A 72,089-nucleotide genomic window follows, 5' to 3' on the forward strand; every position below is an offset into this window, starting at 1 on the left:
AACAAATAAACTAACCAGTTAAATCTGTAAGAATATTTAATTAACTTCAACACAATGGCTAGGAAAAGTAGTTTATTAATGGTTATCACTCAATTGGATAGCAATATCAGAAAACAAAAACAAAACATTCCTCTGTCCTTTAAAGTATAACAAAATAAATTTAAGAAAGGCTAATTTTTGATAAAAATGCAAAAAGTTAAAACAAAGTATATTATTATTTTGAATTTAAATAATATGGTTTATGTTTATACTGTTTATGGGGTGCTAGTTAAGTTACACATTTTTTCATTATATTTCCTTTTCCTTGTTGCAGACACTGAGCAAGCCATTTAATTTGCTCAATGAACCCAATAAGATTAAATAGTATCTCATATATAAAATTGTCTGCATAGATCCTAGCCCAGAGCAATTATCAAAAAAATTAGCTCAAACATTTCACAGATATGTTGCTATTGAGTTTATATTAATAACATATTTCTGCAACAGTGTCTTTTATTTCCTTTTTCTAAAACTAGATCAGTTTATCCAAAGTTGTTAACAGGACATGGTGCACACGCACACAATCCACTAATGAAGATAGCTATGAAACCCTTGCAAATGGATGGTAATTATTTTGTAATTCCACAGAAGGTAGAGTAATCATGCATTAGCACAATACATACTCGTTATATGAATAAACAATATAGAATAAATTAATGAACAATAAGAGACTATTGAACATTTTTTCTGATACAGTTTTGAAATACTTGCACATAGGAAGTTGTATAAGGAAAATGTTTCTCTAAGCAGTTTTAGGCTCAAAGTAATATGGCTTTTACATTTAGTTTTCTTACCTGACTTCAAGTGCAGAAATAAGTTCAAACAAATGCTTTGCACCTGCACAGAAAAAGAGGCCAAAAATGGAGCTGAAATATCATGGCAAAAGGGACAAGGGTTATGTAGGACAATCCTAACTCGTAGGCTCTCCATGTGTGCCAGAACAGATTAAATGCTTGAAAAGAAAGAATATGTTTTGGCAGCATTGCTAGATCTATATCCCCAGGGCAAAATTGAAGACATAGTTCCATTCAATACAGACATAGATCTTCAGAGAGATATTTTCATAAGCAAGCATTGCAGTCATTCAGCTGTGCGTGCCAAGAATATCTCATGAAACAGAGTGCAGGCCTGGAATGAACATACTGGAGAACAGAGAAGACTGTTGAGACAGTAACTGCTTCAGTGACACCCAGAGCAGCAGGAGATGACAACAATGGTAGTATCAGCAGCAAAAAAAAGGGCTATTTTTCCATTTATAAATGCAATTGAACATATGGCTAGCTTAATTAGGACTTTTCTCATTAACTCAGGAAAGGCAGTCTCTATTGAAGCACCCTCAATAGAAAATTTGCATGAATAACGATCTATAGGTTTGCAGAAAGACCATTTAATAAGTTGGAAACCAAGAAGTCAGCTTGGAGCATCTGTGCAACATTTGCTTATTTTTACCATATTTAGTCTCTCTCTGCTGTGTACCAAGAGTCCTTTAACCACATTCAAAACTCCCATTGATAAGAATGGTTCATTTAATGCCACCTTAGCAGAATCTGCCTATAGTTAGAAGTTGGAGCACCATTAAAAGAAAACATCAGCAAAGCAGCAGAGTTGTATGAAAGAAAAGCAAACCTTTGCATGTTGTGACTACGTTCGTGTTCTGAGAGAAATATGAAAAATAAATGTGTAACTTTCCAGTGAGGCACCATATATGCCCAGAGTGCATTCTCTTTCCTTGAACATAAATAAAGTAAATGTGAATATACTTAGTGTTCAACCTGTTACCGTACAGATGCATGTTATAATGATATCCACATATCTAGGTATAAAACACACCATTTTTTTCTATATATCTAAAATTTGGCATTTGGAGTGAGGTGTAAATGGAAGACTAGACAAAGAGTAGTTCTTTACAATTATAACAATTTGGTTGAATTGGACAACAAAGGTGAGTGAAGTTGCTGTTAGAGATTCAGAGCTTCAGATACATAGTTAAGGCATGAAGTAAAGAGCACTGACTCCAGACTTAGAAAACTTTGTTTCAAACATCCATCTCTCAACTTTCACCTTACACAGATTAGTTACCTACACGGAATTCATTTTACAATCTGTAAGATCACTATAACATGACCCTGCTTCATAGAGTCAGCCTGAGTGGCACACATGACAGTGCATTGAAAGTATTTAACAGAAAGCCTGGAGAGAAGCAAGTTTAATAGATGTGAGCTGTTATGATACCAAACACTTTGATTCAGTATTTAAATTAGAGGCAATCCTACTCTTATTCAGTCCTATATTTGGAGCCACAGACTCAGTGGCTCTGTACCAGAATTTCCCAACTTCTGATTATCATAACCAGCTCATATACTTGCTGAAAACCCAGATCTCCAAGTCCTTTCCTTGGTTACTTTGATTTAATAGGAATGAAGAAGGGCACGTAAACCTCCAAGATTTGGAAAGTTCTATATGGAGAGAATTTAAGCACATACTACAAAAAATAGATGATAACTTAGAAATTAAATAGAAAGTCATTTTGTTTCCTCATATTTATTGAATGTTTAAGTAAAACATAATACTAAAACTAAATACTTACATAGTTCTCTGCAATGATGAATTTGTAAAGAAGAAATAAATACATAAACTAAATGCGAAATACTTACATAGTTCTCTCGATGATGAATTTTTAAAGAAATAAATACCTAAATCGTTCCTGAGGATAAACTGACTGCTATAAATTGCATTCACAGCAGCAACAACAAACTAGTTTTAACCCTTCCTGTTATATTATTTCAAAATAACCTGAAAAATCTTGAAAATCAACTTAATTCTAGACTTTCCAGTTTTAGGAAACATCCACTGAATGATTTAGACGTTATACGCTGATTGTCTTAAGATAAAGTTATTTTGTTATTGACATTATAAATCATTGTTCTCCCTTTCTTCTAAGAAAACAAAGGTCTTTGTTAACAAAACAAAGCATAGAACATCTGAGTTTGACATTAGGAGGTTAAATTCCTGCTAATAACTTAATGGAACTTCTGAGTACCTCTAATTTTCTCATTCTTAATAAATATTTAAAAATTATTTATCTGAATCTTGATGTGAATGGAAGGGGAGAGGGAGTGGGAAAGGGGAGGGTTGTGGGTGGGAGGGACGGTATGGGGGGGAAGCCATTGTAATCCATAAGTCGTACTTTGGAAATTTATATTCATTAAATAAAAGTTAAAAAAAAATAAAATAAAATAAAAATAAAAATTATTTATCTACTTGCTTGTTTATTTTTATTTTAAAGTCAGAGTGATTTGTTGGCAGACTCCCCATAACGCTTGAGACTAGGCCATATGGAAACCAGGAAATAAACTCTGTCAGTGTCTCCCACACAGGTGCCAAAGATGTAACTACTTGAACCATCACTTGTTGCCTCACAAGGCATCCATCAGGTGGAAGCTCAGTAAGCACCAGAAGCTGGACTGGAACCCAAGCTCTGATGTGGGAAGTGGGCATCCCAAGCAGTGGCCCCATGTACTGCACCACAATGCTTGCCCCATAATTATATTCTAATCATCTGATATGCTAGTTATTTGTTATTGTAACCTCATCAGAGTCAAAATTCATTATCTTCATTCTTCTTCAAATAAATAATACAATGGAGTATTTTAAATACCTTGTGAAGTTTCAAACACAGCAAAAATACTGTCTTATTAATGCACGGTTCATTCTTATATTGCATAAAGATGTTGCTTTCCAGGGTCTCCTTTTATTTTTATTCTCTCTGGACTTTCAGTGAGTTTCTTAAGGACATTCATTTCAGCTTGTGCACTTATTTTTTCAGAAATCTAATAGTCTATCAGTTGTACTTTGAGGGGAGACTTTTCTGATTTACACATCTTTCAAGATAAAACAAAACAACAAAAATTTCTCTCTAGCCTACACACTTCTTACTTTGGGGGTCCAACTTTTAGTCTAAATACCATGCTTTAAATCTAAAATTTGCATCAGAAATGATCTAATTATTAATCTATTGGCTGTCGTTTTATATGACACTATAATTGTTATAATAGTGTTGATGGCTAATTCTTCCTCTTACTTTCACCCACATGAATACACATGAAAACACACACATACACACACACACACACATTCACACACCCGGAATTACTGAGATCTATCATGCCATAAGGATATTTTTACAAGTAAGATTCCGTCTGCTTGGCTCTGGAAGGCTTCAAATCTACCTGTGGCTCCTTTTGATTCTAATCAGATATAATTGCTCTCAGGGGAAAACCTTGCTTTTTTTGGACAGAGTCATTATTTCTATATAAACCTCAAGCAAGTAGCAATTCTAAGTCACAAATTGGATTGCAAAACTGATGAAGAGTTACGAGTTCAGGTTATAAAATGTTTTAAGAGCAGAGAATCCAAGATTTGATAGTGGAGGGAAGAAAGAGGAATTGATGATTTCCAAGTTTAGTCAGAAAGCCAATCGCTTTCACGAAGCAGGCAGCACAGAGTTTATGGCCCAAAGATGAAAACAAATGGCGTGAGGGAGAAGATCGTTAGTGAGAGAGAGAATATCTCATGTTTCAGATGACAGGACGTTACTGCAACTGTCATCATTTCATTTGATTTATTTTTCAATATTACATAAAATTTCCTATACTGACTTTTCACATTTTATATATGCCTTTTTTCCCTACTTTTGAGTTATCACTACCTCCTACCCTACCTTGATGCTCTGTATTTTTTAATCCTTTGAGCAAACCAACTGTTGCATTGACCAGAGAAAATTAAACACAACTTCTTGAATTGATAGGAGCCATTCAAACTCATCTTTTCCACTTCTCAAAATAGTATCTGCACTCTGCATGTATGTACTTTTACCTTTTCCTTAGCATCTGCAATCTGAATGTGGCTTATAAAGTTTTCCTTCATTTCTGATCTGTTCCTAAACTCAGAGCCAGTAGAACAAATGATAGCTGATTCTTTTGGATCCTCTTCCAGTTGACGGTGTTAAGAGATTTTATAGGAGGGTGCCTTCGTAGACAACTTCCCTTATTGTTGTATCATTTCTGAAAGATGCCACTTGAGAAACATGTGATGGCTTTGGTCATATTTTTAATTAAATCTGATTATTTAAATTATTTGTGTCATTAAAATTAGAAACAATTTTCATCTATCCAGGAAGGAGACACATGAAGTAGTGGCATTTTTGCTTAACACTATCAATCAATTTTTCCAACACCTTGGAATTGATTTCAGGAAGAATTAACATGTAGCTCAATATTATCCCCCATGGGAAGAAAGCCAACAAAATGTGTGACTTGCCAAAGTTCTGGAACCTTTTTTATTTGAACATGGTCTTTCATTGTCATTTGTTATACTTTACAGTGAAGATAATAAAATATGTATAAAAATAAATAGCCACTTGCAAATAAACATGGAGATTTAAAAGAAAAACAATGGAAAACCTAAGTTGGAGTACTTGTATATTTTGTTCCACATCACTTAAAATTCTCTTCTGGCTTTCACAATTTCTGTAATATTTTGGAAACAAATTGACAATACAAATCAATTTACTAGGTTGAATTTACAATAAAAGGTGAAACCAGTGCTATTCTATACTCGGCTTATACTTGCAAGAGCCAATATTTGCATTTATTGTAAACTTCATGTTCAATGACAGCATTTGGTAGATTGTAATTGGCTGTTTTGAGGGAATTTATAGCACAAAAATTGGAAAATTCTATATTTGGGCTTTTGAAATATATTTATTTTTTCTGGTCAGCTGATTTTCTGAGAAGATATAAATATAGAATCACGGATGTTAAGAAACATGTGCTAAGTCTTTCCAAAATGCTCATCTTCTAATCAAGTTCAAGGAAGTCTACAGAGACCTATCGAAAAATGAGGTCAGTGAGGATAACAAATGCTCACATGTCTGGGTCAGGCTGAAACCAGAGGCCAGCAATTTCATCCAAATTTCCCATGTGGTTGGCAAGGGTACAAGTCTGTGGTCCATCTCCCACTGTCTTCCCAGATACATTAGCAGTAGCTGGACTGAGGGTGGAGCAGCTGGTACTTGAAAGTGCATTCTGATATGAGATGTAGACCCCAAGCAATGGTTTCATGCTCTGCTTCACAAAGCCCTCCCCAGTCAACAATTCTTATTATATAATCTTATCATTATAATTATTATATAATTATTATTATATATACTAATATATAATAATGTATATTATAATTCTTATTATATAATTCTTATTATATATTACATAATTCTTATTATATAATCTGGCCTACCCAGATTATTGTCAAATAATAAATATATTAAAAAATCTTGACTTGATTATAGTCTTCTATAGAAGTTCCATTTTCTATTTAAATTGGAAATATATGACAGCAAGGGGCTTGGAAACCACTTTATTCTTATCTTTTTACACTTTATCTTCTTAAAATTCTTCAGTTTGATTTGAAAGATGACACTAGAACAAAATACTACAATGTGTTCCTTTTTTTTTTTTTTAAAGATTTTACTTATTTATCTGACAGGTAGAGTTACAGACATTGAGAGAGAGAGAGACAGAGAGAAACGTTTTCCTTCCATTGGTTCACTCCCCAAATGGCCGCATGGGCAGGAGCTACGCCGATCCGAAGCCAGGAGCCAGGTGCTTCCTCCTGGTCTCCCAAACGGGTGCAGGGGCCCAAGCACCTGGGCCATCCTTGACTGCTTTCCCAGGCCACAGCAGAGAGCTGGACTGGAAGAGGAGCAACCGAGACTAGAACCCAGCACCCATATGGGATGCTGGCACTGCAGCCAGAGGATTAACCTAGTGCACCATGGTGCCAGCCCCATGTGTTCTTTTTTAAAGAATATTTTCAGGGGCCTATGTTGTGGCACAGTGGGCTAGGTTGCCACTTCAGACATTGGTACTGCACAATCACAGTACCAGTTCAAGTTCCACATTTTCTGCTTCTGATCCAGCTCTCCATTTATGCATCTGGGAAAGCAGAGGATGACAGCCCTGATAGCCACATGATGGAATGCGAAGTAATTCCTGGTTCCTGGCTTCAGTCTGATCAGATGTTGTTTTTGGGTCATTTGTGGAATTAACTCTCATTTTCTGTCTTTTCCTCTCTGTCTCTGATGTTCTTTCTTTCAAATAAAAAAAGTAAGTAAATATTTTGAAAAGGATATCTTCAGATACATAAGACAACTTACGAAAGTACCTCTAAATTTCATCAGCAGTTTATATCCAAAGCTGTAACTGATACCTTATTATAAAGCCTGTAAAGTTCCAGATGCATTCCCCTGTAGCATGTATATCAGTTTATAACAGTATATTAATGAATTTTGGTTAATGTTTTTCTTTCAGAGAATGGAGTAATCTAATTTTGCTTATTCTTGTATCTCAAGAACTAAGTACCTGGTAATTTTGTCACAACAATTGAATAAATCAAAGAAAAAAGTGATTATCTTTAATACAACCTTTGAATATCTCTTCCTCCAAAATAATAATTTATCCCTAATAGAACAACTTGATGATTTCCAAAACCTTATAGTTTTTATAAGCTTAATGCTACCCTTAATACACTGTAGAATATTTACCTTCAAACTATATTACCTGGTGAATGCCATTCATTTCTTAAAGTATTAGTTTTTAATGCACTACTTGATTAGATAAATCAAGGCGATGTTCATTCCTTTATTATTTGTTTAGTTGGACCTCATTGCCAAAAAAGCTTAAGAATAATAAGTGAAGGCTAGATTAAGCTAAGTGTATTCAACAGAAGAAAAAGGGAATTCTGCGTATTTTTATCAGTATTTTTGCATGTATCTTTGCCTACTTTAATTAACAACTTAAAATTGGATTGAGTTACCAAATCTTTCTGTTTTCTAGCCTGTTTTTCTAGTGTGTTAGCTACTTTAATTATTGCTGATCACTGACCTGAAGCAAAGAAGCAATTTTCTTGTAAAAGTACTAATTACCAACTAAGTGCTTGGTATTTAGGGCATAGAAATCAAGGAAGAAGAGCAAGAGTTAAGATGCTAATAAAAGGAGCTTCCATTTGTTGGGATTCCTAACTTCAGAGCCCAGACATCATTTTCACTTTGTGAATTTCATGAAGAATCCCTATGTACTTTATATATCCTATCAAAATTATGCAAAAAATAACCTGAATCATACTTTTAAATGTTATAATAAAATAGAATAACAATTAGCTTCCAATTTATTACGGATCCTATAGAAGCTATGTTTAAGAGTAATAATAATGGGGGCCAGCGCTGTGGCTCACTTGGCTAATCCTCCGCCTGAGGCACCAGAATCCCATATGGGCACCGGATTCTAGTCCTGGCTGCTCCTCTTCCAGTCCAGCTCTCTGCTGTGGCCCAGGAGTGCAGTGGAGGATGGTCCAAGTGCTTGGGCCCTGCACCTGCATGGGAGACCAGGAGGAAGCACCTGGCTCCTGGCTTTGGATCGGCATAGCTCCAGCCATAGTGGCCATTTGGAGGGTGAACCAACAGAAGGAAGACCTTTCTCTCTGTCTCTCCCTCTCACTGTCTGTAACTCTACCTGTCAAATAAATAAATAATCTTTAAAAAAAAAAGAGTAATAATAATGAAGGCAAGAAAAAGATTTTAAAGAATTATTTATTTATTTGAAAGTCAAGCTACACTCAGAGAGAAAGAGAGGCAGAGAGAAAGAGAGAGAGAGAGGTCTTCCATCTGCTGGTTCACTCCCCAACTGGCTGCAGTGGTTGGAGTTGAGCCCATCCAAAGCCAGAAACCAGGAGCTTCCTCCGGGTCTTCCGACATGGTACAGGGGCCCAAGGACTTGGGCCATCTTCTACTACTTTCTCAGGCTGTAGCAGAGAACTGGATCAGAATTTTTTGGACAGGCTGGGACTCTAACCTGTGCCCATATAGTATGCCAGCATTACAGGCAGTGGCTCTACCTGCTACGCCACAGTGCTGGCCCCAAGCAAGAAAATTAAAATTTTAAACTCATTAAATGTAAAAATTCAAAATATTTGTTTTAGTCTCATACTGTGGAATTTTTCTGACTTGATTATATTGTTGTAACAAAATTAAAACATACTATCTGAAAAAAAGATTAACATTTTCACTGAATACATACACAGACTATATGAAAAGAATTAATGTTTAATATATGTTTGCAGTCAGATGTTTAAAAAAATCCCAAAACAGCCTTCTTTGATTAAAGAACACAAGTAGTCATCTAATGTTAACCAAAATATTTTAAATGCAAGCAGAATGACAAAGAGAAAAAGGAAAGACAGAGAAACATGACAGAAATCTTATATCTGCTGGTTCTCTCTCCAAGTGTCTCCCAGGGCTGGGCCAAGTTGAAGCCAGGAGCCAGGAGCTTTATCCAGGTCTTACACATGGGTGACCAAGGTCAAGCACTGCCCATCTTCCGGTGCTTTTTGCAGGTCATTAGCAGGGAGCCGGATTGGAAGTAGAGCAGAGAGGACACACACCAGCTCCCATATGGGACACTAGCATCGTAGGCAGCAGCTTTACCACAACTCCAACCCCAGAGTCTCTACTTTTAATGCTGTTCATTTTTTTTCTTTTTAAACATTTGTGTCCTTGTTATGAAATCTTTTCTATACCAAATTTGTGATGGCATCCTTATATAGTATCTTCTAAAACCTTTATGACTATCTTTTGCATTGGTTTGAAAGGTTTGAAAGGGGACAAACTTATTAAAACAAGTGTGAAATATTTAAATAGAAAAGAATGTAAGATATAAAATAAAAATGATAAGTAGGAAAGGCCTTTATACACTGCAAAGGTAGAAATCTGAAAGAAAAATTGATGGGGAGGGAGCCAGCAGCTTAATGGGTTAATTCTCCACTTAGGATGCCTGCAACTCATATCAGAGTGCCTGGTGGATTCCCAGGTACTCCGCTTCTGATCCAGATTCTTGTTACTGAGCACTCGCTGAAGCAACAGATAATCACTCAGGTACGAGAGGCGCTGCCACCCATAAGAGACTTGAATAGAGTTCCAGGCTCTTGGCTTTAGCCTGATCCACTGCAGGCTGTTGTGGGTATTAATAGATTGTAGACCCTCTCTCCCTCTTTTTTTCTTTCTCTCTCTCTCTCCTTCTCTCTGTTTGCATTTCAGATAAATAAAAATAAATACATACAAATTTAAAACAAATAAGGCCAAGACATGTGTTGACTGAAATCCAAATTCAAAAGTTAACTGCATATATTTAGTAACATTACATATAACTAATATTAAGGCTAGAAAGCTTTAAAAAGCTCAAAATCTAAACATGTTTTAGCTAATAAACCAGCTGATTATCCAACCAACCAAAAAACCTTACTTAAAAAACGGTCTATTTCTATTATCATAGTTCTTTTCCGTAAGCAAAAAAAACTGGAGCAAAATTAGTTTTATATAGATCCATGGTTTACAAGATGAGATACAAGATATTTTACAAGATATTTTTAAAGAAATTCTCCAAACTATTTGGGTTACTTATACAGATTTACAGAATTAAGGAGGCCTATGGTCACAGATTTTTTGTGTGCAACTTAATAAAATTAGTTTAATTCTTATATCAAGGAAGAATTATACTAAATGATCTATAGTCTCTTCTAGTACTAAAGTTTTGATTACATTGTTCTGCTAAAAAAAAAAAAAAAACAGCTAAGATTGTATCTCAAACAACATTATCTAACTAGGCAATATCAGTCCTGAATTAAACACATTTTTATCCTTTTCTGGCTTACTCCCTCCTAGTCAGGTATTAATGGAATACAAATATCACACATTTTATGCTGCTCGTCACGGGGTAGCAGGTCCGATAGCGCTCCTCAGGGCCAGCCTGGGGATTTCAGGGGCCGAGCGGGATGATGAGTGTTGGCAGCAAAGGAGCCTCACCAGACCCAGGAGATCAGTCAATGTCCAGGGCACAGCCGGGTTCTCAACTTTATTGGGAGGGGAAGAGCTTTTATAGACACAGAAAGGGGGCTGTCCAGGGCACAAGGGAACCGAGCCAACCAGCAGAAAGGTAAGGCAGGACACGAGCCTATCATAGCCAAGGACACATACTGTTCATGAATACGGAAGTCTCCTGTCAGGCTAGGTACCTCCCCCGGGGTCCACCTTGGATTGTTGGAAACACTGAGTCACTAGGATGCGAAAGTGCAGCAAACTCGAGCAAAGGCTCAGCAGCCTTGTCCAGCGAAGGCTTAGCAACTTTGTTTCCTTTCCGATTGGAGCCTCCCCGCAATTTTACTCAATTCATTCTTAAGTTGCAGCTTTTGTTAGGGTCCGAAAACGCCCACTGCCTGAGGAACGACTCCAAGAGACCTCTCTCATGCAACCAGCAAAGGGTTAAAGATTTATTGATCCAACATGTTGGGGCTCTCTGAACATACAAGAACAGAGGAGCAGCGAGGAACTACAGCATAAGGTTTATAAAGGCAAAAACCACAAATTCTGGAGGGGGGAGAGAATACACGGTTGCTAAGCAGTTGCTAAAGTCTTACAATCAGCAATTATGATCTTAAGACATAGACAAATCACATCTTCATTATTAGCCCAGGTAACCCAGGTGTAACATTTCTACTTTTAAGCTTGAGCAATAATGCTAGGGGGTTTTTGTGCTCTGCCAAGGGTGATGTAGTGCACTGCTATTGTCCGACTATTTGAGATCATAGTTTCAGACCAGAGTCTCACGGTGGGAGGGTTGCTTTCCCAGAATGGAGTCTCAAGTGCTCCAAAATGGAGTCCCTACTGTCAAGGTGCTACTTTACTTTGTCTTATTTTCACAGTTGTACCAAGAAGGTTTAAACATGTAAGCTTAAGCTTAACTTTTTACACCCACACATATACAATTTTAACTCTTCACTTTGTGTCCCCTCTCTCCAGAATCCAAAGTGCCCATTACATGGTTAATGCAAAACACTGAATATTCTCGAGGAAGTAGCAATATACTAAGGATGCACCAAGAATTAAAAAGAATCTGGAGGTGACAGTAGTTGCTTTTATAAAATCACTAAATAGTAATTTCTGATTTCCTTGGTTTGTTTTTATAACTAATAGGAATAGAAATTCTGGCACAACAATACATGATTAAATCATTAAGCTATAAACAAGAACACACAAAAATTAAGTTGTCATTCATGTATTGAAGAATGAACTTTATTTACACGAATAGTAGATCCCAGCTACTCCAGTTACTCTGAGATATAATTACTCATTATAAGAAAAATATCTTTTAATACTTCAGTTTTAACAACTGTAATTAAATTGCTTAGTTATACTATAGAGTGAGAACCAATGAATTACTTTGGAAATTAAAAAAAAATGTATATACATTACCCTGATGCCTAGGCCAAAAATATACATAACAACAAATGTTCCTGATTTCTAATAATCATAAAAATAAAGGAAAATATATATTGCAAGTATTTTCTTTATAGGCAATTTCAGCAAGAAAACAATAGTTTCGTGAAAACAAAACAGTGGTTCATGTGATGGACTGATGCTGAGGCAACAGAAGTATTCAAAACATGACAGAGAACATACTGTCAAACATAACTGAAGATCTGCCTCAGGGACATGGTGTAGAGACAGTAACCAGATTTTTACACATCTCTATTTTATCTTATAGTCAAGGGAAAGACAGATTAGTGGGTTTGATCCCAAGTCATAGTTAAAAGAGTCCCTCCTTTTAGCTTGTAAAATGAAGCCTTTGGGTTTGATACTTCCTCTGCATTTCACAATGACCAAATAGTGTAGCAGCCACGGTGGCACCCAATCCTGTGCTCAAATGCCAGAGATACTTTCCAAGAGCCTCTTGGAAACTTGCTTGAGAAAGTAGTTCTTTTGGATCATTATGAGTCAACAGCTGTATATCAAGTTGTTTAGCAAAAGCAGTCGGATCAGGTGGCATCACACAGCAGGAGGCAAGGTTGACTTGGTTAATGTTGATAGAGCTGCTCCAACTGCCTTCTGTCCAGATCAGAGGTCTCTATGGCAACAATCTTTTTTGCTTCCTACTAGGCTTTCTCATTCCTCCCAGTAGAGCAGTAAATGTTCCAAGGAGAGATTAACTCCATAATCAATAAGAGGTGAAGTAAGGATTACAGAACGCAGCTATGCAACTCCAAGGATGGACGGAACAGGCCATGTCAACTGCATTTCTAGTTGACGATGAAGAGTTTGATCCAACAAGGAGCTGTTTTACAGAAACTTTCATTTCTTCTCTTTTTCTGTCGGGATTTATCTTCTTTGCTGCATGAGACACAGTGCAGTCCAAGACACCTAGAAACTCCCTCATCAAATCTGGGCTGATTTGGGAACTGCATTCGTTCAAGGTCTTCTGGATACAATCTCGAAGCTCCTCGCTGTGCATGGATGGGCACTTCTTCCCGCAAGCGGCCCCAGTCCAGCAGGCTCCCCATCTGCAGGTGCAAGGTGCAGGCCAGCGCCAGGAGTGCCTGGCCAAGGCTGAGCAGCTGACCTTGCCCATGGTAGCAGTTGCCATACGGGGCCCAGCAGCCACAGGGCCGCAGGTAGCTGGATGGGTGTCTGGGTGGGCAGCTGAGGCAGTGCTCCCGCAGGATGTGGCGTGGAGGGCTGGAGAAGGGAGCACGAGGCTGCCACCCCCTCGCCAATGCCTGGTCTGTGCTCCACTCAGCAGATTGAGGCCAAGGCGGCTGAAAGGCTAGCCCGGTAGGAGCCGATGATGGCTGTGGCTGTGGCTGTGGCTGTGGCTGTGGCTGTGGCTGTGGCTGTGGCTGTGGCTGTGGCTGTGGCTGTGGCTGAGGCTTCAACTACCGCAGCAGCTGCAGAGAGTTGACTCCAAGTTTAGGGAGTTTAGGGAGTTCCGGGAAGATAATCACCATAATTTCTTTATCCAGTCTTCAGCTGATGGGCATCTGCTTGATTCCATATCTTAGCTGTTGTAAATTGAGCTGAAATATTGAAAAAGGCCACCTTCAGTTTCTAGAAGCCACTCCAAATTCCTTGAAGCTATCCATGTTTCCTTGAGAAATGACCTAGCCACAGCATAGCCATTTAATTCAACAAATGTGCAACCAGGTTCTCTAACTCCACAGCTTAGGGAGGAGGCTTATGTGTTGTTGATAGTGACATTCCAATGCTTTCCTACACACAGCAGCCTGTTCGTGAAAATGACATAGAGTGACTTTTGCCTTGTTCTATTAGGAATAAGAGGCGAGTCACTTTCATAGTCAAAGATAAGGCAAACATAAGTGGTGAACTTTAGTTGGTGAGAATAATTGGAGGCTATCCTAGTCTAATCTCCACAATAAGAAATGTTACATCTTACCATCTGAAACAGACTCAATGGAAAGGTTTTTTCAACTTTATGTACTTTAACATTTTTTTTTCAACTTTATGTACTTTAACATGTTTTCTATTGACTTGAAATACCAAAAGTTTTGAAATATTTATTAAATTGCAGCTATTTTTATGTTTTATTTTTGATCTCTGAAAACTAGTCAATCAGATCATTACTGTATCTTACATAACTTCTCACACTGATACTCATTTTCTTGTGCCTCTCCTCTTGCTCAATATGAATAGAATTTGTTTCTTTTCTAATTTAAAGTTATTAAGAAAGTAATTCGATGTACATACATCCATAATATATTTTCCTGGTGAGAGTCCTGTGTTGAAAAGAATGCTTGGAGCCAGTGCTGTGGTGTAGTAGGCATCCCATATGGGCACCATTTCAAGTCCCAGGTGCTCCACTTCCAGCTCCCTGCTGATGGCCTGGGAAAGCAGAAGATGGCCCAAGGGCTTGGGACCCTGCACCTGTGTGGGAGACCTGCATTAAGTTTCAGATCAACTCTGGTCATTTGCAGCCATCTAGGGAGTGAACCAGCGGATGGAATACCTTTATCTCGGTCTCTCCCTCTCCTGAAGCCAGTAACCAGGAGCCTCCTCCATGTCTCCCATCCTGATGCAGGAGCTCAAGGACTTGGGCCATCCTCCACTGCCTTCCCAGGCCACAGCAAAAGTGGGATCAGAAGTGGAACAGCTGGAACTCGAACCAGCACCCACATGGGATGCAGGCACTGTAGGTGACAACTTTACCCAATACACCACAGCGCTGGCCCTGAAGAAACTATTTTTAACTGTTAGTAATTGTTGACAGATAATTGCAACTTTTCAACACCTAATTAGAGGTGTTGTCACAACTAAAAATATGTTTTTCTCATAACTACAAAATATATCTTGCATTATAGTGGGCTTTGTGCTGTTAGCACTATTATGATTAGTCTATAGGTTAAAGAAGCAGCTATCCAGAAAACCTAATCATGAATTAAGTTTACATAAATTAAAAAAAGATTTTGATATAAGCTTGTATTTGAAATTTAATTTTTTCTCTTAAGTATATTATCCTTTTTAAATGACTAAAATATTAAGATTACATATTTGTTGACAGTCAATTTTAGCAAAGCTCACAAGAACTTCCACCCTACCCTCCTCCCTGCCCATGCTCCAACCCTTTCTTCCTCCTCCCTCTCTCATTCAACTAATCCGTCATCTAACTAAGCTATCCATCTGTCCATCATGGTTAGTGCTCCAATCATAAAAAGAATAACACAATCAGTAAATGTAATGATTGAAAAAGGTAAACAAAGAGAAGACAGTCATAGCTCTGTTTTCAAAGTTTTTTGTCATGCAATTAACTATCCAAATCTACTTTTCCTTCAAAACTCACATTAGCTCTAAAATGCAACTAAACTAAAGACAATAAGCTTAAAATTACCATTTTAAAAAGATTTACTTTATTTACTGAAATGCAGTTATAGACAGAGAGGAGAGACAGAGAGAGTTAGATATTCCATCTTCTGCACTCCCTAATGGTCACAAGAGCCAGGATTGGCCAGGCTGAAGCCAGGAGGCAGTTGACAGGGTCTGCCATGCGGGTGCAGGGCCCCAAGGACTTGGGTCTTCCTCTGCTGCTTTCCCAGGTACATTACAGGGAGCTGGATTGGAGAAGTTACGACTTCAACAGGTCCCCATATGGGATACTGGCAGTGCAGGCGTCAGCTTAACCTGTTATGCCACGATGACGGTCTGTAAAATTATCATTTTTTTAAGTCAGTTTCACCTAAAAAGGATGTTTTCAGAAAACAGTTTGCATGTTTTATAAAGCAGAGAAGAGGCATATCAATGGATATTCTCGAATACAGCATTGACAACTTGAACTTGTAAGCATATTTTAAAACATTTATTTATTTATTTGAAAGGCACAGCTACACGGAGAGATGACTGGAAAGAGAGAAGAGATAAAAAGAGAATAAAGAATCTTCCACCCACTGGTTCATTCCCCAGATGGCTGGAAGAGCTGTGACTGGACCAGCCTGAAGCCAAGAACCAGGAACTCCAAGCAGGCCTCCTACATGGGTTCAGGGGCCATGCAATTTTGCCTTCTTCTGCTGCTTCCCCAGGCACATTAGTAGGAAACTGGATCAGAAACAGAGCAGCTGGGGCTTGAACATCCTCACAGGTGACAGCTTAACCTGCAGTGCCACAACGCCGGCACCTCTAAGCATATTTTAAAAACATTTTACTTTCAATTTCTAAAATAAATTTTAAATGGTTTTTTTTTTTAACTTTTATTTAACAAATATAAATTTCCAAAGTACAGCTTTTGGATTACAGGGGCTTTTTCCCCCCATAAGTTCCCTCCCAACCACAAGCAACTCTCCCATCTCCCACTCCCTCTCCCATTCCATTCACATCAAGATTCATTTTCAATTACCTATATGTACAGAAGATCAATTTAGTGTATATTAAGTAAAGATTTCAAAAGTTTACACCCACACAGAAACACAAAGTGTAAAGTACTGTTCGAGTACTAGTTATAGTATTTTTAAATTTTATTTTATTTATTTATTTATTTATTTTGGCAGGCAGAGTGGACAGTGAGAGAGAGAGACAGAGAGAAAAGTCTTCCTTTGCCATTGGTTCACCCTCTAATGGCTGCACTGTGGCCGGCGCACCGTGCTGATTTGATGGCAGGAGCCAGGTACTTATCCTGGTCTCCCATGGGGTGCAGGGCCCAAGTACTTGAGCCATCCTCCACTGCACTCCCTGGACACAGCAGAGAGCTGGCCTGGAAGAGGGGCAACTGGGATGGAATCCCTGCCCCGACCGGGACTAGAACCTGGTGTGCCGGTGCTGCAAGGTGGAGGATTACCCTAGTGAGCTGCAGCGCTGGCTAGTTATAGTATTAATTCACATTGGACAACACATTAAGGACAGAGATCCTATATGAGGAGTAAGCGCACAGTGATTCCTGTTGTTGACTTAACAATTGACACTCTTGTTTATGGCATCAGTAATCACCCTAGGCTCTTGTCATGAGTTGCCAAGGCTACGCAAGCCTTTTGAGTTTGCCAACTCCTATCTTATTTAGACAATGTCATAGTCAAAGTGGAAGTTCTCTCCTCCCTTCAGAAAAAGGTACCTCATTCTTTGATGGCCCATTCTTTCTTTCCACTGGGATCTCATTCATAGAGATCTTCCATTAGGATTTTTTTTTTTTTTTTTGCCAGAGTTTCTTGGCTTTCCATGCCTAAAATACTCTCATGGGCTCTTCAGCCAGATCCGAATGCCTTAAGGGCTGATTCTGAGGCCAGTGTGCTCTTTAGGACATCTGCCATTCTATGAGTCTGCTGTGTATCCCACTTCCCATGTTGGGAAATTTTCTTCTTTTTTATTCTATCAGTTAGTATTAGCAGACACTAGTCTTGTTTATATGATCTATTTGATTTAATCCTATCATTATGATCAGTTATGAACTGAAACTGATCACTTTGACTAGTGAGATGACATTGGTACATGCCACTTTGATGGGACTGAATTGGAATCCCCTGTCACGTTTCTAACTCTACCATTTGGGGCAAGTCATCTTCAGCTTGTCCCAAATTGTACATCTCCTCCCTCTCTTATTACCACTCTTATATTTAACAGGGATCACTTTTCAGTTAAATTTAAACACCTAAGAATAAGTGTGTGTTAATTACAGAGTTCAACCAATAGTATTAAGTAGAACAAAAAAAAAACTAAAAAGGATAAAGTATTAAGTTGTTCATCAATAGTCAAGACAAGGGCTGATCAAGGCACTGTTTCTCATAGTGTTCATTTCACTTCAACAGGTTTCCTTTTTGGTGCTTGGTTAGTTGTCACCGATCAGGGAAAACATATGATATTTGTCCTTTTGAGACTGGCTTGTTTCACTCAGCATAACGTTTCCCAGATTGCTCCATTTTGTTGCAAATGACTGGGTTTCATTGTTTTTTACTGCTGTATAGTATTCTATAGAGTACATGTCCCCTAATTTCTTTATCCAGTTTACTGTTGATGGGCAATTAGCTTGATTCCAGGTCTTAGCTATTGTGAATTGAGCTGCAATAAACATTAATGTACAGACAGTTTTTTTGTTTGCCAAGCTTGCTGGTCCTAGTTTATTTGCACTTAATAAATAACATGACTTCTGAAGGAAAAATAGATTTGTTTTAGATACTCTTGGCATATTGTACCTGATTGGTTTTCCTTTAAAAAGTGTTTTAAATTCATTAGTGTCAGGATTATTTTGTTATCAAACTTGAATTATTACACTACACACAGGGTTAGTGAGCCAAACTATTTTCTTTTTTAAAATATTTATTTATTTATTTGAAATTCAGAGCTACACAGAGAGGAGAGGCAGAGAGAGAGAGAGAGGTCTTCCATTCGCTGGTTCATCCCCCAACTGGCTGCAACTGCTGGAGCTGTGCCGATCTGAAGCCCGGAGCTAGAAGCTTATTCTGGGTCTCTCATGTAGGTGCAAGGGCCCAAAGACTTGGGACATCTTCTACTGCTTTCCCAGAACATAACAGAGAGCTCGATCAGAAGTAGAACAGCCGGGTCTCAAACCAGTGCCCATATGGGATACTGGCACTTCAGTCCAAGGTGTTAACCCACTGCACCATAGTGCTGGCCCCAGAACCAAACTATTTTCCTTGCAGTGAAACCCCAGGGGAAAGCTCAGGAGTCCACACTGTATTAACATTAAGAGTAAAATTATATTGAACTTGTATCAGCTCATAAATTGCCAAGCCATACCGCAAATGATGCTGTTTGTATGTCTAGGCTTTTAAGAGCAGTTATGTGTCACATGTAACAAGAAAACATTTTTTTTTTTCAGGGAAATATCTTCCCTATTAACCAAAGAAGTTTTAGTTTTTTGTTTTTGTTTTTGTTTTTGTTTTTAATCCTCCATTGCTGTGTTATTCCTGACAAAATAAATTGGAAGATTCACAGTAAATTAAAACCAGTGAAAATTTAGGACAAATCTTTACATTTGAAATCCATTAGGTCAGCGCTGTGGCTCAATAGGTTAATCCTCTGCCTTGCAGCGCCGTCACACCAGGTTCTAGTCCCGGTCGGGGTGCCGGATTCTGTCCCGGTTGCCCTTCTTCCAGGCCAGCTCTCTGCTATGGCCCGGGAGTGCAGTGGAGGATGGCCCAAGTGCTTGGGCCCTGCACCCGTAAGGGAGACCAGGAGAAGCACCTGGCTCCTGGCTTCGGATCAGCACGATGCGCCAGCCGTAGCACGCCAGCCATGCCGGCCATTAGAGGTTGAACCAAAGGCAAAAAAAGACCTTTCTCTCTGTCTCTCTCTCTCACTGTCCACTCTGCCTGTCAAAAAAAAAAAAAAAAAAAAAAAAAAAAAAAAAAAAAGAAATCCATTGAATATAAAAACCAGACTATCTCATGCACCTACGTAGACACATGCATACACACACAAGAAGAAAATTGGTTGACCTGAAAAATATGGAGAAGGATTTTGTCACTTTGGATTTACATGCATGTGATAATACTTCACAAAAATTAGGAACATTATTTTGTTCAAATGTTTGCATAACGTGAATATCCTAGGAAAGTGATTACTTTTGGAGAAAACTGAGAGACAAGGGCTGCAACAATGATACAGCAGGTTAAGCTACCACTGATAATGTCATCATTGCATATTGGAGATCAGTTTCTGTGCTACTTAACCAACTTCTGATCTAGCTTCATGTTAATGTACCTGAGAAGCTAGTAAAAGATGCCTAACAAGCCTGAGCCACTGATACCCATGTGGGAGATGATGAAGGAATTCCTGACTTCTAATTTATACCTGATCTAGACCAGATTGTTGCCGCCATTTATGGAGTGAATCAATGAAAGGCAGATCTCTCTTTGAGAGTCCCAATGTCCTTAGCTTAGTTTTCTGCCTTTAAAATAATAATATATAGAGAAAGTAACTTTATAAATATTTGGATATAATTTTCATATGGAAACAGATGAAAACATACTAGGAAATTGAGGATAAGATATGATTAGCAAATGAAACATATACAATTCGAATGTCCTAAGAAGTTAATATATGTATTTATTTATAGATTAGAAAGATCTGTGGAGAAAAACTCTGAAATAGAAGCTAAGAAGATGACATTTACACAGAAATACTTCAACATAAAAAAGTTTGCAATACATAGTTTAACACATCTAACATATGTGTAGTTATAATTAAAAGGGAGAAAAAATTGTGGGAACAATTTTTGAAAAAATAGTGAATTTTAAAACTCCCCAATTAATTGAAGTCTGTTTCAATTATGCAATGAACATGAATTATGCAAAGGTTTATCATTAAATGAAAACTAGATGTAAAAATATCAAACTAAAACTGGTGAAAACCACAGATAATAAAGAACAAATCTTAAACACAGTCACAGAAGAAACACAGCAAGAATAACATTGACAGCAGATTTCTCACAGGAACAATGGTATAAAAAAAGTATGGAATAGCCATAATATGAGAAGTGAAAATGGAAAATTTATATTTCTATTAGCAATGGAACATCTTTCAACATAGTGACATTAGAAGGTCCTGATGATTTCCAGGATGGAGAAAAAAGGTGGCAGATGCTTGTTTGGGAATTCCGAAAACAAAGAACAAATGAAAAGTATAATGTGAGTCAATATTAAAATTATCAAGGAAAAGAAGAGTTAACAGACTTTTATCTGTAATTTTTTCAAAATTCAGGCATAGTTTTTTTTAATAATACACATTTTCCTTGTACTTTCTAAAAATATTTCACAGACTGGAACATCTCAACTACTAATGACTAGCTAGAAAATAAAATATTTGGAATACGATATTTAAAAAGTTGTTAAAATGAGACCATTAGGATTGGCTCTGATTCAATACAAATGCTGTCTTTATTAAAAGAGAAAATTTGGACAAAGAGACCTGGAGTTTTATGTGTACAAATAAAACAATTTTGTTAAGTCACAAGTAGAAGACAGTGTTCTGCAAAGCAAGAAAGAGGTCTCAGGAAAAATAAATAATAAATAAATTAATTAATTAATAAAAAACAGAGTGTTGACACCTTGACCTCGTATTTCTATAGTCTGTGTTCCTTTGTTATGGAAGCCCTACCCTAGCAAATTAATACAGAATAACTTCTAGAAAATTGACTTTCAAAATCATTTATTTGATGGTGGAATGAGAAGAGTAACAAAGGACTGAAGCTGAGAAATTAATATAGAAAGAAGAGTCTTTAAACAAAACGAATTATCCTGAGAAATGAGATGCAACTCAAACATTAAATGTCATTTTTACTCCACCAAAGTTGAAAATTTTTCACTGAGAAAATTCAAAATATGTGTGATAAAGAGACCTGCGACTGACACTTCTGGTTTGCCCTTTGTTTTTGTTTCATTTTAGTTTTAATTTCATTTTTCCTCTTCTGTTCTCTTTCCAAAATAAGGAATTGACTCACTGAGGCGTGTCACTGAGGGTTCTGTGATGGCTTTTGGCTTACAAAAAGGCTCCAGAGTCCTTAAGAGTGTTTTCCAGTCCTCATTTCATCCCAATTTCTGATCCATCTAACTTGAAGTCTGCATGTATACTCCAGGTGAGTTTCTTGCAGATTTACAAAGAAACATAATTGAATAAAAGAACATTGGCAAAAAAATCTAAGAAGCAATTCTTGACCTTACACAAGTAGTCTTCTTCTCAGACAACCACAGTCCTCATTCATTTCACACATAAATCGTATGAGAAAACTACTCTTGATACAGACCCTCGCCTTTATTTAAAGTGCATCATGAAAAGTCACTTGTATTAAGCACCTAAAGAGATTATTTTAAAAGATGGAAAAGGGGAACAATGGATCTTTTGTGAAAAGGAGTAAGCTCTCTTATTGTCTAACATTTTGAAAAAAAAAAAAAGTCCAATCCGTTTTGAATTTCTATTGTACCTCCTTTCTGGGTAAAATAGTTATGAGTAGATTTTCCTAATAAGATCATGCCTCATGTTGAATAATTACTAGGTTCTTTTTGTCAGTTTGAAGAAATCTGGAAAATCAGAACATCACTTTGGGTATGCTCCAAATTCCCTATGTTATACTCTCAAAACTCACAATTTCATCTCCCTTGCGTACCTGTCAGTTGCAATCTTGTATAATTAAATGAGGGTACAGAGATACAAAACAGAAGAGTAGGACAAAGCATCTCATAGGCTGTGTGTAAATTTAGGGGGAACATGCATCTTGTCATAGACAAGGAGGGAATGCTCATCGTCACAATGTGCAGTTTCTGGAAACATGCTCTATCTACATAAGGGTCCCTCAGACTAAAGGCCGTAAGTTGTTAGCATTGGCCATCTGACTCAGGTGAACTCAGTGAAACACCTAATTTTGCCTCTATAATTGGTACACAAAACTAAATATCAATCTGGAAGCTAAACACATGTTTCCTGGACTCCTGTGGTTTTAGTTGGAGAAATTTATCCATCCTGTTTTGTGTCACAGACACAAATGATAGAACCAGGCCGAATGATCTCTGAAGGTTTTCCCAGATCTAACATTCTGAATTGTTCCCACTTGTTTCATCTTTCCATCTAAAATCACTTTTTATAGATCAACATCATCCTCCCTGAATTAAGGAAAATATGCATATCGAATTCTAGTGCCTATGTGGAGATTCCTGCGCTTCTGAGAATAGAGAATTCTCCTTCAAAAGTAAACTATTACTCCTCCCTCACAGGTTTGGTGCCCTGGGATTGTGCTCTGGCTCCTCCAATCAGGTCATCTGTTGAAGTTGTCTCTTTCATGTAAGTAGTTCAAAAAAAAAAAAAAAAAAAAAAAAAAAAAAAAAAAAAAAAAAGGGAAAGTGGAGCAGCTGTTCCCAGAGAAGAGGGCACTGCAGACATCATTCAAATTGATTCTAATTCCTCCTGAGTGATCCATTGAAGTGCTAATGATGCATGTTCCTTGCCTCTGGCCTAAATGTTCTGAACTTTGCTTCCTCTTTTAGTATTGCTCTACCTCACAGTGCAAAATAAAAATAATAGCTGTGGCCCTTCCACAAAGTAGTTTTGCCATTCTTCACATGGCAATTACTGTAGGAAATTAAAATAAAAGAAATCCTACAATGCAGAGTTATTTTTCTTATTTTAATAGCAAAGATAAGTGACTACCTTCCTAGAAACACTCCCCACAACTACAACCCCACAACATTGACATTATTGACAGAAGCTTTTTGTTTTCCTCAAGAGTGATTTTTGAGTGTATAAAAGTCAATTCAGGAATTTCATCAATTAGAATCCTATTTATAAAAGTTATAGTTTCAAATTTGACCTTTTTCATGGGCTTTTAAATTTAGTTTGTGAATCTTAGGTGGTACATGAACTTAGCATATTTTAAGAAAATTTGATATTGATTCATTTTATGCTCACCAAAAACCAGTTTTAAACTTCTAAGCAGAATTTATATAGTTGATTTCTTTTTCAACAGTTTTCTGATTTATAAATAATCTAATTATCAAAATAAATTTATGGATGTGAAAATTGAATGTATAAATGCAATAAGCCTAAAATTCTCCTTGATTATTAAGAACCACAGATACATTTAAAAATATGTTTAGTGTCAAGTGAATTACTCACATCCATATTTTAGACTTGTATTATTAAGCAGTTAGTCTAAAAAGCTAAGTTCTCCTAAAGATCTTAAAGTATATAATTAAACAGTTGTTGTTTGGTTTGCATTTTCTTCTTTGTAGTTTCCAATTATGCATATGTTGGCTCCTCTTTGCTTATTATGTAGTTACGAGTTTCTTAAAATAATTGTCATCACATTTGAAATTTGTCCAATATTTGTCCTCACTTTTCCAACCTGTATTTTGATAAAGCAATCTCTATTGCTTTAATTATTCTTACATTCTTCATAATTTAAACTGAAATCTTTCACTTTTGATATTTTAATTTATTTTTAGATTTATTTATTTATTTGAAAGCCACAGTTACAGAAAGGCAGAGGCAGAGAGAGAGAGAGAGATCCTCCATCTGATGGTTCACTCTCCAGCTGGCTGCAATGGCCAAAATGGGCCCATCCAAAGCCAGGAGCCAGAAGCCAAGAACTTCTTCCAGGTCTCCCACTTGGGTGTAGGGACCGAAGCATTTGGGCTATCTTCCACTGCTTTCCCAGGCCATGGCAGAGAGCTGGACTGGAAGTGGAGCAGTCAGGCCTTGAACCAGCACCCATATGGGATACTGGCACTGCAGGCAGTGGCCCCATCCACTAAACCAAAATGCCAGCCTCCTGATATTTTCTTGTCCTCTATTCTCTTTTTGTATGTTTGTGTGCATGTCCAACCATTTCATCTAGAGCTTCAATAATAATGTATAGATATGTTTTATTCTTAAAAAGAATTTAGAACCATTTAAGAATATTAATTTATAACTGTTATCTCTTGTGGGTACATATTTTCCCTGTGGATATGTGACCTGGAGAGAAATTGTTCAGCTTTTTGTGATTCCTTTTCTCTTTTCTTTTTTTATATTTTGTGTATCATCTTCTCATAAACTTTTGCAAATGTTTTACTACTTTTTCACTTTTCTACACTTAAATGTCTTTATTAGTCATTAGCAGGGCGAGCAAGAGAGAGAGAGAGAGAGAGAGAGAGAGAGAGACAGCGAGAGACACAGAGACACAGAGAGAGAGAATCTGCCATGTGCTGGTTCATTTCCCAAATGACTACAGTAACACAGTAACTGGATGTGGGTCAGGCCAAACCCAGGAACCAGGTACTCCTTCTGGTTCTCCCACCTGGATAGCAGGGGACCAAGGCCATCTTTCTCTGTCTTCCCAGCAAGCATTATCTGGACGCTGGATCAGAGCATGGTATCCAGGACTCAATCATCCCTCTCATATGGGATGCAGGAGTTGTATATAGTTGACTTTCTGTACCACATCCTAGCACCTATCATTATTTTTCACTCAATCATTTAAAATAGTTATAATCCATTATGTAAACATTCTAGTCTATTACTGCTGTACTTATTCAATAAATGCTCATGGTAGCAAGAATTTGCAAGGTATTATTTAGGAAATGATTAACATGAAAACTGAGGTGTCTGCTCTTTTGAAATGGTTGTAATTAAGGTAAATTAGTTGGATCTGGTACAGATTGGATTGGAAAACTGAGTAAATCTAATTGGATCCAAAATACTCTTGAATGTGTTCTTTGCTAATTTTTTTCTGTTTAAAAAAATCTTAAATGCAGAGAGACAGAGAAAGAAGAGAGACAATGGGAAATAAAGAAATCTTACATCAGCTTTTTACTCCCCACATGTAAACAGCTGCCAGGACTTGGCCAAACTGAAGCCAGAAACTCAAATGCAATCTGTGTCTCCCATATGGATTGCAAGGACCCCACTGCTGAGCCAAGCCATCACCTGCTGCCTCCCTGGTATGCATTAGCAGAGAGCTGGAATCACAAGCAAAGCTTAACCTGAACCCAGGCACTCTGGCTGGGGCAGGTCCAGGCCAAAGCCAGGAGATAAGTACATGGATAGTAGGGTCCAGGAACCTGGGCATTCTGCTGTTCCCTGGCCATTATTGCTGGCTTAACCCACTTTCTACTAGTAAAAGGACATGCTTTCATGCTCTTTTTAAGTCAATCTTTAGTTGTTATTGATAATTATATTATTTATTTCCCATTGGTGAAAGGTAATTTTGTTAAAACATGGTTAAAGATGGCTAAATGTTTTTTTTGCTGGCATTCTTTAGGATACATTGAATGTGTTTTATGAAATTTGTTTGCTAGTTTCTGCCTAAAAGAATTTTGAACAACTCTGTGTTTTTGAACCATAGGAATTATTGTTTTAGCAGTCTCATTCCTTCCCCTTCCTTGCCACCCATTCCCAGACTGGGTTTTTTGTGAATTTCATGCATTTTTGATTTATGTATGTACAGATTGGTATTTAGTTAATGACTCAAAGGTAACCCTATACAAATATGTGGAACTCTGTCTACAGTGAGTTCTTCCCCTCCTCGATAAATTCCAGTGGGTTCAGTCCTTTGGAATTCAGATCTCAGTCTCACACTCAGAGAACATGACAGGATCCAGTACCCAAATCATATACTGAAAATTGCAATTTTAGCGCTCAACTCTCATGTACTATTTATCTTAGGAATTGTTCTTGTGCTGTTTGTTGCCTGATATGTGCAAATCGGTTGCCTTCTAACTTTAAAAAAACTATTTATTTGAAAAGCAGAATAACAGAAAGAGAAGAAATACACACACACACACACACACACAGAGAGAGAGAGAGAGAGAGCTTATATTGCTTGCTCACTCTCCAAATGGCTGTGACAGCCAGAGCTGAGCCAAGCTAAAGCCAGGACCAAGGAGTTCTATCTGTGTCTACCTTATGGGTAGCTGGAGACTAAGTACTTGGACCATTTCTCATTGCTTTCCCAGGTGCATTAACAGGGTACTGGATCAGAAGTGGAGTAATGGAGACTCAAACTGCATCTCCTTTGTGGTATGCTGGCACCAAAAATCAGTGGCTTAACCTGCTGCACCACAACGCTGGCCCTTCTAAAATTTTTCAAATAAAAATTAGATACAGTGATGATGTACAGTATTATGTTTTCCATATGTGTATACTGTGGAATGGCAAAAATAAGCTAATTCACATATGTGTGAGTTCATATATTGTTTTGTTGTGGAGAGAACATTCAAAAACTACTTACTTAGTATATATGGCTTTTCACACATTTTGCCATTTTTTTATTTAGTTACATTAGAAAAGGAATTCTAGGCCTTGATACTCTCTTATGATCAGAGTGGAAGTGCTGTACATCACTTTAGTATAGTTTTTAGTTTTACAATTTTATTCCTAAGACTCAAATATGACAACTCCCAATTGGCACTACAATGGTTATCTAATATCTGTGTAAGAAGATCTGAATTTATTAGTTGAGTTTACAATGTCCTTCAAAATCTAGTTTATGCTTGTATCTTTAGATTTTATTCTTGTTAAAACTAAATTTACCTAGATGGAATCACCTGAGGTTTAGCAAATGAATCTGGGGCCTTTTCTCTGTAAGCCCATTTAACTCTATTTAACATTGCATCACTCACCATCTTCCAAAATCTCTTCTGATTTCCTTTTTTAAACACCTTCAGGATACAAATTTAATATATAATATACATTTAGTGTTTACAATAGTGGCCTTTACCTAACACTACAATGGAAGTTGAATTCAAATTTTAGGAACTGATAACTTGCAATGTTGAAACTGATGAATCCTTCCAGGATGTACATCCAGAAGACTTTCTCAGTTAGCTATTGCTATATTAAAAAAAAAAAAAAAAACAACAACAACAACAAAAAAAACCCACACAACAACAACAAAAACAAAAAAAAACCCTCACAGAATCATGTGCAAAACCCATTAGTAATTGTAGCATTTTTCATGATTCTCTGTGCTGCAGCCAACTGACTTGGCCGTAGCATCCACAAGGGTTCATTCCTCTGGTGGGGGTTTGGTATAGACTGTCAGAGAGCATCTCAGACGGGGCTGTCAAAGGAAACACTTTTATTTTAACTGCTTGGACTCTGTATGTGGCTTGAGCTTTTCACACAGTAGTGGCTGAGTTCTAAGAAGCATGTGATAAAAACTGGCAGACCTTTCAAGACTGGATTTGAAAGTCCCAAAATGTTTCTTCTAACACATTTCTTTGTCAAGGGCAGTCACAAGGCCTACATGGATTGAAGGACAGATAAAATAATCTTCACTTGTTGCTGTGAGGAACGGAATAGAGGCACACAGAGGGAAGCAATTGTTGGGGGTCATAGTTTGAGACAAGTAACCACAGGAAACTAGAAGTCATATTCTCTGACATTTCTTTGCACAGTTCTATCAATGTAGTTTCCTCTCTCTCTCTCTCTCCTTCTCTCTCTCTCTCTCTCCCTCCCCTCTCTTTCTCTCTCCCCCCTCCTTCCCTCCCCTGTCCCTCCCTCCTTCCCTCCCTGCCTCCCTCTCTTCCTACCTACCTCCTTCTCTCTCTCTGTCTCTATCTCCAGCTATGTGTTTGGAATGTGAAAAACCAAGGATTAAGGATGTTGACTGACTGTACCAACCTTTACTCCTGGTGTGGCAGCCCCATATCCATTCTTATCTGTTTGAAGCACTTTCCTGCTCTTTCTTTTAATTTTTTTTTTATTTTTATTTTTTTTGACAGGCAGAGTTAGACAGAGAGAGAGAGAGAGAGAGAAAGGTCTTCCTTTTTCCATTGGTTCACCCCCCAAGTGGCCGCTATGGTTGGCGCATTGCGGCCAGCGCGCTGCACTGATCCGAAGCCAGGAGCCAGGTACTTCCTCCTGGTCTCCCATGCGGGTGCAGGGCCCAAGGACCTGGGCCATCCTCCACACTCCCGGGCCACAGCAGAGAGCTGGACTGGAAGAGGAGCAACCAGGACAGAATCTGGAGCCCCGACCGGGATTAGAACCCGGGGTGCCGGTGCCGCAGGTGGAGGATTAGCCTGGTGAGCCAAGGCGCCAGCCTCTCTCTCTCTCTCTCTTTTAAATTAAAGTATGCAATTCATGTATTTCCTGTTTCAAGAGCATAGTGATACTTCCCACCCTACCTTCCCTCCCACCCATGTTCCCACCCATCTTTGTCCTCCTATTCCCACTCTTAATTTTTACAGAGATCAACATTCAGTTTACTTTATACTTACAAGATTAATCCTACATTAAGTAAAGAGTTGAACAAATAGCATGATGGAAAAAAAACACTGCTCTGCAACAGTCCAGACAAGGGCTGTAAACAATCACAGAATCTCAGTGTCAGTTTCACTCCTATGCGTTACCTTTTATGTACTCTGTTAGTTACCAAAGATGGGGAGAACATATGGTATCTGTCTTTTTGGGGCTGGCTTATTTCACTAAGTATAATGGTTCCCAGTTGCAACCATTTTGTTGTATCTCTCTCTCTCTCTCTTTTTTTTTTTTAGGTTAGTGTCTGGTTAAACTTTATATTCTCAGATGTTATTACAGATCTCTATCTGTGAAATGATTTTTCTCTCCATTTGTTCAGCTTCCGTCTTTGCTCTAATCTTACAGTTTTCAAGAGTATTATTTACCATTCTTTATCACAAGGAAAAACATTATCAGAAGATATCAAAATGAACTGACACTAAAATAAACAGTTTCAAAAGCATATTTGACCTAGTGACAAAACTATAAATAAAATGGTTTAAAATTTGTTATCTGATCCCTTCCAGGATCTCTTGGTATCAACTATAAAAGAAAACTACTATTCACGTTTTTCTTTCTTTTTTAACCATAACTATAGAAAATGGCAAATCGCAGACCTCTGATATTATTTGTCTTGAGTATACAAGAGTATTTAAATATAATGGGAGGGTGGGCATTAGGTGTAGCGGTTATGGCACGTGTTAGGATGCCTGTTGCCACACTGGAGTAGCTATGTTCAAGTCATGGCTCTTATTCCTAATTCCAGGTTTCTGTCTGTTCAGACCCAGGCGAGAAGCAGGGATGAAACAAATAGGTTAATTCCTGCCACCCATGTGAAAGATCAGAACTGAGTTCCTGGTCCAGTTGCTGCAGTCATTTAGGAAATGACCCAGAATATGAGAACTCTTTTTGCCTCTATCTATTTATCTTTCTGCCTCTACAATTATGTGTATGTGTGTATGAAAGAAAATGATTTAACATATAATATGTATATGTAAGCATTATATATGTATGTATTATATTTATATATATAAACAAGTGATTTAAAAATAAATATAGTGGGAAATCAGTTATTACATTCACAATTCAGGAAAATGTTAAAAATATGCTTTTATATGAAACAGACACATGGTTTTCTTCACTTTAATTGTGATCTCACTGTACATGTATGGTTATTTATAATTATATGCCACCTTATACAATGAAAGAGAGTGATGTGCTACCCAAAGGAACTTTTTCCAGATAGCATAGATTATTATACTTCTTGTATCTACCCATTTTTTAAATCAGATTTATCTTACTTTCCTAAACTACTGGTTTTACCTTGCTGCTCAAGTAAACACAAATATTAGTTAGGCTGTTCAGGTACAGACCCACATTTATATCAGGTGGAATATTGTCTAGCAAGATTATAGAAAAGTAAGTTAAATATGACTGTACATTATATAAATTCATTGTTGCATATGAAAATATGTTATGACAGGCCGGAGCCACGGCTCAATAGGCTAATCCTCTGCCTGCGGCGCCGGCATACCGAGTTCTAGTCCCGGTTGGGGCGCTGGATTCTGTCCCGGTTGCCCCTCTTCCAGGCCAGCTCTCTGCTGTGGCCAGGGAGTGCAGTGGAGGATGGCCCGAGTGCTTGGGCCCTGCACCCTCATGGGACCAGGAGAAGCACTTGGCTCCTGCCTTCAGATCAGCGCAGTGCACCAGCCGCAGCACACTGGCCGCGGCAGCCAATGGAGGGTGAACCAATGGCAAAAGAAGCAAAGGAAGACCTTTCTCTCTGTCTCTCTCTCTCACTGTCCACTCTGCCTGTCAAAAAAAAATATATATGTTATGACACCTTCTACCACTTCTAAATCCATGCTAATGACATTAATAAAGACACAGATCCTTTCCATATTTCTTCTGTGCTCTCCAAAGCATATTGCATCTCAATTTAGCTCCCATCATAAGCACAGTATGGCAATAATAATTCATGGTATCCCTGTTAGAAGTATAAGATACAGCAGAAAAACAGGGTATATTTCTTTCACGTATTTCTATTTTTGGAGAAATAAATTTTCTCAGCTGTCATGTAACAGATATTTCTTCAGTGGTTCAAAATGGGTCAAGTTATATTCCAGAGAACATGTCATTGAAATGGTTGATATTGACTTAGACTATTTACACTTGTCCATATCTATGTTCATATGTGTGCTAGTGTGTTTCATCAACTTCCAGGGAGTCAGTTACTATTATCTAAAATTATTATCCAAAAGTCCATATTTCACTATTTGCTAGCTATACTTGTCACTGATTAGACTCTTACTCACTACTAATTCCAACTAAAAGTGAAAATATACATTTATCAACTAAATTTGTAGTTTGTTAGCCAGCAAGGGGTTGAATTTGACATGGAATTTGGTTGTTGCAATTAATGAATTGATGAAAGTGTGTGAGTCAGCTAAAACACTGGTTAGAAATGCCTTGATATAAACTATAGAATCAAAAAATACCACCATGGGAAGTAGAAAGGTGACATGGAAAGTGGTGACAAATGGGTGTAGACTTCTAGTCACTGAAGAATATCTCAATCAGTAAAATGGCCATCTAAAATTGTTAAGAATTTCACAGTCTATAAAAATATAATGTATTCTAATATTGATATGTGAAAATGTTTGAACACATTTTTTCTTAAAATATATAAGAAACATTCACTCAAATATATAAAAATCCATGTGAAATTACACGTTCTTAGTTAAAATTGTGCATGTTTCTAAACAACAATTTTAAAGATTTGTATAACATCTAAAATGAATATAAGTGAAATATTGAAAACAATTTGTTTCAAATATACTTCAGAATTTTAATCAAAGACTGCTGAAGAATTTGCTGAACTGATATTCATTTGGGTGTTGAAAAGGGAATAGCCCAACAGTAAAGCAGATTTTGAGGTTAACTGATGACCTACATAAAAATATCCAGGAACTTTCAATGAATATCCAGGCACTGTTCCTCTCTTTGAGCTTTGGAGATTTTAGAAATGCCTTAAAGATTAACTATACAATCAAACAATGAATGTGACATGGAAAGAAAAAAAAAGTTAAATGAAAAGAAGTGGTGACAAATGGGCATTGATTTCAGGTCACTGAAGTATATTACTGGTATATATATATGCACATATATTAAAAAGTTATATATATTAAAAGTTAGCTTGATTACATCTGTATCTACATAATGTACATAAGTATTTACATTTATATGTGAAAGTTGGAATTATTTCCTGACATTTTCCTTTAAGATTCAGAAGTTGTTCTCCATAGCAGTGATATGTTGCAAAGGGGCCATTAAACAATCAGTGCATAATGCCAGCCTCAAGATCATTTCGTCACTCTTTTTTTTTTTTTTTTTTTTGACAGGCAGAGTGGACAGTGAGAGAGAAAGACAGAGAGAAAGGTCTTCCTTTGCCATTGGTTCACCCTCCAAAGGCCGCCACAGCCGGCGCGCTGCGGACGGCGCACCGCGCTGATCCAATGGCAGGAGCCAGGAGCCAGGTACTTTTCCTGGTCTCCCATGGGGTGCAGGGCCCAAGCACCTGGGCCATCCTCCACTGCACTCCCTGGCCACAGCAGAGAGCTGGCCTGGAAGAGGGGCAACCGGGACAGAATCTGGCGCCCCAACCGGGACTAGAACCCGGTGTGCCAGCGCCGCTAGGCGGAGGATTAGCCTAGTGAGCCGCGGCGCCGGCCCATTTTGTCACTCTTGATGTCTACTAACAAGAACCATGCTGGAACCTCAGAACATTACAGGTTTCTGGATAGACCACCCACTCCACTCTGACCTCCAACATCCTTAACTCACTACCATTCTTTGTCTTAGGAACATGAAGCATAATCTCATTATGCCATCTATATAATTTTCTGTCATTTAGCACAAGAATTTCAGTTCTCCAGGCTTACTTTTGTCCGAATATACATTGAATTTCTTGACTGTATATCCCATCCTCCACAAACCTATGAAATGCTTGCACTGAACTAGCTGTAATGTAGAGTCATTCCCTAATGAAACTTATTATACGTTTCTCCTCTTTGATTAATCGTATCAATGTTTAAGGTTTATTTTATTTATTTGAAATAAAGAGTGACAGATAGTGTGGGGAAAACAGAGAGTGAAACCACACATCCACTGGTTTAGTCCCCAAATTACCACAATGGCTGGAGCCCAAACTCCATCTGGTTCCTCCATGTGAGTGCTGGAGCCCACATACTTGGACCATCATCTGCTTCTTTCACAAGCACATAAATAGGTTCTGGATCAGAAGCAGAGCAAACAGGCCGGCACCATGGCTCAATAGGCTAATCCTCCACCTGCAGCACTGGCACCCCGGGTTCTAGTCCCGGTCGGGGTGCTGGATTCTGTCTTGGTTGCTCCCCTTCCAGGCCAGCTCTTTGCTGTGGCCCAGGAGTGCAGTGGAGGATGGCCCAGGTCCTTGGGCTCTGCACCCGCACAGGAGACCAAGAGGAAGCACCTGGCTCCTGGCTTCGGATCAGCACGGTGCGCCGGCCATAGCGCACCAGCCGCAGCGGCCACTGGAGGGTGAACCAACGGAAAAAGGAAGAGCTTCCTCTCTGTCTCTCTCTCTCATTGTCCACTCTGCCTGTCAAAAAAAAAAAAAAAAAAAATTAAAAAGACAAAAAAAAAAAAAAAAAAGAAGCAGAGCAACCAGACTCAAACGGGTGCTCTCATATGGGATTCTCATTTTACAGACTGTGGCTTTTTTTAACCCACTGCACCACAATACCCTCTTTCCCCTATCCTGATTTTTTATTAAAAAGAAGTATTTAGTTTATTTACTTGAAAGGTGGAAGGGAGGGAGGGAGAGAGAGAGAGAGAAGAGAGAGAATTTCAATCTTTTTGTCCCCAAACTAGGATCAGCCTCAAGTTGCCTAATTTAATGAAGAATCAACAGTGTTTTATTCTCTCCATACCTCTTGTTTTAGTGAAACTTGAAGTAGGATAGTTTTCCTCTTTGTCCTCCGTGTCTCTTGGAAATTGCTCTTTCTCTTCCCACCAGAGAAATTCAACCAACTGTAAAATCAAACTCCACCACCAACTTTTCTTGCTTTTTGACATTATCTGTTGATCCTTGGGTCACTTTCTATCATGATCTGGGGAATTTATCTTGCTACAGTGATATTCTCTCCAATATGACCTTTATTAAATTTCTTTTTGAATTCAATTTCCAGCTGAATAACCCTTTGCTAACATTTCTTCTCAGTTCCTCAATGTTATATATTTCATTTATCAGGTTCTCAACCCAATTTCAGCCATTCACAGTCAAGATTATGTCTTAGATGTACTATTATCAGTAAAACCAACTATTATATAAACTTAACGTCAAGCAGCAGACTTCTCAGCTACAATATCCCTGTTTGTAATTTTCTTCATCATATGTGCTTTCAAATTTATTGGGATTTGCAAATGATCAATTCCATGAATACCTTTTTCATTCTTCTGAGCTTTCTTTGTGTATTTGATCTCATGCTCAGTCATCATTATGACCACTCTTTTTTTTTTCTTTGCTTTTTATGTGGCACTTTTATAATCCTGAATAAATTAAAATCCTACCCACATAACATCTGCAACCACAAAGAGGAATGTAAATCACCCAATCATTGTGGTAATTCTCAAGTTAAATTTATGATTCTTTTTTGCAAGTGATCCTCTCAGAGATGAAATATTTCCTTAGGTCTTTCAACTCCTGAGTGTCTTTAATGATCGTTCTAATGCTTCTCCTTTTCTATATTCTACACCCTTTTCCTTATCTTCAATTTCACAATATCATTTGAGAAAGATGAATGAATCACAGGAAAAAATTCTAAAGCTCTTCTACCTTCCTGTACCAGTGACTTCCCGGAATCTTCTGCTTTTTCTAAAAGAAATGAACAATCTTTCCTCCCAGTGAAGGAATGCTTTGGACACTAAGGACACAGAAGTTTCCCAAGTAATCTTACTGTCTTCTTATGGGATTTTCAATCTCCTTTCTATAGAAAAACTCTCAGCATCATACAGAGCAAATGTTATTCTCCTAACATAAATAAGCATTTTAATACTTAACTTTCATGCCAGCATTTCCTTTTCTTTAAGTTAAAACTTATTAAAGAAATTCTCTATGCTTGATCTCTATAATTAATCTTCCAACATTCTTCAACTCACTTCTCTCATTTTAATTTCCTGAATTTATTTTAAATATTTGCAGTAAGGTCACCAGTGTCCTCCAATTGCTACATATAAAGAGCAGTTTTCAGCACTTTTTTCACTTAATGTCTATATGTCTTTGGTATATTTGACTATGTTTAATATTTTAAGCATTTTGTCTTCCAGAACAGATATGTCTTGTGTTATTTTTTTTTCTGCCTCTCTGAGCACTTCACAGTTTGCTAGTTCTTTAATTCTTTGTTAGATGTCCAAAATCAATCTTTGGTCATTTTTTTTTTTGTGCCTATATTTCCTTACTTTGTGATTTCATTCAATATTCTATCTGCATGACCTCTACGTGCTGAGATATGCCATATTTATTATGCCAAACATACCTCTTTATTAAATTCAAATTGATAAATTACATGGCTATTCACTGTCTCACAGATATCCAAATTCAACTTATATAGCAATGGGGCCGATGTTATGGCATAATACCTAAAGCTGCAACCTTTGATGCTGGCATCCCAATGGGTGCTGGTTCATATCCCAAATGCTCCAATATTAATTCATCTCCCTGTTTATGACCTGGGAAAATCAGCAAAAAATGACCCAAGTGTTTGTGCCCTTGCCCCCCCTAATGGGAGACCTAGATTAAGCTCCCGACTCCTGGCTGTGGACTGGCTCAGCCTTGGCCATTTCTGCCATCAAGGGAGTGAGCCAGCCTATGGAAGAACTCTTTCCTCACACCCTTCTCCCATCTCCCTCTTTCTCTGTAACCATGACTGTCAAATAGATAAGTAAATTTTTAAAAAATATGTGCTGTACATTGAGGCTTAATGCTATAACGAGTACTCAAACAGTATATTTCACTTTGTGTTTCTATGGGGGTGCAAACTGTTGAAATCTTTACTTAATGTATACTAAACTGATCTTCTGTTAAAAAAAAAAAGGAATTAGCAATTCCCAACTTGACTTTCGCTGGGATTAAACATGACAATAGGTCTGATCTGATTTCATCATCATTTAAAAAATCATCTATTATTTTTCACTTTATATTTCTGTGTGGGAGCAAACTGTTGAAATCTTTACTTAATGTATGCTAAACTGATCTTCTGTATATAAAGAGAATTGAAAATGAATCCTCATGTGAATGGAAGGGGAGAGGGAATGGGAAAGGGGAGGGATGTGGGTGGGAGGGACATTATGGGGGGGAAGCCATTGTAATCCATAAGCCGTACTTTGGAAATTTATATTCATTAAATAAAAGTTAAAAAAAAATGTCTGCAGCAATGACCTCCTAGTATATATGCTGTATTCCTAAAATTTTTCCATATTAATAAAAGAAAGCTCAAAAACAAATCTTAGCATCTTCCCTGACTACTACTAGTACTTCTCTTCCTCTTCCTCTTCTTCGTCCTCCCCTTCCCCTTTTTCTTTTTCCTTTCTGTCTCTCCCTTTCTCTCTCTCTCTCTCTTCTCTTCACTACACAACATATACAATGTATCAATAAACTTATTTGGCTATAATTTCTGAGTATGTTCAGATCTGATCATTATTATTTTTTGCCTCCTTTGTGCTAGTACTGCCATCTCCTACTGGCTTATTGCAATAACTGCCCAGTTTTCCTAACTATTGATGCTATTGAATTCTTTCCATGTATTTTCTGCAGAGATCAGTATTTTGTTAAATATATTAACCAGAAAATACATCATGTCACGAATTTGTTGAAAACCCTTAAATGTGTTCCCATTTCACTTGATAAAAGAAAAGCACTTGTAATTGTCAAAGCAAAGCTGTACCAAGGTTACATAGGCGAAAAGACTGTACTCAAGGTTATTCCAATAGAAGAGAACTAAACTCCCTCCCTTGAAATAAAGAGCAAGAAAGATGTTAAGTATTAGGGTGAGCTAGTAGAAAAGGAATTGAGGATGTTAAGCCACCTGTATTTGCTAATTGGCTTCATTTAAAGGAATAATAAAGTTCTCATTTCTTTTTGACAGAAAGTTAGTTTGCAACTTGGAAAAGAGTACTCACCAAAGTTGGACCCTTACCACCCCAAAGAAATGGGGTCGTAAGTGTGTCCTCTTCCCTTATGATTACATTTCAAAAGAAGTGCTCCCGGGTCCTTGAGAAATATATTCCTTGGTTAAAGCAGAAAAAAAAAAAAAAAAAGGAGACTGTACAAAAGGGCTCACATCTCAAAGGATCCGGAGAGAATTTCTAGTTTTCTAAAGTAAATGATGTAAGGAGATATAATTCAAGGATGTAAAATCAGGTAAAGCTTGTCCATAGTTTAATTCAACTGAAGGAAATTTTCTGTCTGTCTTACCTACAGTGATTTATTTTTTTTTTCTTTTTAAAAATCTTTTTATTTATTTATTTTTTTGACAGGCAGAATTAGACAGTGAGAGAGAGACAGAGCGAAAGAACCTTCTGTTGGTTCACCCCCCTAATGACCGCTATGGCTGGCATGCTGTGGCCAGCACGCTGCGCTGATCTGAAGCCAGGAGCCAGGTGCTTCCTCCTGGTCTCCCATGCGGGTACAGGGCCCAAGCACTTGGGCCATCCTCCACTGCCTTCCCGGGCCAAAGCAGAGAGCTGAACTGGAATAGGAGCAACCGGGACAGAATCTGGTGCCCCAACCGGGACTAGAACCCTTGGGTGCCGGTGCCACAGGCGGAAGATTAGCCAAGTGAGCCGCAGCGCCGGCATGAAACATTTTTTTTTTTTATCTTTTATTTAATGAATATAAAAATATGGAACGCTTCACAAATTTGCATGTCATCCTTGCGCAGGGGCCATGCTAATCTTCTCTGTATCGTTCCAATTTTAGTATATGTGCTGCCGAAGCGAGCACGTCCTACAGTGATTTATAAAACATACAGTGGTAGTTCTCCATTGGCCCTGACCTAATATCTTACTGCATTTTCTTTAACTCTTGATGCTTTGGCTTTCCTGGCTTGTTTACTGTCTCTTGAATATCCCAAATGCGTAAGTCTCCAGAGTTGTTGCACTCACTGTCCCATCTGCCAAAAGTGCTCATGGACTGATAGTTATGTAGGTTGCTGTCCTTCATTTGTTTGTTCTTGCCTCAAATTTTATTTTCTCTTTGATATATTCTCAAGTTTAAGCTACCTAAAATTCCATTTTTGATTCTTTTTAGCATGTTTCCTGCATTTATTTTGCAATAATTTTCTGAAATACCATCTATTCTAATTATTTGCTTTTCACTCTCTTTCTATACAAATAAAATGTAGTTTTGATAATACTGGATATGCAGTAGATATTTAATGAATGAATGAAAGATGTAGATATTGAAATGGGAACTCTGATTCAAAGTTCTAATACTTTTAGTAACAATGTGATTGTAAGAAAACTTCTATAGTTGGCAGATTTACTTTACCCATTTAAAGAAAAGAAACATGACCTAGAGACTCCTAAGTGAACTACCAGTTCTATGATAGTTAATCATTGATAAACTTTAATCAGTGTTGCACATGAAATGTTTTAAAATGAAGTTAAAGAAAAAGCAAAATTAGTTTTATTTGGGTGCAGAATGAATTTCCAGATGGGGACAAGTCCAGGTAGACAGAGCCATTGTTCCACTAAGGGAAGATGATCTTGGGGTCATCTTCAAGGATCTATATATTGGCACCATAATATCACTATTTTAACAAAGTTGGGAGAAAATAATATGTGACTGTAATAATATATCTAGTAAACAGTGGAGACCTTGTTTGAAATTAACCTTTCTGGCTCCAAATCCTATGCCAAGTCATGATTATATAAAACAGTATATTAACCGACTTTGATAATTTATTTCTTAAGCTGAATACTATATTTTATTTACTATTATTATTCCTGTGATAAGAAGTAGGTATTTATTCAGTCTTCTAAAATGCATGATTTTGTATATATATATGTTTTATAAATTATTGATTTATTGCATATATATGTGTGTACATATATATGGATATATACTTATACAGGAGGATACATATATATGTATATAAACTTATACAGGAGGATCCTGTAGTTTCCACTTATGTCTCTGAGTTTGAATCTTAAGTATGGTCTGGGATGGCACCTGGGCATGTGTAGATCAAGTTCCATAGAAAGACACCCTAAAATAAAGATTCATGCACAAATAGGTTATTAAGAAAATACTCCTACAATACAGTGAAAGACTATGCGAAAGTAGGACAATAAACAATGGAGAACAAAACAAGGAGTTTATTTCTAAGAAAATCTATGTCAAAAATGAGCTCCAGAGTGAAAATTCACCTCAGGGAATATGAATCCTAGAAGCAAGTGAACTGGGTTTCATAGCCCTACTCTGAAAATCACTGAATGTAATAAGTAAAGTAAATGTGAATTCTCTTGCACTTGGGGATCTGTGTACATGCAAATGATATAGCTCTAGTGGCTCGAACAATTCCTCATACAGTGACATGCGGCCATCCCTGTGAAGTTGAGAAATAGACACCCAGAAATGCGAACAGGGATCCATGGGAATAGTTTCCTGGAAATATCCCAAAGGAGAAGCTATGCCATAGAGTCTAAAAGTTTCCTTGCATTATAGAATATAGCAAATAGTTTATTTATTTATTTATTTGACAGGCAGAGTGGACAGTGAGAGAGAGAGAGAGAGAGAGAGAGAGAGAAAGGTCTTCCTTTGTCATTGGTTCACCCTCCAATGGCCGCCACGGCCGGAGCGCTGCGGCCAGCACACTGCGCTGATCCAATGGCAGGAGCCAGGTACTTCTCCTGGTCTCCCATGGGGTGCAGGGCCCAAGTACTTGGGCCATCCTCCACTGCACTCCCGGGCCACAGCAGAGAGCTGGCCTGGAAGAGGGGTAACCGGGACAGAATCCGGCGCCCCAACCGGGACTAGAACCCCGTGTGCTGGCGCCGCAAGGCGGAGGATTAGCCTATTGAGCCGCGGCGCCGGCCGCGAATAGTTTATTGATATTATAGTGAGCTCTCCAAAGTTTTCATTAAGTAAGCATGGTGCTGCTTCCACAATACTGCACATATTTGCAGATTAGACTCAATATTTCTGCATATGACACTTCACATTTTCATAAACTATTGTTCTAGTTTGTAAACAGAAACAAGAGAACCACAGGCACTTAGTAACTCTATATTGGATTACTTTTCTCAATACAAAGAGAAATATCTTTAACATTTCCATTTTTAGGTGTTTACCTGCTATATTTTCTCAACCAGCTTAATAGAAAAGGATTTTTTTTAGATATGGTCCAAGTGAGAATGACAAATTTTATTTCTTTTTCATAAACCTGATGAAATCAAATGCCAGTAATTTATCCATGATCATTCCCTATTTCAGTTTTCCAGCTATATTCAATTAAAACAACTTATACTTCTGATGGTAAAGTGATTTACAGTTATTTAATCATTTGGAATCCATGTTCTGATAATATTAAATGGCAAAAAATTGTTTTCCCACCATTGTGCAATAGATTTAATTTTTATATATAATGTTGCATCTTTACCTTGGTTTTCCTCCCTAAAATACAAATATTTGATGGTATAATGTCTAATTATCCCCACATATTCAATTTTGTAAGTCATAAATATAATCAACCTAACTAAAGTAACAGATGAAACATAATGAAAATCAAAATATGTAGTTACAAACTATAATTAGGTAGAATGAACATACAATTATTTTATTTTAGTTTCTATTGAGTGAAACCAAATCTAATTAAATAAATATTTCTGTAGTTTAAATAAAATTTTCATACTGTAATTTATGATAATGATAAATTACGTTTTATATATATGATAATCATAATAAAGACTAACGTATCACCTTTTTATTGACTTTTAGGGCAGTGTTAGGTTTATAGAAAGGTAATTTCCATATAATCTTTCCTTCCCAGAGTTTCCCTATTACTAACACCTTCAACTGATGTAGTAAATTGGCTTGAACTGATGAACCAATTTTGATACATTATTACCAAAGTCACTACTTTGTCATCACTCTATGTGACATACACTTCCTTTTTTTTAAATTTATTTAAAGTATACAGATTTCATGTATATTATATATACAGGGTTAGGAACATGGTGATACTTCCCTCCCAACCCTTCCTCCTGCCCGTGCTCCACATACACTTCTCTCTGTGATATAACTGCTACACTATTACACTCTTCAGATGAATAGTTTTACTCCCTGAAAATGTTCTGTGTTCCACCTGTTCATCATTTCTTTCATCTCCCTGAACCCCTGGCAAGCATTTATACTTTTACCGTCTCCATAGTTTTGCCTTTAATTTTTTTTCTTTTTTATATAAAGAGAACAAATTCATGTATTTCATATATACAGTTTTAAGAACATAATGATACTTTGCACTTTACCCTCCCTTTCTCCCATCCTCCTTCCTCCTTCTTTTCTTATTCTTTTTTTCACATTTTACAATGGCTTACTTTCAATTTACTTTATAGTCACAAGCTTAACCCTCCACTAAATAGAGAATTCAAAAGTAGTATGTAGAAAAATCACTGATCTTCAAGAGTGTAGACAAGAACTATAAACTTGAATCAAATCTCAAAATATCAGTTTCGCTCATATACATTACATTTTTTGTACTCTGTATATTAGTTACTATAATTCATTGACATTTGGTATGGAAATAAAGCATTCTGCCCAAGCCTACAAATAAGTTTATCAAAGAAAATGCTGCCTTTTTGTTTAGAAAGGCTAATTATGTTTCCGAGTAAAATATTCTCCTGCTTTGAAAATAATACTTACTTTTGCTTCTTTTGGCTCCTAGTGTCAAGAATTTTGGGCATACATCAGGGATTTAGGTGGAGATAACATCATAGAAAAGGAAATAAAAGATACAAAAAATATTTAAAGAAACAATGGGAGGGCTGGCACCACAGCTCACTAGGCTAATCCTCTGCCTGTGGTGCCGGCACACAGGGTTCTAGTCCCGGTCGGGGTGCTGGATTCTGTCCTGGTCACTCCTCTTCCAGTCCAGCTCTCTGCTGTGGCCTGGGAGTGCAGTGGAGGATGGCCCAAGTGCTTGGGCCCTGCACCCTTATGGGAGACCAGGAGAAGCACTGGCTTCGGATCAGTGCGGTGCGCAGGCCGCAGCAGCCATTGGAGGGTGAACCAACGGTAAAAGGAAGACCTTTCTCTCTGTCTCTCTCTCACTGTCCAATCTGCCCATCCAAAAATAAAGAAATAAAAAAAAAGAAAAAGAAACAATGGGAAACAAGACAATATTTCTAGGAGACAGATAAACAGTGGAGATTCTCAAATACTTTGAACTATCTCCCTAATGAAATGCATCAACAATGTAGTGATGAAGAAAACAAAACCATGGGGGTGGGTGGAGAGGAAATAGGACATTCAACTTCTCTAATTTAAAGCGCTTTTGGGAAATATTTTATTTGAGAAACAGTTGTCTTCTATCTAGAGCTCTCAGCTGACAAGTTGAACAGAAAGCAGTGATAATTTGATTTTGGTTACTGTATTTACTTTTTCTCTTAAGGAAAATTACATGATCTGAAAATTGAATATTATGTAAGCAGATAACTTCATATGTTCTCTAAAATCTTGTGGAACAAATCAATTCAATTTGTATGTTATTAAAATATGTAATGAAAATAATATAAATGGGAAATATAGTAATTTTATTTTTTCTTTCCATTATACACATAAATAAATCCAATTATATACATATAACTAGTTAACTCTATAAATGTATTGATTTAACTGATCATTTTGACATTTGTGTGTTAACAGATATATCAGATTATGATAGTTTAATTAGAGCAGACGTTAAAAATTGGAAAATAATAAAAAATCAACTCAATACATACTGTGTTTCTGTGTGTAGCACATCCTTAAGCATGTTTTGTAAGGCTGGAAGAGTGGTGACAAATTCTTTCAATTTCTGATTGTTATGGAAGGTCTTTATTTTTCCTTCATTCATAAATGAGGACTTTGCAAGGTACAGTATTCTGGGTTCATGGTTTTTCTTCTCTTTAGACTTGGAATACATCTTAGCATTTTCTTCTAGCCTGGAAGGTTTCTGATAAGTCAGCTGTAAGTCAAATTGGAGATCCTCTGAAAGTAATCTGGCATTTCTCTTGTGCACATTTTAGAATCTTCTTTTGCTTTACTGTACAGAGTTTGACTACAATGTGTTCTGGTGATGATCTTTTCTGGTCATGCCTATCAGGAGTTTTATGTGCTTCTCGTACTTGGAAGTCTCTTACTTTCTCCAAATTAGGGAATTGTTCTGTAATTATTTCACTAAAAAGGTCTTCTAATCCATTCTCCCTTTCCATGCCTTCAGGAACTCCTAGGACCCATATGTTGGGTGCTTGATACTATCCCATAAATCACCAACTGTTTTTTAGTTTTCTAATTTCTTCTTCTTCTTCTTCTTCTTCTTCTTCTTCTTCTTCTTCTTCTTCTTCTTCTTCTTCTTCTTCTTCTTCTTCCTCTTCCTCTTCCTCTTCCTCTTCCTCTTCCTCTTCCTCTTCTTCCTCTTCTTCCTCTTCTTCCTCTTCTTCCTCTTCTTCCTCTTCTTTTTTTTTTTTTTTTTCTTTTTTGGTATGGCTGTAAAATTTCCAGAGATTTGTCTTCTAATTCAGATATTCTTTCTCTTTCCTCACTGAGTCTGCTGTTAAGGCTTTCCACTGCATTTTTTATTTGATCTTTTTAATTCTATATTTCCAATATTTCATTTTGATTTATCTTTAAAAATCTCAATTTCATGGGAGTACTTTTCATTCATATCATGTATGGTTTTCTTTAATTCATGAATTTTCCTCTGATCACTTCTAAGGAGTCCTACCATCAATTCTTCAATCTCTTCATTATCATATTCTAGTATTGAAGTATTGTGTTCCTTTGGGGGCATAATGTTGTCTTCCTTATTCTTGTTTCTTGAATTGCTTCATTAATTTTTAGGCATTTGTGGAGATACTTTTTTTCACTCCCTTGTGATGGCTTTTATCTTTGGAGTATGCCTCTGTGGATTAGTGGAGTGTCTACTCTTTCAGTGAATACCCTTAGGCATGTGTTGGGTGTGGCCAGGAGCTCTGTTCAGTGCTCCAGGGTGAGGAGAGTATCCAACATGACACCCAAATTAGGACTGGTAAATCTCCTTTCTTTTTATTTTCTATCAGAGGGGAGGATTAATGTGCTCTGTTTGCATAGTCTCATGCACACCTCCTCTTCTCTAAGGAGACCAATGCCCGGGGGCTAGCCCCAGTGGGTATAATATTCATCTGCCCTGCCACAAGAACCACACAAAGGATCCATGCAGTCCTCAGTATAAGTATGGATCCTGTAACACTGACCCTCACAAGGGAATCAGGGAGCCCAGGGTATGTGAAGACACCTTAGTGACTGCCCAAATAACTAGCCATACTCTGCACCCTCTCGCACAGCCACAGTGTTTTCACAGCCCCAGTACACAGGACTCCCAAGTCATGGACAGGAGCTGATACAGCTGTTATACATATCCAAAATGGCACCTGTCCTTCCTCAGCTTCTTACAGGACATCAGTGTCGGGCAGTCAGGAAGAGAAAAAAGAGCCTCCTATTTTCTCCTCTAGGTTGGCAGATACCGTCCCCCACAGGGCTCTAAGCCAGTCTTGTGCCTGGCTCTTCCCTCAACTTTATCACCAATGGCTTGGGCTGCTGCAGTCTGGTTTCAGCTCTCTCTATAAAGCTGATGCTTAGGCTCCCGACTGCTGGGGTCCTGAGTTGTGTGCATATACACCCTCCATGTAGGTCTACAATGTCCCTCTACTTTGCATGGAGTTTCCTCTAACTTTTCCCTGAGACTGCACTCTCTCCACTTTTTTTAAACTCTCTTTCCCTTGACTAGACCAATAAGCACCCTCCTTATTCCACCATCTTAGTCCCTCTCCAACAGGGAGTTTTAAACACAGCCCGTTGACAACTGAATTTCAAGGAATTCTTCGGTCTAAGTAACCGAACTTATGCTTCCTGAGACCTTGTGTTCCATGGAACCATTCCTAGCCCATTCCAGAATGGGACTCTGCCAATTTTTGTGGAAGCCTGGTACATAGATGAATCCAGCAGATGACATCCTGCACAGTGGACTGTGGTAGTTTTTAACCAAGATAATTTTGTGAAAATAACCAAATTTGATACTCACTAATTTAGTGAATGGCCAAGTTATGAGATACTTCTACTGGGGGATTTCCTGCCTTCTAATTCTTTCATGATGGCTACCTTTCTGTGTCTCTTGGGAATGTAGCACAAGAATGTCCAAGTGCTTGGGGCCCTGTCATCTACAAGAGAGACCCAGATGGAGTGCAAGGATCCTGCTTTGGCCTGGCCCAACCCTGTTGCAGCCATTTGGGAACTGAACCAGGGAGTGGAAAATCCCCTCTCTCTCTCCTTCTCAATTTTGCCTTTCAAATAAATAAGTACATAAGAAAATATAAAAAGATGATTTTTTTCACTCAAGTATCCAGGTGAGAGCACAGCCAGGCTAAAACCTATATTTCAGACTATGAATACACTGAGCAGAGAATCTAGGTAAGTTAATACCATGTTTTATTTACAAGAAGAAGCCATAAGTGAGTTTTGCTTTAATCCACTAATTTGTGGTGATTTCTTATGCAAAAAGACAAGTAATATAGAGAGGCATTTACTTCCATATCATTTAATAGATGATTGATGCACACTTCAATTTAAAGAGCATTGACATGAAGATATTGGATTAAAATTAAAAATGCATGGTTGTGGCAAAGTAGACATTCTAAGTAATAAGTAACATTGTGATTAACTATGCAGTGCTGAAATTGCCCAATATCATTAGGCACAACACTTAAATGTTCCTGATCAATTTAAGAAAATTAGAACTATTTCATAAGATTTTTAATCAGTGTATCTCCCACAGTTAACAAAAGAATTAGGAACATTAAAGCCATTAATAAATTTCCAGGGATGACTTATAAAGCATGTAATTTATGAAATATTTTGATTGATAACACTTCTTCTATAAAATTTAACATAGACAAGACTGAATAATTCTTCTCATTAAGCAAGTCTCCCTATGCTACGTTTGTAACAGTAACACATCAAACATAGGTGATTATTTCTTTTTTTTTTTTTTTTTTTTTGACAGGCAGAGTGGACAGTGAGAGAGAGAGACAGAGAGAAAGGTCTTCCTTTGCCGTTGGTTCACCCTCCAATGGCCGCCGCAGCCAGCGCGCTGCGGCCGGCGCACCGCGCTGATCCGATGGCAGGAGCCAGGAGCCAGGTGCTTTTCCTGGTCTCCCATGGGGTGCAGGGCCCAAGCACCTGGGCCATCCTCCACTGCACTCCCTGGCCACAGCAGAGGGCTGGCCTGGAAGAGGGGCAACCGGGACAGAATCCGGCGCCCCAACCGGGACTAGAACCCGGTGTGCCGGCGCCGCAAGGCGGAGGATTAGCCTAGTGAGCCGCGGCGCCGGCGAACATAGGTGATTATTTCTAACATTTCTTTTTACAGGGTGCAAGAACAAATCTTTTCCAGTGCTTCTAAAGGAAATCCCAAAGACAGTTTTAGATATAAAAGGTATCCTGAAAGTTCAGTCCATTTCCTTTGTTTTCTTTTAATCTGATTTTTAGAAGGCTATAAAATTTTTTAAAGAATTACGTGTGGGGATCAGGCACTTAATATCTTGGGTGCCTGTAACATCATATTTTGACTATTTTTATATACAATCAAAATGTTAATAGAACATTTAAAAACAAATGTTTACAATGACACTGTAGTAAAAAATCTTAAATCTTTCAAAAAAAAAATCCTTGCTCTTTGTGTGGGTTTTCATTAAATACCCAAGGATGTAATTAAGTTATCATAAGTAATAAAAATTGTACTGTTGAAATAGAGAAATTCTGCTATCAAGAGGGATTAAACAAAAAGACCAGAATAACTTTCCTGATATAGTTAGGGGCATTTATTAGAAAACCAAGGAGACACAACTAAGTGAAGTTTTCTAAGATTTTAGAACATCTTATAGCTTCTTTTCAGACTTTGTAATATAAATAAATATAATTTTCTTCATTTTTTCCTTTACTATGCTTTTGTATATTCTGCAACACACTGGTACCATATGTAGGGATCGCAGTTTTCTCTTATATGAGGGTAAAATGTTGTTCTTGTTAACACCACAAAGTCACATACAATCTTCCAAAATTGAGCCATGAAGACATAGAAACCTAAATAGACCAATAACAAAGACAAAGATTGAATCAGTGATAAAGACTCTCTCAACAAAGAAAAGCCCAGGACAGGATGGCATCACTGCTGAACTCTACCAGAACTAATTCCAGTTCTTCCCAAACTAATCAAAACAATTTAAATGGAGGAAATCCTCCCAATCTTGTTCTATAAGACCAGCATCACCTTAATTCTAAAACCAGAGAAAGACACAACAAATAGAACTATAGACCAATATCATTGATGAACACAGATGCAAAAATCCTCAACAATATACTAGCTAATAGAATCCGTCAAAAAGATCACTCACCCAGACAAAGTGGGATTTATCCCTGTTATGTAGGGATGATTGAGCCTATTCCAATCATTAAATGTGATACACAACATTAACAAATTGAAAATTAAAAAGCATGTGATTATCTCAATAGATGCAGAGAATGCATTTGATAAAATACAACATCCTTTCAACCTTGAGCAAATTGGGTATAGTAGGAACATTCCTCAGCACAGTCAAGGCAATATATGCAGACTCATAGCCAGTATACTGAATGGGGAAAAATTGGAAGCATTTCCACTAAGATTTGGAACTAGAAAAGGATGGTCTCTTTCACCATTGCTATTCAATGCAGTACTGGAAGTTTTAGCCTGAATCATTAGGCAAGAAAAATAAATCAAAATGATGCAATTTGGGAAGGAGGAATTCAAATTATCCCTATCTGCAGATCACAAGAGCCTATATATAGGCAAACTAAAAGACTCTAGTAAAATAATATTTGAACTCATAAGAGAATTTGGTAAAGTTGCAAAATATGAACTCAACCCACCAAAATCTTTGTATACAAAACGATCTTTTCATACACAGTGTTGTGGCTGAGAAAGAATTCATTACCATTCACAATAGCTACAAAGAATTTAAATGTCTTGGAATAAATTTAACCAAGCATGTGAAAGAACTATACAATGAGAATTGCAAAACATTGAAGAAAGAAAAAGAAGAAATTACCAAGAAATACAAAAATCATACATGATCATGGATCAGAAGAATTAACATAATCAAAATGTCTAAACTCTCTAAAACAATTTGCAGATTCAATGCTATCCCAATTAAAATACTAGAGACAGTCTTCTTAGATCTAGAAAAGAAAACTAAAATTCATATTGGAACACAAGAGACCCCGAATTACTAAACCATTCTTAAACAACAAAAATAAAGTCAGGGGCATCATAATACCAGATTTCAAGACATACTACAGGGAAGTTATAATGAAAACAGCATGGTACTGGCAAAAATAAAAAAATGGACATGTAGACCAGTGTAACAGAACAGAAATTCCAGAAATTAATCCTCTCATCTGCAACCAACTATTCTTTGAAAAATGAGCTAAAATCAATTCTTGGAGAAAGGATAGTCTCTTCAACAGATGGTTTTGGGAAAATCGGATCTATGAATGCAGAAGTATAAAACAAGACCTTATCTTACACTCTCTACAAAAATCCACTCACAATTGATCAAGCATTTAAAGTTATTATATTAACATACAATTTTTTTACCTTTATAATATTCAAATTAAGGAACATTTAAAACTCTTTCCTAGTTATGTTCTTATTGGTAAATATTAATAATGAGACAAATATAAGTGAAAATTCTTTCATATTTTAATAAGTATCTTATGTGTTACAATTGATGAATATAAAGAATATAAAAATTGTTGAAAATGTCCATTTAGGACAATATTATTTTTCTTTGGTAAATAGTAGACATGCATAAAGACATTTCTCTTGTCATTACTACTCCCAGGCCACTTTAATTACCTCAAGAATAAATAACTTATAGTTAATAGAAGTGAGAATTGGATGTGACTGCATAACTTGGATTTGTCTATGTTATACAAACTTTTAGTAGATTAACAAAGCTCATAAACCTACATGAAACATCCAATATATTGTTTTATCATATTTTATGTTCCAATGATACTGTGAAGTTTCAAGCTAAATAGGCTCATATTTATAAGAATTTAGAAAATATTATGTCATAGTAGGATAATGGAAATAGATTTACATAAAGAAAAAAATGAGTAGTGCTGAGCCAGTAAATAAAGAAGCATCATAGATACCATAAAATATAGTGGTTTGTTTTTCTGGTTCATTCATTAGCACATAAGTCTAATTAAAAATTAAATAAAACTTTAAGATATAATGTAACTGTAGGGGCTGGTACCATGGCACACTAAGTTAATCCTCTGCCTGCGGTGCCAGCATCCCATATGGGTGCCAGTTCTAGTCCCCTTGGCTCCTCTTCCAGTCCAGCTCTCTGCTGTGGCCTGGGATAGCAGTGGAAGATGGCCCAAGTCCTTGGGCCTCTGCACCCGCATAGGAGACCAGGAAGAAGCACCTGGCTCCTGGCTTTGGATTGGCACAGCTCCGGCCATTGCGGCCATTGTGGGGGGTGAACCAATGGAAGGAAGACCTTTCCCGCTGTCTCTCTTTCTCTCTCACTGTCTATAAATCTACCTGTCAAATAAATAAAAAAATCTTTAAAAAAAGATATAATGTAACTGTAACTTCCAATAATTTACTGGAATATTTTAAAATGATTACATATTATGGGAAGTAAAATTTATTTGAGAATAACTGATTTCATATAGTGAATAAAGGTGATTACCAAATAGTGCATCACTTTCATCTTTATTATTGTTGATAATATTAACTCAATATCAGAGAAATAACATATTGTGAAATGACTCTCCAAATAGTATATTAAAGGAATAAAGATATTCAGATGGATTAGAATTGAATTTAAAGCTCTAAATAATTATCATTGTAATAACACTAAAATCACCCAATTTTAAAATAACTTGTTCTGGATACGAAATATACAAATTCGTTAGTTCAGACATGCATGTTTCTTTATGTTTAAACTTATCTACTTGCCTCAGTGACTACTGAAGTAATCGTTTTCCTATAACTATCGCCCTTAAGGCAAAAAGTAAAAGCAAGCAAAAATCTAATTTATAGGGTCAGTTTAAAAAAGAAGGCACACTGCCCAAAAATTAGTCGTTTAAGGCTATATCAAGTCTCAAATGAATGAGTTTTTGTGTAGGTCATGACATGATGGCAAGACAGATTGAAACTGGCTACCCAAAAGTGTTTTTACAAGGTGGTGGTAAGGGAGTGACTTTTATTAACTAACAATTGCATTTTTAACAATTTATGTTATTTGTGAAAATCCAGCTGCAGGGAAGACTCATTCTCCCAGGCTATATTGACAAATATTCTAGAGCAGAATGTTTCATGTTCCTCTTAACAATGTTTTAAAAAATGAAATATCAAAGGCTACAAGCATGACTATCAAATGTAATCATATTTTTATAGATTTTATTGCAAATGTTTTAGAAGCATTTTGAAAGGGCTTTAAACAGTTCTCAGAATAATGAATTAAATTATTGTATAAGATGCATTGTTGAAAAATATTAGTATATTTCTGAATATTTCATTTTCCAATGAAATACTCTTGTGGTTGCATTTTAATAAAGTTTTATTTCCTCATTCATTCAAAGTTGCCAAAAATTAATTTCAAATATATAATTTAGCTCAAAAATATATGATAGTGTATAAAAATAATCAGTTTACCTAAATATGACTTAGTCATTGTTTTGAACTTCTTGGATATTATAACACCTCACCAAGAAAAAAATATCAAAACTCTAAAAGTGCTCATTGATGATGGCAATACTGGGAATATAATATTCCATTATTGATTAAAGAAAAGAGTTTGCTTAGATCTCACACATTTACATCAAATAGGATTGAAGGTGAAATAACATGGGAATTAAATAAATCCTTAATGTTTTCCTAAAAGCATGTTAAATAAAGATCAAATATTTTAGGGCACATTTCTCATTTTTGTTGCATTTAATTTTGTTCCTGTTGAAAAATCTGATATTATTCTAAAGATGTTTCCCTGTGTGTTGTAAATTTTCTCTTGCAGTTTTAAACTTGTCTTTGTGTTGTGCTTTTCGATTTTGATTTAAGGTGTCACGATAAAAATCCATTTTAGCCATTTCTGTTTGCAGACCTATGACCCTCTGTGCTTGGATTTCCATGTCATTCTCCATAGCAGAAATATTTCCAGCTATTGTTTGTTTCATTGAATGCATTTTCAATGTCAATACTCTTCTGTCTCAGGGATTCCTACAATTCCTTCTTTATTTTTTCTTTTTTTCTTTCTTTCTTTTTCTTTTTCTTTTTCTTTTTTCTTTCTTTCTTTTTTTTTTTTTTTTTTTTTTTTTTTTTGACAGGCAGAGTGGACAGTGAGAGAGAGAGACAGAGAGAGAGGTCTTCCTTTTTGCCGTTGGTTCACCCTCCAATGGCCGCCGCAGCCGGCGCATCGCGCTGATCCGAAGGCAGGAGCCAGGTACTTATCCTGGTCTCCCATGGGGTGCAGGGCCCAAGGACTTGGGCCATCCTCCACTGCACTCCCAGGCCATAGCAGAGAGCTGGCCTGGAAGAGGGGCAACTGGGACAGAATCCGGCGCCCAGACCGGGACTAGAACCTGGTGTGCCAGCGCAGCAAGGTAGAGGATTAGCCTATTGAGCCACGGCGCCAGCCTCATTTTCCTTCTTTTTTTGGTCTTCTTTTTTGTGTTACTGAGCTATTTCATGTGACTTGTCTTCAAATTTGGATATTTCTTTCTTCTATTTGGTTGAGCCCACGGTTAAGGATTTCAACTACATATATTTTAATGATTGATTTATCTCAAAGTTGAAGTTCCCAAGAATGGGGGAGAGAGAAATTTTTCCATCCACTTGTTTCCCAAAGTGGCTGCAATGACTAAGCTTGGGTCAGACTGAAATCAGGAGCCAGGAGATTCACACAGTTCTCCCACATGGTTGGCAGAGACCCAAAGAACTGGGCAATCTTCCACTGCTTTTTCCAACCCATTAACATGGACCTGGAGTGGAAGTGGAGCACCTGGTGTCACAGGTGACAGTTTTACCCACTATATACAACATCAGCCCCTCAAATGCATTTTTTAAGATCTATTTATTCACTTGAGAGGGAGACATAGAGATAGAGACAGGGAGATAGAGAGAGAGGTCTTCCATCCACTGGTTCACTCCCCAGATGGCAGAAAATGGCCACAATGGTCTGAGCTGGGCCGATCCAAATCAAGGAACCACGAGCTTCCTCTAGTCTCCCACTTAGGTGCAGGGGCTCCAGCACTTGAACCATCTTCCACTGCTTTATCAGGCATTCAACAGGGAGCTGGATCAGAAGTGGAGCAATTGGTACACAAACTGGCCCCCTTGTAGAATGCTGGTGCTGCAGGCAGATGATTAACCTATTATTCCACAGTGTGGGCCCCTCAAATGTATTTTTAATATCACTATTAAGTTTTTTATTTCTAAGATATCAGTTTGATTCTTTTCTAAGATTTTTTATCTCTCTGCTGAATTTCCTATCATATTATGCATTGTTTTCTGATTTCATCTGTCTGCTATGTATTTTCTTATGCATTTTTATAATCATTATTTTGAACTCTTTATCAGATATTTTATCAATCATTTTTTTCTTTGGAATTTGTTTCCAGAAATATAACATGTTCCTTTGGAAGTGTAATGTTGCCTTGTATTTTCATATCACTTGTAGCCCCCAAGGGTACCTATGATGGGTCAATCATGCTTTTTTATTGGATGGCTTTCATGTTAATCTACTTTCTTCTGAAGATGTGACCAGTGGGTCTCAGTTTGATAAGCAATGTTAAAACAGTGTTTCCCCTTGGATTCTGTAATGTATTCTCTATATCATTTTCCCATTTCAATCCATGCATTCACAGAGAACCTTGTTGCCAGGACTCATGGAATGTTGGGAGAGTCTAACCACCCAGACTGGTATGATATAAACAGCAGTGAAGGGAGGGGTATCCCTTATGAGGGCACTGTGGTAGTGAGCGTGGCAGCACTTGGATCAGGATGGATTTTTCTCTTGATTCTTCTGGAACATGATCTTCTATCAGAGGGGTTCTCCTGGACTGCTGGCCCAGTGGGAGGGAGGCATTTGTAGCACAAACACACTGTTCCATGAGCAGAGGGGTAAAGAAGGAGGTGGTATGAGTTTAAGGAGGGCTGTGGGGAACAGCTCTTGATCTCAACTGTAGCATGCATTCAGGTCCACAAACATCTGGTTGCAGGGGCCTGGCAAAGTGTATCCGCAACTTTCCTATACCCACTTCACATCTCTAGCACTGTCAGAAGAAAAGCAGTCAGCTGAAAGGGAAGTGGTGGGTGAAATCAAAGCATTCACTCTCATCAGCTGCTCTCCGTCCTCTTCAGAGATCATGGAAATGCCACCAGCTAAGGGAGGAAGGGTGAGTGAGTAGCAGCGCTCCCTTCTCAGCAATGGGACAGTCCCTGACAGAGGCTGCTGACATGCACCAAGGTGAGGCAGAAGAGGTTGGAGAGATTGCTGTTCTGTTTCTGGTCACTTGCTTTTAGTCAATGGCAGAGGCTAGAGACAAGTTTTTTTTTTTTTTTTTTTTTTTTTTTGCAAGACGGAATCTGGGGTTTGAGGGAGACAGAGTGGGATTTTTGAATGAAGTAAAGTTATTGTGCACACACCAGTCAGCTCTCACAGTGTAGCTGCAAGCCTACAAGTCACCATAGAGCTTTTCCACACCTAGATTTGCCAGTATCCACTGTGATTTGGTCTGTTGGGATTCCCTGTGACCCTTTCCTCTGCACTGACAAATGCTCCCATCTAGGGAGTGGGGATTACACCACCAGTGTGCCCTGTTTCCATTTCTGTGCTGTCATTCCTGGCTTCTGTATCCCACAGAGTCCATTCTCTCCTTTGCTAAGACACACACTTCAAGGTGCACTTATCCAGCTACTGGTTTGGTTCTTTTTTTGTCTTTCCAAAACAAAATGAGTAGAGAGCATCTTTATTTGGCCATCTTGGCTCCTCCTTTTTATTCATTTTAATAAATAGCCCTCACAGTATGAGCTGAATAAATGAATATCCAGAATAAATATGCATTTTATGATTTCATTTGAGTCACAGTGTTAATAAGTTCAAACTAATTAAACAAACATAAGTACTGATTAAAGCTTTAAGTTTTAAAAATATGGTACATACAGTATTATCGTTCAAACCTTTCTGCTTAATGATATATGAAAGTTTAAATTAGATCATCACATGTTCAAAGCAGCCTCTATCCAGTGAAAGATAAATGTGGTAGAAATATCCAGCTCTGGAAGCAGCAGAGGTGACTCAAGACTTTGGGCCCCTGCACCCACGTGGGAGACCCAGAAGAAGCTCCTGGCTCCTGGCTTCAGATCGGACCAACTCCTCCGTTGCAGCCATGTGGGGAGTGAACCAACCGATGAAAGACTGCTTTCTCTCTCTCTCTCTCTCTCTCTCTCTCTCTCCCCTCTGCCTCTCTGTAACTCTGCCTTTCAAATAAATAAATAAATCTTTTGGTCAAACTTTGAATGACTCTTTAGGCCATCACAAACTCAAAGCTCTCAGTCATGTCTGATGAGTTCTAGCAACAGCATCATAGTCCCACTTACTCTCTGAATAGAACTGAAAAGTAATCGCTAATAAATTTGTGGAATAGAACATATGACCACTGAGTTGACTCTTGAGATAGCCTGCTGATAAGTTTCATAATAAGGTAAGCATCATAATGATGTCATCCTTCAGACTAAAGAAAAAAGCCTTTAGTTGCTAAGGACTTTAGAGAGCAGAAATATCACAGCATCACAGTAGTCTTGGAAAAATAAAATTGATCTTATTTATATCTTTGTTATTATAATACTCTACTCTTCAGCAGAAACATAACTTTCAAACAATAATCATCCAAGAGATTTTATTTGGAAGAACTGAGATTGTTAATTTCAACAATACAGTATTTGTGATACAGATATTTTTCAATAAAAGTTCCCAGTTTGTCTGTATATCTCTTGCTGCATCATTATACACTGAATGATATTTTCAATATTGATTGTACCATTTCTAATTTTAGAATACACTTCAATAGATATTGATTGTTTATTTGGGATCATGAATTCCAGTTATACATGTCGTTCAGTTATAAACATGTATTAAATATAGTTATGTAATTATTTATAAAATTTATAAGAAACAACTGATTTTGAAATGAGAAAGGGAATATAAAAAATCTGAACTGCAATTTCAGATAACTTAATTTTAAAGAATAATTCTGTGTCTTGTGAACGAGTACTTCTGGTCTATTAGCCAGAGTATGAATTTTCATTTCTTTAACTAAATGAGAAAAACAATTACTTGCCATTAAAATTTTTCTACAGCTACATATACATTCTTGCATTTATATACACTCAAATATAGGCATACATTTCCACATGTGAAAGTGCCACATTGTTATCACTGCTGTTTTCTTTAAGTGTGGTTCTTTATAAAAATTATTAGTATCCCAATAAATATACCTACATGAATTAATCCCCACCTTTTCATCTACTGTGGAACATCTTAGAAATGAGAAAGCAGTAATTCAATTATTTTCTGTGCCACATGATTCAGATGAGAAAGTCTGGCTAGAGACTGAAAGAGTATGAGAATATTTAAATTGCACTAGATTCACTTTGATGCTGACTTTTTGTCGTTAGTAATGAGATGTATTTATTTTGAGTATGATTATTTTATGATTTAAATTTTATGTTATTGGACAAAGAAGTTATTTTATATCCACGGAATAGCTGATCTGACCTGAAGATATCTTCATAGATGTTCCGACATGGCTTAATGCCTCTTATCGGATCCACTCAACCAATTTATTAGATACATAATCAACTAGGTCATGGATATAAAGGAATTCTGGTTTTAGATCCTGTTTTTTTGATGGGCAGTTGAATGATGGATGTGTCATAGACTTTGTTTTTGCACATGGTTTCTGAGTATGACAAAGCAATCATTTCCCTTCTTGCTGCTTCTCTTTAAATCTGAGTGTAACTAGCACATCCAGTTTAAATTCTAAAGTTGAAATAATGTTGAATTAAATCAGTGACAAACAGTGATTCACAGCTCGAATATATGTCTCTTGTGATTTTATGTTTTTGTTTGTTCACTTGTGATCTTTCTTCTTTGTTCTTTCTTTAAATCTTGAAGATGTTACAATACTTGACCTAGTATTAATGGTGGTTCACAGTTCTTCAGTAAAACACTGGATTTGTTTTATTGATAAGAGTAATACTTTGATGATTTCTTTTGGAGAATATTTAGATAAATCAGAAAATAAAGCAGCATTACATTTTGGAAGCAAAATGTAACCAATGTTTCTTCTCCCTACTATTTTGTTTCCAATGAAAATTTTTCCTATTATAATGATTATTACCTTGATAAAGAAACCAATACTATACATTAAAGCATTTCATGTCTTGCCATAATTTATATGAAGGCCTTATAATAAGTTATCCACTTTTTCCTAATAAGTAAGTCTTAAAGCATTTGATACAATTTGCACGCATAATTCTGCCATCACTGTATGCAGCTGTTTAACATGCTGCACCACAGCACAGGCCCCGATTCTTATTTTCTTAAAAGGCTTTTTATCTCAGGTTTAAATGCTTAAATACTGAACAATTTGTAATGAATAGCAATATATGCATACATTTTCAAACTTAAGTGACCATCTCTTTCAATAAATATTGCTTTTTCTCAAACAAAATAATCAAATGTAACCCAATTTTGGAAATAGTGTTACATTTAGCATAATTCATCCAAATTATAAAATAAGACAGTGCTTCAAATCATGTACATTTTTCTTATAAGTACAAAATTATTTAAAAATAGCATTTGATACTGTAGTTATATTTAAATAGTATAAATGTTAGTTATAAACACTGCTGGTTTTTGGTGCCTATAAATTATTTTGTTCAGATAATTCATGTATACAAGAGAACTTCAAAAAAATTTGTGGAGAAATGCAATAAAAAATAATCAAATTGCTACAAAATGTTTTGAAATCCAAGCATATGCAGGGTTTCCCAAATGTTCATGAAAAATGTAACTAGGAAAGAAGTAAATACAGATTTCAAAGTTATTTTAAGCAAAAATAAACAACTTTCAATTAAATTTTTTCATGAATGATTTGAAGTCCTATAGTTTAGTGTCTACATAAATATCAAAACTTTTGTTTCAATCTCTCACAATTTGGGGAAGCATCATATTCTTGTGTGTGTGATAAATTTAAGACAAGGTACTTGCTACAATCGTGTGCTATGCTTTCATTGAATATATGATCCACATGTGTTAGTTCTCAATAATAGTTGAATATTATTGTTTTGATTCCTACCATGTGTGTCTGTATGTTATTTCAACTTTATTGACAGTTATGGATTTGCCTCTAGACACTGCTTTTCCTGCATCTAAAATTTTGATAAGATGAATAATAACTTTGATTCACTTACAGATAAATATTAGTTTATCTTGAGTCTTCTTTTTGCCTAATATGTTAACTAGAAGTGTATTGTTTAGGACTTCCCCACAAATTTTAGGTATTTTTCAGCTATTATTTTGTTGCTCATTTCTCATTTATTTTATTTATTTATTGCAGTTTGAAAACATATTTTATAAGATATCAATTCTAACCTATTTGTTAAGATGAATTTTATGGTTTAAAACATAATTCATCTTTGTAAACATTTCACGTGAGCTTGCAAAGCATATACATTCTGCAGTTGCTGGCCAGAATATTCTATAAGTCTGAATTAGAGCAAGTTGATTTCCAGTATTTTTCAGGTCATCTCAGTCCTTCCTTACTATTTCCTGCCAGTGTGGTGTCTCAGTTATTGAAAGGTGTGTGTTGTCTGCATCTATGCACAATTCTATCAGATTTAGCTTCATATATTTTAATGCTGGATTTTTGGGTAAATATACATTAACTATTACCATGCATTTTGAGAAATGGCCTCTATATTATTAATTAAAGCTCATTTTTTCATGGCTAATTTTATTTTTTTCTGAAATTTGCTTCAACTGAAGTTAATATAGCAGCTTTCATTTTCTTTAAATTATGCAACTTCAGTTTTAGTTGGATTAAGGATCTTACCCATATCTACACATTTATTTACTTTTTTTTAAAGATTTATTTATTTATTTGGGAGTCTGAGATACAGAGAGAGAGGGAAAGAGGGAGAGAGGGAGATCTTCCATCCACTGGTTCACTTCTCAGAGGGCAACTACGACGGGTCCAGGCCAGGCCAAAGCCAGGAGCCAGGAGTTTCTTCCAGGTTTTCTATGTGGATAGCAGGGGCCAAGGCACTTGGGCCATCTTTTGCTGCTTTTCCCAAGCTATTAGCAGGAGTTGAATCAGAAGAGGAGCAGCGGGGACATGAATTGGCACCCACATGAGATGCCGCTGGTGCAGGTGGCACCTTTACATGTTACACACAACACCAGCCATCCATCCTTTACTTTCAATCCTCTTGAATAATTGTATGTAAAATGTTTTATTTTATAAATAATATATAGTTCAGACTTTAAAAAATTCTTCTCTAAGTTTCTCAGGCAAGGAAAGCCAAGACACTGTCGCAAAAAAAATGACCTAAATGAAAGATCTCTGTGAGTGTGATCCCAGCGGAAAGAACGGGCCACCAAAGAAGCAGGTAGCTTTCTCTGAAGGGAGGAGAGAACTTCCACTTTGATTATGGCCTTGTCTAAATAAGGTCGGAGTTGGCGAACTCAAAAGGGTTCCATAGCCTTGGCAGCTCATGACAAGAGCCTAGGGAGATTACTGACATCAAAAATAAGAGTGTCAATTGTTAAATCAGCAATAGGAGTCACTGTGCACCTGCTCCCCATGTAGGATCTCTGTCCTTAATGTGTTATACTAGGCGAATTAACAGTAAAACTACTACTCAAACAGTACTCTATATTTTGTGTGTTTGTGTGAGTGCAGTCTGTTGAAATCTTTACTTACTATATACTAAACTGATCTTCTGTATATAAAGATAATTGAAAATGAATCTTGATGAAGAATGGGATGGGAGAGGGAGCGGGAGATGGGATGGTTGTGGGTGGAAGGGTGGTTATGGGGGGAAAAAGCCGCTATAATCCAAAAGTTGTACCTTGGAAATTTATATTTATTAAATAAAAGTTGAAAAAAATTTCTTCCGTAATAACATTTTAATCATTGAATATAGAGCATTAACGTTTTGCTATTATTCATCAGAACTGAATATCTATTATGTTTATAGCTATTTTATATTCACTTTAATTTTCAATTAAATTTTTCTTTCCTTTCTCTAGTTTTAATTGAACACTTAATATGATTCCATTTTATTTCCTCCACCAAAACATCAATTATATTTTGAAAGAATTAATGTTTACCCTAGAATTGCAGTACACATTTTTATTACACTAAAATAACTTTCAATTAACATTGTACTTATTTATAAATAACGAAGTTACCTAACACAGTGGATTTCCAATTATTCTGTCCCATCTCACAGCAGTGTCTGTCATTGGTATTTTAATTTATCATTGTTTAAGGTCTGTTTATTTAAAAGGCAGAGTGGCGGAGAAAAGACAGAGACCAAGACAGAGGCACACAGCAGCTTACTCTAAAATACCCACAAGACTCAGATTTAGGACAGGCCAAAGCCTATAGCTATGAATTCCATACTGATCTCCTACATAAGTGGAAGGACCCCAGTTCTAAGGCCATCAGTTGTTGCCACCCAGGTGCATTTGCAATAAGCTGGAACAGAAGTGGAGCAGCCAGGACTCAAACCAGCACTCTAATGTACAATGCGGCATACTAAGTGGCAGCTTAACCTGGTGCACCTCAATGCCAACCTTTGTTGGTTGTTCTATTTATACACTCTGATTATCTCATACTTTGAGGCTAGTATTAGTTTATATGAATATCTTTAGCTGAGGCTGACTCAGAATAAGTGAAGTTGACTTAGTTTTATTTTATTCATCCTTTACTGATTCTTCCTTTAATGCAGATCTGATTGTCTGACCCATGTAATTTTCCTTCTTTCTGAAAAATTTGTTTCATACTGAAATAAACATTTCTGGATGTGCTGGTAATACATTTTCTTAGTTTTTATTTTTCTAAGAAAGTCTGTTTCTACTTCACTTTAGAAAAATATACCACTAGATGGCCGGCGCCGCGGCTCACTAGGCTAATCCTCCGCCTTGCGGCGCCGGCACACCGGGTTCTAGTCCCAGTCGGGGCGCCGGATTCTGTCCCGGTTGCCCCTCTTCCAGGCCAGCTCTCTGCTGTGGCCAGGGAGTGCAGTGGAGGATGACCCAAGTGCTTGGGCCCTGCACCCCATGGGAGACCAGGATAAGTACCTGGCTCCTGCCATTGGATCAGCACGGTGCGCTGGCCGCAGCGCGCTGGCCGTAGCGGCCATTGGAGGGTGAACCAATGGCAAAGGAAGACCTTTCTCTCTGTCTCTCTCTCTCACTGTCCACTGCCTGTCAAAAAAAAAAAAATATATATATATATATATATACCACCAGATGGCAAATTCTAGTTTATATTTTTGCTTTTATTTTAAAATATTTTATTCCATTCTCTTATTACTTGCATAGTTCCAGGCAAGAAGTTTATTTTAATTCCTTTATTTTATTATAATTAAGGTTTTTTAAAAGATTTATTTTATTTATTTGAAAGACAGAGTTACAGAGAGAGGTAGAGACAGAGAGGTCTTCCTCCTGCTGGTTCACTCCCCAGATGGACTGATCTGAAGCCAGGAGCCAGGAGCTTCCTCCAGGTCTCCTATGCAGATGCAGGGGCCCAAGGACTTGAACCATCTTCTACTGCTATCCCAGGCCACAGCAGAGAGCTGGATAGGAAGAGGAGCAGCTGGGACTAGAACCGGTGCCCTCATGGGATGCCGGTGCTTCAGGCCAGGGCCTTAACCTGCTGCGCCACAGCTGGCCCCAATTAGGGTATTTTTTTCTTCATCTTATCCAGATACTTTCTTCTTGTTTTGTTTTCTATAGTTTCACTATTATAGGAGCAAGTCTAAGTTTTTGTTGCTTGCCTTGTTCATTATAATCTCAACTTGCTGGATCTATGGGATATTTTTGTTTGTTTTTCTAATATTTTATTTATTTATTTGAGAGGTAGAGTTACAGACATGAGAGGGAGAGACAGAGAGAATGGTCTTTCATCTGATTGTTCACTCCCTAAATGGCTGCAACGGCTGGAGCTGAGCTTATTAGAAGCCAGGAGCCAGGAGTTTCTTCCAGGTCTCTCATGAGGGGTGCATAGACCCAAGTGCTTGGGCCATCTTCTACTGCTTTCCCAGGCCATAGCAGAGAGCTGGATGAGAAGAGGAGCTGCCAGGACTTGAACCGGTGCGCATATGGGATGTCGGCACAACAGGCGGAGGATTAACCTATTGTACCATGGCACAGGCCCCTGGATCTATGATTTTTATGTGCCATTACTTTTGAAAATTCTCACCCATTGTTACTCCAATTGTTTCTTTTGCCACTCCCAGGATCTCTGTATGTCAGAGAAAACAAACAAACAAACAGGAGTTCCACATAAGACACTTATGGCTCTGGTATTACTGTTAGCTCATAATCAGATCCTTAAATAAACAACAAAATAAATGAATTCTTAATTTCTAGCCATAAAATTAAGTTTCCTATGTTAACAATTTGATTTTACATTATGATTAAATGATACAAGAGGTTTCTGAATATATCTCCACTGAAATTCTCAAGTTCATAATCTAATAAGTTCAAAAAAGGAAACATGCTTTGTTTGAAAGATTCTTGTATATTAGTGCTCTTTACGCTTTACTTCTATGGACTGATGAAAGAAATTTTGCTTTAGAAGCACAGTTTTAATTATGCTTCAGTGCCCAACATTGCCATTATATTTTCTTTATTCTAATATTATGCAGACACAGAATGTGTTAAATTCAATGAATTCACTAATGCCCTAATGTTTTTAGGGAAGTAAATCAGAAAACCAACCTGCAGAAACAATTTACACAGAAAAACTATTTTCTCTTTGTTTCCTGGCTGATGGCTATATCATTAGCATATATAAGCACATTAAAATTGGAAATTGTTTATATACTCATTTTTCTTTAGGTTTTTTGATAAAAGTAAGTTTTTACTAATGAGTCTAACTTAAAAAAGTCAATATATGGCATTAGAAGTTTCGTTGTACAATCTGTTCATTATTTATAGGTGGACAAATCTACTCTTCTCTCTCTGATCTCTCTTCAAGAGAAAGGTAAATAACTATTCCCACTTTTTTTTGCATTTATTTTTCATGTCCTTACTGATACAATGGTAGAGAAGGCAAATGTATTTGCAGACAATCAAAGCAATTTCATCTATTATGAAGCCACTTACCTACTGGATAATATCAAAATAGACATTTTACTATTCTCCTTTAGATATAGAATATTTGCATTTAAAATTACCATCTGTCAAGTACATATTTTACAGCAAAAATAAATTTACAATTGATTAAAATCATTACTAAAAAGGAAAATCTCAATGGTGTTTTTAGTTTTGGAATTTGCATTCCTTAGGCTTTTCTGCTAATTATTGTGGCATATCCAAATACATTTAACTTTATGTCATAATCTTTATTTTTCATATGGCATTCTTTTACCCTGACAACACTCTTCCTAGGATTATAAGGAGTGAAAATTGAATCTAATTTATTTAAGTATAGATTTTTAACCTGTTGATTTAAAAAGACACTTCTTTGCATTAGTCTATTATCATGAGTAGTACAGAGGTTCTACAATGAAAAAATATAAATGCGTTCTTTAAGCAAAGCATCTGATGATATGTGGTATGTCATGTTGTTCCCCTTACTAAGTTCAAAGCTAGTTGCCAGCATTGTGCTGTATCACCAGCATCCCATATGGGCACTGTTTTGCGTTCCAGCTGTACATCTTCCAGCAAGTTTAACCACTAAGCCACAGAACAGGCCCTGAATGATTCTTTTTTAAAGATTTATTTATTTTTATTTCGAAAGTCAGAGTTACACACAGAGAGGAAAGGCAGAGAGAGAGAGAGAGAGAGAGAGAGAGAGAGTTTTCCATCTGATGATTCACTCCCCAATTGGCTGCAACAGCCAGAGCTGTGCCCATCTGAAGCCAGGAGCCAGGAGATTCCTCCAGGTCTCCCATGCGGGTACAGGGGCCTAAGCACTTGGGCTATCTTCTACTACTTTCCCAGGCCATAGCAGAGAGCTGGATCAGAAGTGAAGCAGCCAGGTCTTGAACCAGTGCCCACATGGGATGCCGGCGCTTCAAGCCAGGGCAGCGCTGGCCCCCCCGGATGATTTTTAGACTGGGAATACGTAGACACATCAGCTTAAAGCCTATTCAGTAAACTTTTCAAAATGAGATAGTGCACTATTGTTTTAGAATTGATAATTGTGTATGTGCTTTTCATTTTTTAAAGTCAGATTCATTGAGTTACACTATACAGACAGTAAAATTTCCTGTTTAACTGTTCAATTTCACTGGTTTAAATGTGTGTGTATATTACATATGTAGAGCACCTAAAATTTATCCTTCGGATTTTTTTGGTATCAATTCCCTCCCCAGGTAACCTCTGGTCTCTGCAACCACTATTGTCATTCCTATGCATTTAATTTTTTCTTTGGCACATTACAATACAAATATAATCACTCAGAGTACTGTTCTTTTTATCTTACTTCTTTTACTTTCCATTGTGCTTTTGGGATAATCCCATTTTGCTGGACACAAGTTTTTATTCTTATGCTATTGTATGGCTGTATTATAATATATTCACTTATTCATCATTTCTGGAAATTTGCACTGTATCTTCTTCAAGGTAATTATCAGTAAAGCTGTTAAAAGTGATGGAAGCTGTTTTTGTGAAGATACATATTATCTTTGGATAAATACAATGAGTTGAGATTGTGGAGTAGTAATTTTGTAATTTTGTAAAATCAGCTTCATCATTTTACATTCCTACCCCAATATATAAAATCTAAAGTATTTTAAAATCTCATAAGCAATTGGTAATGAATTTTAAAAATTTTGGCCATTCGAATAGGCTTATGTTACTCAGTTTGATGATAATTTTATAAATTATATTCCAGTCATCACATTAGCAGATCTCTTTTACTGTGAAAATACTCAATTGTGATTTAGAAGTCCAAGGTTTTTAAATCACTTCAATCAAAGTTAAATACTGTTTTAAACTGGAGAGACTATGTAATAAATACATTGCCTTCATTTCTTGCAACTCAGAAAGGTTATGTTGACTATTTAAGTTTAAACTCCTTAACACTCCCTGTAGGAAACAGAGAAATGTGTAAAAAGCTCAAACAAGAAAAACTACTGGAGATGTGGCATAGCTTGTAAAGCCACCGCTTGCAACATTGGCATCCTGTATGGGCACTGGTTCATTTCCTGGCTGTTCTACCTCTAATCCAGCTCCCTGCTAATCACCAGGGAAAATCAATGGGAGATGGCACATTAACTTGGTCCCCTGCCACCCCAGTGGGAGACCGAGATGAAGATCCTGGCTCCTGGCTTCAGCCTGGCTCAATACTGGCTGTTGTGCACATTTTGGGAGTGAAACAGTGGATGGAAGTCCTCTCTCACTCTCTGTCTCTCCCTCTCTCTGTCGGTAATTGTTTCAAATAAATAAATAATTTTTTTTTACTTTTTAAAATTTTTACTAATATTAAAGAGAACAGATTTCATGTATTTCATAGTTACAATTCCAAGAAAATAATTATAGTTCCCTCCTTTCCTGAATTTCCCCTCATTCCTTCTTTCTTTTTTTCCTTTAGTTTTTGTAATAACATACTTTCAATTTATCTTATAATGACAAGCTTAATGCATCACTAACCTTAGTCTTCAACAAGTAAAATTTAGAGAGATCACTATTCCACATCTTTAAAAAGCAAGAGAGAAACATTACTTTAAAAAAAGTAGGTTTACAAACATGGTAGTAAGCGTTCTGCAAGATTTTGATATTCTTAACTTTGTTTTAACATATATATGTAGAAGTAGTTTAGTTAATGAATTTGTGTCAACATACATTTTTAACAAATAGAAAGTTCTTCACCTTAATATACCAAGTAGAAATGTATGTTTCCAATCACTTTAAGAAAGGTCAAAGTACCTGTGCCAACGAGAGCCAGGGTGAGACTTACTGGTGAGTCTAAGTATCTGTGGGTCCTTCAGGCTCTAGCAGATGTCTTGTGCCTGCTTTCTCTCTATCTCTCTCTCTCACTGTCCACTCTGCCTGTCAAAAAATAATAATAATAAAAAATCCAAGATGGAAGAACATTTGTTATTGCCATATGACCAAATAACAATAAAAGATTCATATAGTTGACATTTCTATTTCTCTCTGTTTCCTCATTTTTTAAGGAAAATTAATTCATAGGCTGGTTTTATAATGATGCATCTAAATACCATCGTGAAAATACTAACATATAATTAACTAATAGCTGTTTGTATTATGTAATATATTAGAAACCATCATGCACTTATATGGGCTTATCAGGAAATCTAACTCTTTAAAGTTCATTGGTAGATCATGGTAAAATGAAATTCAGGCTCCATATGCCTGAGTGTTTGGAGTAGGACCTGAGAATTGGCACTGCTGCTCAACTCTTAGGTGGCATCACACCTGCTAGGCCAAGGGCCGTGCTTTTTGTAGGGAGGAACTAGCTCAAATCCTTTCTACTTAAAGATACCTTTCCATAATTTTCTTTGTTTACTCTTAGTAATCATTTTTCACTGATGGATGACTCTTGTAAACACAGAAGCCTGCTGTTATCTCTTGCACTTTAATCAGAATTTTATGTCTTAAATGCCACCTAAATTGTTCTTTTCAAAAGCATCAGTGGTAGTCATTTCTTCAAACCAGTTGTACAATGTTCTTGCCTCATCTGATTTTGCCTTTCACATGTGTTTTATTAATTTAGAGATGCTTTCCCCTAAAAACATTTCTGCCATTTGACTTCAAGCAGCCTTCTGGTTTTCTTCCTCTTTCCTTGGTTGCTTCTCAGTTTTCTTTGCTTATTTTTATTTCACTCCCCAACCACTAAGTACTGGAAGGTTCCAGAGCTTAGTCACTGTAACTGGTGTTTAACCACACTTACACATTCAGTTTCATTGATTTATATTTTCCATCTATCTTCCACCTGTACATCTCCAGGCAACATTTCTCTGATATCATGACTTCAATATCTGATATTGGGGCTAACATGGCATAGTGTAAAAAGCTGCCACTTACGACACTGACATCCCATATAGGCACTAGTTTGAGTCCCGACTGCTCCATTTCTTATGCAGCTCCCTGCTGATGGCCTGGGAAAAGCAGCAGATGATGGCCCAAGTGTTTGAGTCCCTGCTGCCCAAGGGGAGGTCTGGTTCCCTTGCTCCTAGCTTCAGCTTGTCTCATCCCTGGCCATTACAGCCATCTGGGGAGTGAACCAGTGAATAGAAGATTTCTCTCTCTCTCTCTCTCTCTCTCTCTCTCTCTCTCTCTCTCTTTCTGTGTGTATGTGTGTGTGTGTGTGTGAGACAGAGAGAGAGAGAGTGTGTGTGCCTTTCTTCCTCTCTGTAACTCTGAATTTCAAATAAATAATTTTTAAAAAATCAGATACCATCTATCAGACAACTCAAAAAAGACATAGTGATCACTGACCTTGAATTTTACTTCTTTTGCACAAGCTCTCCATTTTCCATCCTAGTAAATGACAATTTTAAGTTTGCATTTGCTCATCCTGAACAAGGAGTGCAATCCCTGACTTTTTCCCTTTTTCCACATTTTTTGCTTTATATTTGCTTCAAACAACATCAATTTTAGGAAGCTCTGCCTTCATTATATATCTAGAATGTAAATAATTGTACTTTGTGTTTAACATCTACAAAAACACAATTAGCTGATATTGTTCTCTTTATTTGTGATCTAATTTCTATGATATGTATTCTGTACACTAGTCAATGTGAACATTTAATCATATATTGCATGCTGTTAATTCCCTAATCAATATCTTTCAAAGGCATGACTTTTCATATGGCATTTAAAAATCAAGATTCTCATTACTGTCTGATAGTATATATGGGGTCCCATTTTTGCAACCTATTTAGTCTCACCACCTTCAGCACTACTGCTACCTCAATCATTACTTCTTCTCACTCTGGCAACCTGGTATCTCATATCAGGAGACTGGCTTGAATCAGAGACACTCAACTTCCAGTCCAACTTCCTACTAATGTGCATTGGAAGTCAGTGCATTATGGCGACCAAGTTTTTGGACCTCTGACATCTACCTGGGAGCCCTTGTTGTAATCTTTGGCTCCTGACTTCAGACTAGCCCAGCCCTGGCTGTTGTGCTATTGTGACTATCTGGGGACTGAACCAGTGGATGGGAGATTTATTCATTCTCTCTCTCTCTCTCCTTTCTAACTCTCCTATCTCCTCTCTCCCTTTCTCTACTTTCTCTAATATTTGACCTTAAAAAATCATATGCAAGGTTAAAAAGGAATAGTAATTGTTATAGAACTATGACAGAATGTGCACAAGTGAGATCCCAGTGGAAAGAATGGGTCATCAAAGAAGGAGGTACCTTTCTCTGAAGGGAGGAGAGAACTTCCACTTTGACCATGGCCTTGTCTAAATACGATCAGAGTCGGTGAACTTAGGGGGCTTCCATAGCCTTGGCAGCTCATGACAAGAACCTAGGGTGATTACTGAGGCCATAAACAAGAGTGTCAATTTGTTAAGTCAACAACAGGAGTCACTGTGCACTTACTCCTCATGTAGGATCTCTGTCCTTAGTGTGCTGTACATTGTGATTTAATGCTATAACTAGTACTCAAACAGTATTTTTCACTTTATGTTTCTGTGTGGGAGCAAACTGTTGAAATCTTTACTTAATGTATGCTAAACTGATCTTCTGTATATAAAGAGAAACGAAAATGAATCTTGATGTGAATGGAAGGGGAGAGGGAGTGGGAAAGGGGAGGGTTGCGGGTGGGAGGGGCGTTATGGGGGGGAAGCCATTGTAGCCAATAAGCTGTACTTTGGAAATTTATATTCATTAAACAAAAGTTAAAAAAAAAAAGAACTATGACAGAATTTCATTCACTGTGGACATTAAGTACTACTATGGCAAGAAATATGTAATACTGTGAAACATATTATAGAGAAATGTTCTCATAGAACTTGATCTTCAAAGAATCGATGCCAATCATAATTCCAAAAGATACAATCCTGAATGCCATAATCTCAGATGTTAAAAATGTCCCTAAATTAAAAATCCCAACATTCTAAAATAAAACAAAAATTACAATCCCAAAAGATTAAAATACTTAATGCTGAAATTCTGAAAGCTGAACTTCAAAAACCTTAATTCCCATGGGGTAAAAATGGCTGTGGATGGGGAACAGAAAGTCAAATTCGGGGAAATGGAGTGAGCATGTGATATTGCAAAGATAAAAGCTTCAGTTATAAGCTCATCTTCATGGATTAATGCATCATGGATTAATGGGTTAAGTCGCTGCCTGTGATGCAAGCATCCCCTGTTGGTACCTATTCAGGTGCTCCACTTCTGCTCCATCTCCCTGCTAATAAGTCTGAGAAAGCAGCAGAAGATTGTCCAAGTACTTGGTGCCCTGCACCCACATGGGGGACAAGGAAAAGTATTCCTGGCTCCTGGCCAAGCCCTAGCCATTGTAGTCATTTAGGGAGTGATAGTGGGATGGAAGATCTCTTTCTCTCACTGTGTAACTCTGTCTTTCAAATAAATAAATAAATCGTTTTTTTTTTTTAAGTTTATCATTTGTCTATGTTGGAATTTCTTCCAGCTGATGAAATTCTTACAGATTTTTATGGATTGAAGTTGTGTTTTTAAGAAATCAACTAAGTTAGCAAGCTTCTCAAATATAATTATATACATGATTGGATGAGAAGATACTTAGAAAATGATGTTATTCAATCACCATTATTGTTTTCATCAAATTTATGATCTGTTAGTGATCGTGTGCAAAACAGATTTCCATGTACCATTGCAGTGTTAGTACACAGACTAACATTGATGTGTAGCACAAAAGATGAGAGAGAATTCTCCCATCAGTGTTCATTGAGTCATAGAAGGATTCCAAAGACAGACATGAACATGAATATGAAAGTACCCTCCACTGAGAGCCATGCCATAAAAAACAGCGCTTCATTACTGGGCAAGACTTCAAAACAGTTAGTGATCTTGTAAGTTGGTTGACTCTTATGGGGTTCTGCCTCTGTATAGTTACCCATAATCCATCATTGTAATATCCTTTTTTGCATAGTTAGATTTTTTTTTTTTTTGACAGGCAGAGTGGACAGTGAGAGAGAGAGAGAGAGACAGAGAGAAAGGTCTTCCTTTACTGTTGATTCACCCTCCAATGGCCGCCGCAGCCGGTGCACTGCGGCCGACGCACCGTGCTGATCTGAAAGCAGGAGCCAGGTACTTATCCTGGTCTCCCAAGCACTTGGGCCATCCTCCACTGCACTCCCTGGCCATAGCAGAGAGCTGGCCTGCAAGAGGGGCAACCGGGACTAGAACCCGGTGTGCCGGCGCCGCAAGGTGGAGGATTAGCCTAGTGAGCCGCGGCGCCGGCTAGATTTTCACTTTCATATATTTGTTATCTTTATTATATTCAATTTTTTATCCTGTTCTAGTTTTTCCTACTATTTTTAAATTTTCAACATTATTTTTTACTGTTTTATATGTCATTTATTTCATCCTCACATCATTTCCAATACTGGAGTTCTAATTTTGCAAATTTGACCCCATAAACATGCATTAAAATAGTGACCATTTTGGAACTATTTTGCCTGTGTATAAAATGTTGAAAACTTCCTCCAATAAATGAAGAGATGCTTATATTTGTGAAAGATGAAATTTCTTAATCTATCAGATCTAATAATTACTGTATATGTGGGATAAAATGCAATAGTTTTTTAAATTTTTATCTATTTGTTTAATTATTTATTATTTATTTATATTTATTTGGAATACATACACACATGGAATAAGGAAAGGAGGCAGGGAGAGATAGAGGAAAAGGGAGAGAGAGAAGAGAGATAGATGGTTGGATAGATAGATAGATAGATAGATAATCTTCCATGTGATGGTTCAATTGTTGACAAAAGCTGGGGCTAGACCAGACCAAGCTAACACAAAGACCCAAGAACTCAGTCAGGAATTCAACCGCTAAGGAAGCTGGAATTGTGAGTGGAGCTGGGACGCAAAGCCAGTTACTCTGACTTTTGCATAGTTTTTCATAAATATCACAAAAGATTTAGATTACCTTATTTTAATGGTATTTAAGATGACCACAATTATAAAGCTACATGCACAGAATTACCAACCATAGTGATATGAATTCATACTTTTAACTTTTTGACATATTTGCATATAAATATGACATTCATAGATGTTATACCCATGTGCCTGCTTTTATTTTGACTGCTTATGATTGCAGTATGTATATTAGTCCCGTCTAGTTATTATGTAAAGCACACTATGAAATGGGCTGGCACCACGGCTCAATCCTCAATCCTCCACTGCGGCATCAGCACACCGGGTTCTAGTCCAGGTCGGGGCACCGGATTCTGTCCCTGTTGCCCCTCTTCCAGGCCAGCCCTCTGCTATGGACCGGGAGTGCAGTAGAGAATGGCCCAAGTCCTTGGGCCCTGCACCCGCATGGGAGACCAGGAGAAGCACTTGGCTCCTGCCTTCAGATCAGCGCGGTGCGCTAGCCACAGCGCGCCGGGCCGCGGCGGCCATTGGAAGGTGAACTAATGGCAAAGGAAGCAAAGGAAGACCTTTCTCTCTCTCTCTCTCTCTCTCTCTCACTGTCCACTCTGCCTGTCAAAAATAAAAAAAAAAATTAAAAATTTAAAAAGGGTCTGTCTTCTTATCTTTCTTAAATAATTTTTAAAGTAAAAATTAAAAACAATTAAAAATTGTCTTTTAAATAATGTTTGAAAATTATTTCTCCAGAACATTATTTTTAGGATTTTTTATCTTTTGAAATTTTAGATGTTGGGAATGTTATCTTCAGAGATCTCACTACTTGGCATTTAGTGTTTGGAATTGTGTCTTTTGGGATTATGGCCTAAAATCTAGGATGCATATTGTATCCATTATTCTATGATATGAAGTTCAGCCATTTAGAAATAAATTAACCATTCCTGAAATGGAAATGAGAAAATAATTTATAATATGTGTGTACTATGAATACGATGCTAGTCATTAAAAGAAACAAGAATGCCTGCATGTGCTAAAAGGGTGAATCCATTAAATAGTTACATAGAAAAGACCCGCTAAATCTACAGAAAATTTAGGGCATTCTAATACACACATAAATGAAATATCTGTGTAATGCCTGTGTCTGTATGGCTCCAAAATGAGAACCATATTTCTGTCTGTGGGGAGGTTAGAGATGTGACACTAGACCATAAAAGATTTTAAAATTTTATTCCATACAGTTATGTAATGCATGAA

General features: G+C 37.1%; 1 non-coding gene and 1 pseudogene across 1 annotated transcript; both read right to left on the reverse strand.

Annotated features, from left to right (window-relative positions):
- Window positions 1–12,673: 12,673 nt before the first annotated feature.
- LOC100349058 (glutamate--cysteine ligase regulatory subunit pseudogene) lies at window positions 12,674–38,369 on the reverse strand (annotated as a pseudogene).
- On the reverse strand, window positions 38,077–38,183 carry LOC138848851 (U6 spliceosomal RNA). The gene has a single exon (XR_011386997.1). It is a non-coding gene; the product is annotated as a U6 spliceosomal RNA (small nuclear RNA).
- Window positions 38,370–72,089: the final 33,720 nt, after the last annotated feature.

Source organism: Oryctolagus cuniculus, chromosome 2 (genome assembly GCF_964237555.1).
Source record: "Oryctolagus cuniculus chromosome 2, mOryCun1.1, whole genome shotgun sequence".
In the NCBI taxonomy this organism is placed as follows: domain Eukaryota; kingdom Metazoa; phylum Chordata; class Mammalia; order Lagomorpha; family Leporidae; genus Oryctolagus; species Oryctolagus cuniculus.